Source organism: Copadichromis virginalis, linkage group LG3, assembly GCF_057382275.1.
Source record: "Copadichromis virginalis isolate Kocher_CV1m ecotype Utaka linkage group LG3, C_Virginalis_male_GT1.1, whole genome shotgun sequence".
In the NCBI taxonomy this organism is placed as follows: Eukaryota; Metazoa; Chordata; class Actinopteri; order Cichliformes; family Cichlidae; genus Copadichromis; species Copadichromis virginalis.
In genome coordinates, this window is record NC_140620.1 from 14944797 (window position 1) to 15016885 (window position 72089).

At 42.2% G+C, this 72089-nt stretch overlaps 2 protein-coding genes across 2 annotated transcripts; one reads left to right on the top strand and one right to left on the bottom strand.

The window, feature by feature from the left end:
* Positions 1–13100: 13100 nt before the first annotated feature.
* On the top strand, positions 13101–45766 carry LOC146712990 (butyrophilin-like protein 2; the record flags this gene model as incomplete). Its single annotated transcript, XM_085437258.1, has 6 exons — positions 13101–13449; positions 13688–13870; positions 14149–14496; positions 35828–36178; positions 43187–43525; positions 44488–45766. Coding segments are annotated over 6 exons (1671 nt in total), but the record flags the coding sequence as incomplete, so codon positions are not given.
* LOC146712991 (uncharacterized) lies at positions 15046–23344 on the bottom strand. The gene is made up of 10 exons (XM_085446086.1): positions 23116–23344; positions 21079–21178; positions 20633–20779; positions 20219–20400; positions 19839–19975; positions 19624–19717; positions 19027–19359; positions 18664–18838; positions 18450–18574; positions 15046–18251 (listed from the first exon to the last, which is right to left on the bottom strand). Exons 2-10 carry the CDS (start codon positions 21161–21163, stop codon positions 17925–17927), a joined length of 1605 nt encoding a protein of 534 aa, XP_085302212.1. The 5' UTR covers positions 21164–21178; positions 23116–23344; the 3' UTR covers positions 15046–17924.
* Positions 45767–72089: the final 26323 nt, after the last annotated feature.

A 72089-nucleotide genomic window follows, 5' to 3' on the forward strand; every position in this document is an offset into this window, starting at 1 on the left:
CTAGCGAACGTAGTTTGACCGGAAGTATGGCGTCCCGCTTGCCCTTCACAATAAGAGCATTATAGCGGATTATAATGGGGGACGCTTTTATTTTGTATAACTACCGGAAGTAGTTCCTGTGTACTGACGGTTGCTTAACCTCGCACTAATGCTATTTAGTTGCATAGTGTGAGCAGTTTGAAGTGTATTATATATTTCTGATCTTTATATTTGATTATGTTAACTATGTTGTATTATGTTTATATTTGAGTATTTGACTTGTCTATTCTCTTTATTTAGTGTTATAAGAGATGCTAAGCACTAACTTTAAAATGGATATTACCAACTCACAACTGAACCGCGTCCATGCTTACTGATGTTACTGATTCATTTTAGTAATTGACTAAGATGAAGCATTAGCTTTTCAGCTGCAGTTTGCTGGTAATCCTGCTATGTTAGTTTTGTGTCATACTCATTCCTGAGACCGTGGAATTTTGTAAAAACATGATTATTTTTGCTTAATGTGTTTTTTTTATATATATGTTGTTGTATTTTACTATGTTGATAATCACGCAGTGTTTACTGTGATGTGCAAAGGGCCAGCAGCAGAGTTGGAGTGGTGTTTGCCCCAGCATCTGAATAAACGGAACAGTCCGAGCCACAAATTGAACGCCTGGTTGAATTGAACTACCTGGGGCCAGGTAGGGCATTAACAGGGAGAGGGGGACACAAAGATATACTTTTCTTTCTTACTCTCATATAAAATATTTAGCTTTTATTAAATAGTGATCTGAATCTTACAACCAAAGTTTGTATAATAATACACAAGATTGGCTGTAGACTATGTTAATCATTCAGAACACTGTGTAAAAATAACAAAAAACAAAAAGTGAATGCAAAAGTGCATAAATATTTATTTTACGTGTTTGATGTGTGTGGCAGGGCGTGGTCTGCAGTGCCGCTGCAGGGGAGGTGGACCCACCTCAGGGGCATCTGCAATCACGCCTCTCAGGTGTAAAGTCTGTGCTCTCTCTGCTTTTTGTTTTTTTGTATGTGTCGGGCTGTGAGAGGAAAAGCTACAGCCAGCTGTTTGGGTACAGCAACTATGTGTGAAAAGTGGTCCATAACGTAATGCTTCACAGCGTGTTCATGCAAACATTGTCGGGTCTGCTTATGAACCTCTGCGCACAGCGTCTACAAATCGGGGCTGTACGAAGTCACCTCATCTTTACACAAAACTGTAAGCTGTCATCTGTGAGGTGCGAGCGGTGTTTGGGTTTTATCATAGTTCATGGTGGAGAATGGCTGCTCTGCTGAGTTTTGCTCTCTGTAGCCGTTTGAATGGCAAACTACACTCATTGGCGGCGGCATAGGCACACTTAAAATTTCTTCAGAAATTTTCGCTTTCTAGTTATTATTATTATTATTAAGTGTGCCTATGCGAAGGCACACTTATTACTATTGCTCGGATTTATTATTATTATTATTCTTTTTCCGCCTGAAATTTTGGACCTTAACTCGCCCCACAGTTTTGAGACAAGGTTCACATATGATATATCATTGTGTGCGGCTGGAGCTGGAATGAGTTGCTATGACTTTTGGTGTTTATTACTTCTATAGTTTTTTAAATATGAATATTTTAATGCAAGTTTTTTCCCATTGAAATGAATGGAGAACAAGAAAACTTCATTTGTGGTGTGCTGGCTCACTCTAGTGGTATGTCGGGAGTAATGCGAGGCGGCCGCTGTGTCCCTGTGGACGCTTTTATTTTGTATAACTACCGGAAGTAGTTCCTGTGTACTGACGCTAGCTGGGTAGCTAGCGCCGCGTCGCTTAAAAAGCAGCCGGGCTTGTCTTAAACTTAAGAGGCTGACACTCGCTAAACCACCCGATCGCTCGCCAAGCGACTGTTTCACACTGGACTTATTTTTCGTTTATATGGGCCGATGATGCTGGTCGATGAGGAAAAACTAACTGAGTTGTTTGGTGGTGGCTAACGCGGAGCTAGCTAGCCACCGGTATGTCTCTCTTTCCCCTCATATGTGGGGAAAGAAACATGTGAGGCGGCCGCCGATCGACCGGTTTTCAGGTGAGAATGTAGGTGTGTAAACGTCAAATATCTGCTCGTTTTGTCAAAACATCCCATATTAGCAACAGATTTCTCACGATGTTGCTGCTAGCCGGCTAGCTAGTTTGGCCGGCCGGCTAGCCGGCTAGCTAGCTCGGCTAGCTAGCGCCGCTTCGCTCAAAAGCACCCAGGCTTGGCTTTCAGTGAGGCGTCTCTAACTCCTTTCACCCCCGATCGCTCCGCAAACAGTCTTTGTCTTAGCTGGACTTATTTTTCGTTTATATGGGCCGATGATGCTGGTCGATGTGGAAAAAATAACTGAGTTGTTCATATACCGGTGGCTAGCTAGCTCCGCGTTAGCCACCGGTATATGTCTCTTCCCCTCGTATGCGGGGAAAGAAACACCGATCGACCGGTGGTGGCTAACGCGGAGCTCAATCGTGGATAAGGGAAACCCAATGCAGGAGAAGCAGGCGGCTGGTGAACTGAATTTCAGGTAAGACGTTATTAACTGCACTCTATTTGGGTCAGATATAAACCGAGTTTAGGTGTAGTTTATTTTCGTTGTGCTGACAGTTACAATAACTGTACTGCGTGCTAGCTAGCACGACGGAGTTTCTATACAGCTGTGCGCGCTAAGTTACTGATTTTGAACTTTATGACAGCCTCCCCTATTTTCAGGCGATAATGTAGGGGTGTAAACTTCAAATATCTGCTCGTTTTATCAAGAAGTCCCATATTTTATCAAGAAGTCCCATATCTCTCACGATGTTACTGCTAGCGCCGCATGGCAGCTAGCTGGCTAGGGCGGCTTGGCTGACACCTAGGCCGGGCTGACTGATACCCAGGCCGGCTCACGCTCTCGTTTCACCGCCGCATGGCGGCTAGCTGGCTAGCGCGGCTTGGCTGACACCCAGGCTGGTCTGGCTGACACCCAGGCTGGTCTGGCTGACACCCAGGCCCGCTCACGCTGTCGTGTCACCCCTAGTCTTTCGTGATGACTCTTGGTTGGCTGCTGGACTTATTTTTCATTTATATGGGCTGGTGATTCAGTATGAGTGTCCGGTGAACTGAATGTCAGGTAAGACGTTATGTATATGTAAGGTAGTGACTGGAATAAGTCACAAGGTGTCGCTGTTGAGCTGCATATATGTTGTAAATTTTAGCAATTTTGATCATTTGTCCTCTGCAGGACACCGTAGTTCAGATTTCTCGTTCGCGTGGGCGCCATCTTGGTTCAGTGTTTACTGTGATGTGCAAAGGTAAGCACTGTCAGTGGCGAACTGCATTGGTTTTGTTTAAAAATAAGTGTTCCACTGTGTAAAATAGCGGTTTGTCATTTAAGCCGAGCAAATATTTTGTTTATTGAGAGGTTCATGTATTGTCTGATGAGAGTATGAGACAAAGATATACTTTTCTTTCTTACTCTCATATAAAATATTTAGCTTTTATTAAATAGTTATCTGAATCTTACAACCAAAGTTTGTATAATAATACACAAGATTGGCTGTAGACCATTGTTAATCATTCAGAACACTGTGTAAAAATAACAAAAAACAAAAAGTGAATGAAAAGTGCATAAATATTTATTTTACGTGTTTGATGTGTGTGGCAGGGCGTGGTCTGCAGTGCCGCTGCAGGGGAGGTGGACCCACCTCAGCGGCATCTGCAATCACGCCTCTCAGGTGTAAAGTCTGTGCTCTCTCTGCTTTTGTTTTTTTTTTTTTTTTTTTTTTTGTGTATGTGTCGGGCTATGAGATGAAAAGCTACAGCCGGCTGTGTGGGTACAGCAACTATGTGTGAAAAGTGGTCCATAACGTAATGCTTCAAAGTGTGTTCATGCAAACATTGTCGGGTCTGCTTATGAACCTCTGCGCACAGCGTCTACAAATTGGGGCTGTACGAAGTCACCTCATCTTTACACAGAACTGTAAGCTGTCATCTGTGAGGCGCGAGCGGTGTTTGGTTTTACCATAGTTCATGGTGGAGAATGGCTGCTCCGGTGAGTTTTGCTCTCTGTAGCCGTTTGAATGGCAAACTATACTGATTAGCGGCGGCATAGGCACACTTAAAATTTCTTCAGAAATTTTCGCTTTCTAGTTATTATTATTATTTTTCCGCCTGAAATTTTGGACCTTAACTCGCCCCACAGTTTTGAGACAAGGTTCACATATGATATATCATTGTGTGCGGCTGGAGCTGGAATGAGTTGCTATGACTTTTGGTGTTTATTACTTCTATAGTTTTTTAAATATGAATATTTTAATGCAAGGTTTTTCCCATTGAAATGAATGGAGAACAAGAAAACTTCATTTGTGGTGTGCTGGCTCACTCTAGTGGTATGTCGGGAGTAATGCGAGGCGGCCGCTGTGTCCCTGTGGACGCTTTTATTTTGTATAACTACCGGAAGTAGTTCCTGTGTACTGACGCTAGCTGGGTAGCTAGCGCCGCGTCGCTTAAAAAGCAGCCGGGCTTGTCTTAAACTTAAGAGGCTGACACTCGCTAAACCACCCGATCGCTCGCCAAGCGACTGTTTCACACTGGACTTATTTTTCGTTTATATGGGCCGATGATGAAAAACTAACTGAGTTGTTTGGTGGTGGCTAACGCGGAGCTAGCTAGCCACCGGTATGTGTCTCTTTCCCCTCATATGTGGGGAAAGAAACATGTGAGGCGGCCGCCGATCGACCGGTTTTCAGGTGAGAATGTAGGTGTGTAAACGTCAAATATCTGCTCGTTTTGTCAAAACATCCCATATTAGCAACAGATTTCTCACGATGTTGCTGCTAGCCGGCTAGCTAGTTTGGCCAGCCGGCTAGCTAGCTCGGCTTCGCTCAAAAGCACCCAGGCTTGGCTTTCAGTGAGGCGTCTCTAACTCCTTTCACCCCCGATCGCTCCGCAAACAGTCTTTGTCTTAGCTGGACTTATTTTTCGTTTATATGGGCCGATGATGCTGGTCGATGTGGAAAAAATAACTGAGTTGTTCATATACCGGTGGCTAGCTAGCTCCGCGTTAGCCACCGGTATATGTCTCTTCCCCTCGTATGCGGGGAAAGAAACACCGATCGACCGGTGGTGGCTAACGCGGAGCTCAATCGTGGATAAGGGAAACCCAATGCAGGAGAAGCAGGCGGCTGGTGAAATAAATTTCAGGTAAGACGTTATTAACTGCACTCTATTTGGGTCAGATATAAACCGAGTTTAGGTGTAGTTTATTTTCGTTGTGCTGACAGTTACAATAACTGTACTGCGTGCTAGCTAGCACGACGGAGTTTCTATACAGCTGTGCGCGCTAAGTTACTGATTTTGAACTTTATGACAGCCTCCCCTATTTTCAGGCGAGAATGTAGGGGTGTAAACTTCAAATATCTGCTCGTTTTATCAAGAAGTCCCATATTTTATCAAGAAGTCCCATATCTCTCACGATGTTACTGCTAGCGCCGCATGGCAGCTAGCTGGCTAGGGCGGCTTGGCTGACACCTAGGCCGGGCTGACTGATACCCAGGCCGGCTCACGCTCTCGTTTCACCGCCGCATGGCGGCTAGCTGGCTAGCGCGGCTTGGCTGCCACCCAGGTCGGGCTGGCTGACACCCAGGTCGGGCTGGCTGACACCCAGGTCGGGCTGGCTGACACCCAGGCCCGCTCACGCTGTCGTGTCACCCCTAGTCTTTCGTGATGACTCTTGGTTGGCTGCTGGACTTATTTTTCATTTATATGGGCTGGTGATTCAGTATGAGTGTCCGGTGAACTGAATGTCAGGTAAGACGTTATGTATATGTAAGGTAGTGACTGGAATAAGTCACAAGGTGTCGCTGTTGAGCTGCATATATATTGTAAATTTTAGCAATTTTGACCATTTGTCCTCTGCAGGACACCGTAGTTCAGATTTCTCGTTCGCGTGGGCGCCATCTTGGTTCAGTGTTTACTGTGATGTGCAAAGGTAAGCACTGTCAGTGGCGAACTGCATTGGTTTTGTTTAAAAATAAGTGTTCCACTGTGTAAAATAGCGGTTTGTCATTTAAGCCGAGCAAATATTTTGTTTATTGAGAGGTTCATGTATTGTCTGATGAGAGTATGAGACAAAGATATACTTTTCTTTCTTACTCTCATATAAAATATTTAGCTTTTATTAAATAGTTATCTGAATCTTACATCCAAAGTTTGTATAATAATACACAAGATTGGCTGTAGACCATTGTTAATCATTCAGAACACTGTGTAAAAATAACAAAAAACAAAAAGTGAATGAAAAGTGCATAAATATTTATTTTACGTGTTTGATGTGTGTGGCAGGGCGTGGTCTGCAGTGCCGCTGCAGGGGAGGTGGACCCACCTCAGCGGCATCTGCAATCACGCCTCTCAGGTGTAAAGTCTGTGCTCTCTCTGCTTTTTTTGTGTGTGTATGTGTCGGGCTATGAGATGAAAAGCTACAGCTGGCTGTGTGGGTACAGCAACTATGTGTGAAAAGTGGTCCATAACGTAATGCTTCAAAGTGTGTTCATGCAAACATTGTCGGGTCTGCTTATGAACCTCTGCGCACAGTGTCTACAAATTGGGGCTGTACGAAGTCACCTCATCTTTACACAAAACTGTAAGCTGTCATCTGTGAGGCGCGAGCGGTGTTTGGTTTTACCATAGTTCATGGTGGAGAATGGCTGCTCCGGTGAGTTTTGCTCTCTGTAGCCGTTTGAATGGCAAACTATACTGATTAGCGGCGGCATAGGCACACTTAAAATTTCTTCAGAAATTTTCGCTTTCTAGTTATTATTATTCTTTTTCCGCCTGAAATTTTGGACCGTAACTTGCCCCACAGTTTTGAGACAAGGTTCACATATGATATATCATTGTGTGCGGCTGGAGCTGGAATGAGTTGCTATGACTTTTGGTGGTTATTACTTCTATAGTTTTTTAAATATTAATATTTTAGTGAAAATTTTCCCACGCTTATGTGCCGCACAGTTTTGACACAAGGGTTACATATTTTACATCATTTTGTGCGGCTGGGTCTGGACTACTATGCTATGACTTTTGGTGTTCATAACTTTTATAGTTTTGTAAATATTTACATTTTAGTGCAAATTTGCCTTAAAACTCAAAATCCCACAATGCAAAGCACGCCTCTACCGAGTGAAACAATGGCGGCCACCATTTCGTTTAATATATTGCTCTTATTCGTGTTTCTAGGTCACAAAGTAAACTTTTAAGATATTTTCAGGTGAGAATGTAGGTGTGTAATCATCAAATATCTGCTCGTTTTGTCAAAACATCCCATATTAGCAAGAGATTTCTCACGATGTTGCTGCTAGCCGCGGCTAGCTAGCGAACGTAGTTTGACCGGAAGTATGGCGTCCCGCTTGCCCTTCACAATAAGAGCATTATAGCGGATTATAATGGGGGACGCTTTTAGTTTGTATAACTACCGGAAGTAGTTCCTGTGTACTGACGGTTGCTTAACCTCGCACTAATGCTATTTAGTTGCATAGTGTGAGCAGTTTGAAGTGTATTATATATTTCTGATCTTTATATTTGATTATGTTAACTATGTTGTATTATGTTTATATTTGAGTATTTGACTTGTCTATTCTCTTTATTTAGTGTTATAAGAGATGCTAAGCACTAACTTTAAAATGGATATTACCAACTCACAACTGAACCGCGTCCATGCTTACTGATGTTACTGATTCATTTTAGTAATTGACTAAGATGAAGCATTAGCTTTTCAGCTGCAGTTTGCTGGTAATCCTGCTATGTTAGTTTTGTGTCATACTCATTCCTGAGACCGTGGAATTTGGTAAAAACATGATTATTTTTGCTTAATGTGTTTTTTTTATATATATGTTGTTGTATTTTACTATGTTGATAATCACGCAGTGTTTACTGTGATGTGCAAAGGGCCAGCAGCAGAGTTGGAGTGGTGTTTGCCCCAGCATCTGAATAAACGGAACAGTCCGAGCCACAAATTGAACGCCTGGTTGAATTGAACTACCTGGGGCCAGGTAGGGCATTAACAGGGAGAGGGGGACACAAAGATATACTTTTCTTTCTTACTCTCATATAAAATATTTAGCTTTTATTAAATAGTGATCTGAATCTTACAACCAAAGTTTGTATAATAATACACAAGATTGGCTGTAGACTATGTTAATCATTCAGAACACTGTGTAAAAATAACAAAAAACAAAAAGTGAATGCAAAAGTGCATAAATATTTATTTTACGTGTTTGATGTGTGTGGCAGGGCGTGGTCTGCAGTGCCGCTGCAGGGGAGGTGGACCCACCTCAGGGGCATCTGCAATCACGCCTCTCAGGTGTAAAGTCTGTGCTCTCTCTGCTTTTTGTTTTTTTGTATGTGTCGGGCTGTGAGAGGAAAAGCTACAGCCAGCTGTTTGGGTACAGCAACTATGTGTGAAAAGTGGTCCATAACGTAATGCTTCACAGCGTGTTCATGCAAACATTGTCGGGTCTGCTTATGAACCTCTGCGCACAGCGTCTACAAATCGGGGCTGTACGAAGTCACCTCATCTTTACACAAAACTGTAAGCTGTCATCTGTGAGGTGCGAGCGGTGTTTGGGTTTTATCATAGTTCATGGTGGAGAATGGCTGCTCTGCTGAGTTTTGCTCTCTGTAGCCGTTTGAATGGCAAACTACACTCATTGGCGGCGGCATAGGCACACTTAAAATTTCTTCAGAAATTTTCGCTTTCTAGTTTTATATATTATGCTTTGTATGTTGTTCAGTATATTTGTATGCAAAACAAGAGGAATTTCAGTACACAGCAGGATATTCACATTTGTAACCAGATATTTACACTTTAGGGAGAAAACATAAAACATTTTTACTGCACAACATCAATTTAGAGTAAACTTTTGTTTTAGATAAATATTGAAATATCTTTTGAATTAGTTAAATGTCACAATAAAGAGAGACAGAGCTTTCTGTTTTTTATCACTTTCATCAAATTTAGGAGTACATGTACACTAAGTTTATTGTTAATTAATAAGAAAACTCCAGACGATTCCATTCTGAGCTGAAGAAGCTTCTGATAGGTTAGTAGAGTCCATGTGAGTAAACAGGTGGCACAGCTGTGGATGCATATAAGGCAAAACACAGAGCCTGTTTCTGTGACATGGGAAAATCAAGAGATGTCAACCAAAACACCAGGAAAAGAACTATGGAGCTCCATAAGTGTGGCTCAGTTTGAATACAATTTTGTGCCATTTGCAATTAAGAAATACAGATAGTTTCTCTCTTTACTCTTAAAGTTAACAAATATGTTTTTTATATTTATCAATCTAAAAAAATAAACATTTAGTCTGATTTGATGTTACAATTAAAAAGTGTTTGTGTTTTTATCTGAAGAGTTTGTAAATGTCTGTATATTTGATGATTGTCAGCACAAAGAGGGAGAGAGGAACAGAGAGGGAGATGGAGAATGAGGACAGAACAGAGATGAACAAGAGCAGGTGAGACACACATGTTAGTCAAATGGTTGTTTACCAAAAGTATCACCGTATCATAGGTACTCATGTATCTCATACCTAGTGTTTCTTTTTAGGTTTGTTATTTTTCAAATTCTATATTTATTAAGTTATGCAGGCTTGTTTGCACAACAAGGCTAAATAATTATATAAACCTTTCTCAATCTAAATATTGTACTTTGGTAAAATTAAAAAATAAATGTAGTGCAGGTCTATGATGATTTTTAGTGCTACTATCATCTAGTTCTGATTCTGGTTCTGTCTTGGTTAAGTCCCAAGTAGTCCTGATTTTGAACTGTTGTAGTCCTGTTTTAATTCTGGATCAGTTCTTGGTCTGGTTGAATTGGGGTTTAGTCCTCGTGTCTTGATACAGCCCTGATTTTGTTCTGCCTTGCTGCTTAATTAAAAAACTAGTTTAAGGTGTCCTGCACATGTGATATATATTTTTCCCTATATGAAGTCATTCTTTTTTGAACAAAACTCAAAACAGAGCCAATTAATCTTTCAGTCATTTCTACCCCCCCCCCCCCCCCCAAGGGAAAAAAAAATCCCACATGCATACTATCCTTTTGGGCTAAGCCCCGGGTGTTTCAAATGTCTGGCTCCGCCTCTGACTGACACCCTGCTGCACTTTGATGCTTGTCTGTGTCTCTGTTTGTTTCGGCAGGTGAGGCTTAACTTGGATTTAAACAGTTTGTCTTTGTGATAAAGGCGAATAAAATTCAGCTGGTTTATATGTTTAAAGCCAAACAACTCTTTTCATATTGGTCCAGTGTGCGTGTAAAGGAGACATCAGGCTGCATGAGTCAGTGTGGACTTTAATCCAGCTGTGACAGAGACAAAGAAGTGTAATGTGTGTGTGTTAGGATTTTTTATTTTGAGTCAATACAATCACAACGGGCATAACCGGGGGGGACGAAGCAGAAAAAGAAGAAAGAAAGAGACGTTGGGGAGAAAGTTGAAAAATGGAAGGACAGAAGAAAAGAAGGGGGGGAAAGACACAGCAGAGAAACAACAGCAACAATGGCGTTGTACTCCAAGGAGGGAGAGTCTGTGTCACGTTATGGTCATGTTCTTTCGTCATGTTTGCTGTATGCAGCTGGTAGAAAGGACCCCAAATGCAGACTCGTGGAGGCAAAAATGAACAGAAAAAACTCAGCTTTATTGCTGGTACTCTAAAAAGTAATTCAGAGGCTTAGTAGATATCACTATAAATATAAGTTAGATAAGCATGATAAAAACTATGAATATCATTTTAGTAATTATTGAATTTGATAAGTTGAAATAAATATCTAAAATATTAACGTATGTTTTTGTGTTATATTAAGGTATTTATTTACATTTATCTCAGACAAAAAATTCAGTATGTGGTTCACAGAATACCTTCTTTAAATATACTTAATATTTTTATTTAAAATTGAATTAAAATATTTGAGAAATATGTATCTATACTGACCAGTATCTTGTACTAAAATCATTAATTATTCAAACAATATTATTTATTGTCAGCAGCTACAACTGAAAAGTGTAAGTAAAACACGGTAACATAGAGTAATTGAGTACTGTAATGTTTGCATGCCTCAAACATCAATGATGACACCTTCCGTATTTCTCAGTTCCATTCTTTAATTCTCAGGCTTGCAGTGGCAACACAGTCTGCAGCACTAACTTGTTCATCTACCGTTTTCTGTTGTCTCCTTTTTTTATATCCTCCTTCCGCCTTACATTCGACCTTTCAAAATAAAAGTTTTGTAAACATCACAATCACCTCCTTTTTTTTTCTTTTAACAAACTTAGGTATTCAGCGAGGTGAATTATTAATCTGAACCTATGACAACGACACCTAATAAAATTACTGAACGTTCTTATTACTTGAGTTTCTCCACACCTAAACATCACTTAAACAGCACTGCATTTGCGCAGATCTCTGACTAAACACTATCAACATTCAACACTATAATACTGGTTACAGTGTTAGATTCAGGAACAACAAACATGTTACACGCAGCATAACCTTTAACTGGTCACTCAGATATTCAAGTCTTAGATCTGATGTAATCAGACAGATGCATAGGTACGCGTCTGTTTGATCTGACGGGGTATCTGGGCTTGTCTGTTAAGGCGGGGTCGACATGCCGTCCAGGTGGGGCAGCTTCAAGACCATGTCTGATTTTCTTGAAGAATGAGGCATTCCTGACAATCGAGTGTCCATCCCTTGTAGCTGTAATTTCAGAACCCTTAACCTTAGTCACTTTGTAGGGTTTTGCATTGTATGGTGTGGATAATTTGTTGTGCTTGGGGTGGCGATGCAGCACTGTGTCACCCAGACTTAGTGAGTGTGGTCTGGTGTGACAAGTTGCATCTGCGATCACCTTCATCTTGATCTTTGCACTATCATCCCTTGCTCTCACTTCAGCATCTGAACACTTGCGTGGAGTGGTGTTAACGAAAGGGAGCTTGGTGTATAGCTGGCGTTGAAACAGTATTTCAGCTGGTGAGCTCGCTGTTGTGCTATGAGGTGTAGATCTGTACTCACGAAGAAAGATGTTTAGTTGCTGTTTCCATGGTGTGCCTTGCGTCTCGGCATCTCTCAGTGCTTTGCCTAGGGTTCTCATAAATCTCTCAGCAATGGCATTCGCCTGAGGCCAACAAGGTGTGATTTTGCGATGATGAAATCCTAGGTAGTCTGCAAACTGTGAGAAAGCCTCACTGTTAAAAGGAGGACCATTGTCAGTTTTTACTGTCCTTGGGATTCCAAACATGGAGAACACTTTGTCAATGACTGGGATAACAGAAGATGCTGATGTTGAGCGTACACTTTCAACGACTGGATAGCAAGAATACTCGTCTGTGATGACGAGAAGATATTCCCCTGTAGGGAGTGGTCCATAAAAGTCTGCACTGACACTGTGCCAGGGCGTTTCGGGTAATGGTGACATCTGCAGAGGGTCAGTGTGTGTGACAGGTGTGCTAGCTTGGCATGGCAGACAGTTTTGAACTGCAGATTCTGCTTTCTGATCGATCTCTGGGAACCATACTTTGGTACGTAGCAGCGCTTTGGTCTTGACGATACCCTGGTGCCCTTCGTGTGCCAGTTGTATTGCTCTTTCTTGTAGGACAGTTGGAATGACTATCCTCGTGCCTCTGAGGATGAAGTCAGATGAGTCGGCTATTGTTAGTTCACTTTGAACATGTTTGAATGATTTCAAAATGTCAGCATGCTGGGATTTATCTGTTAGATGCCACGTGTTGTTCCTGATGTGACCGATGACTTTCTGCAGAACCTGGTCTTTCAGAGTCTCTGTTTTTATCTCGCGAAGTGTCATGGCTTTTGGGGTGGAGTGATAGGAGAAGAAATTTACATACTCTTCTGCAACCTTACATGTACGAGCACTTTCATTCTCCTGTGTTGGCTTATGACTGACATAGAAAAAAGTGCATGGGTGAATGAAGCAAATGATTGAGTAGTTACATGATAAATAAATGTAGTTTAGTCTCTCCTATGCTCTCTGATTGGCTGCCTTAGAAATGAACAGTTGTACTTTGACCTTTAACCTCTCTGCTCTGTGTTGTTTCCTCTTTCAGACCAGAAAAACATCACAGCTGAGTCTGGACAGAACGTCACTCTGACATGTCGAGCTCCACAAGGCAAACCCATCAGAGCTGTGAAGTGGAGCAGAGCTGACCTGGGAGATAAATATGTGCTTTTGTACCGAGATGAGCAGTTTGATCAAACAAGCCAGCATCCATCTTTTCAGAACCGGGTGGATCTGCAGGACAGACAGATGAAGGATGGAGACGTGTCTTTGATTCTGAACAATGTGACGATTAATGATGCTGGAACATACGAGTGTGGTATCGTCCAGATAGGAACAAAGTATTTGAAGCGCATCAGCATCATCTACCTTCATGTTGTTCCTCCAGGTGAGTGAGTAGAGTTGAGTGTGTGTGTGATCAGAGGTGAAGCTGCTTCCTGGTTGTTGATGTTTTTTTCTAAAGATGTTGTTGATGAGACTTTGTAGAAAGCAGCTGGTCTGAGTGATGTGATCAGAGTGCAGTAGATAATGTCTGACAGCAGTTTGAAGAGTAAATGGATTCTGTTCTGTTCTTCACTCATCACCTACCTGACAGCTGACACCTCACACCTGTTTCTCACCTGCAGGTCACACAGGAGGAGACACAGAGGATGGAGGGAAGGAGGATGGATATGTTGGACTAATAGTTGGTCTGACAGTTTCTGCAGTACTTCTTCTTCTTGTTGCAGCTGCTGTTGGTATCCTGATCTACAGAGGCTGTAATCTGAATCCTGCTGATCCACATGTAGCAGAGCATCTTCAGCATGAATGTGAGTCAGATGAACAAACACAAAGAAAGACAAATAAATGATGGTGAACATCCAGCAGACGCTGTAGAAAGCTGGACAACAGAACATGTTCAACTATGAAAACTCGACTTTAAAACATTTAAATAGCTGCTGGATGTTCAGAAGTTCATTAATTAAATCCAACATGACTAAAAACTCAAATGTCAAAGCAAATAAACAAAATATTTAAAGTCAATCATTCTGATCATAATTGTACTTTGACCTTTAACCTCTCTGCTCTGTGTTGTTTCCTCTTTCAGACAAAACCATCACAGCTGAGTCTGGAGAGGACGTCACTCTGACATGTCGAGCTCCAAACAAGAAGATCATAGTTATAGTTTGGAGCAGAGAAGACCTGAAAGATGAATATGTGCTTTTTTACCAAAAAGCACAGTTTGTTCCAGAGTACCAGCATCCATCTTTTAAGAACCGGGTGGATCTGCAGGACAGGCAGATGAAGGATGGAGACGTGTCTTTGATTCTGAAGGATGTGATCACTGCTGATAGTGGAACATACGAGTGTCGTCTTGTTAGTGGAACAAAGCGCAGGAGGAGAGACATCAGCACGGAACCAATCAGCATCATCTACCTTTGTGTTATTCCTCCAGGTGAGTGAGTAGAGTTGAGTGTGTGTGTGATCAGAGGTGAAGCTGCTTCCTAGTTGTTGATGTTTGTTGTATGTGTGACCAAGTGGTCGGCGGGGTTATGAACATGACAGCGCTGTAGCTGTCATATAATCGGCTCTTGCTGATCAGTCCGTCGCAGTATGCCAGCATTTACTGCTGTTTTGAGCTAAATGCAAGGGAGGAAATAATCCAACAAAACACCGGCTTAGCTTTATACGGGCTAGCGCCACCCTGCAATCAATGTGCAGGTTGGTTTCCAATTAACCAAGTTGTGTGGCGAAAAGAACGAGCGCAGGAGAGAGAGTGAGAGAGAAGAAAAAAAAGGGAGGCGAGTACACAGCAAAATCTCCAGTGTTAATTCAACTCCTATAGTGTTAAAGTTAACACTTTTCCAGTGTTTATATAATTCTCACTGGTTTAGAGTTAAAGTAACACTTTGCAAAGTGTTATTATTTTAACTCCATTGTAGTGTTAAAAATATAACACCCATAGTGTTAAAATTTCACTCTGTATGGTGTGAAGTGTCTTCACTCAGAGTGTAACTACCTAACATTTATAGTGTTGTTTTAGGACACTGATAAGTGTTCACTTTTACACTGGCTTGGGTTAACTCTTTTCACTGAGGGTGTTACTACACAACAACTATGGTGTTATTTATGACACTTTTAAGTGTTTATTTTCACACTGGATTGTGTTGACTGTTTTCACTTAGAGTGTTATTCTGTAACTTTTACAGTGTTATTTTGGCACTTTAAAGTGACATATATGAGCTTTTAAATACTAGTCTGTATTAATTGTCTGAATACAAAAATGCATTAAAGTGCAATTACTGTATGACTACTGTGTTACATTCAGTGAAAGTCCTTGTTAAGTCCCTTTACAGGATAAAAGGAGAAAACATAAAATTGGTCACATAAGAATTTTAATAAATATTAAATTCCAAGCACCATACAGCATACGTTCACAACAAAAATAATGGCACAATGTACAGACCATCATCATCACCATAAGCACTTTGCAAATCAAAGGGCTTGTATATTTCAATACAGTCTGCTTTAACAACATCTTTTTCATCAGTTTCAAACACTTTATAAGCATGGCAATGTTCACTGAAATTTTCAACCACAAGCTTCTGAACTATGAAGTAGGTGTGAGTATTGACCAAAACTATTGTTTTTATTCTGCAAAACACCGGCATCTCATGTTCAGAACCACAACAAATGACCAATCCTGTTCTGTACTCAGTCCCATTAATGTTAACCCAATTAGCAGAGAAAGCCTCTTCTGCAACAGCAGGCAAGCCTAGGGAGATCATTTCACTATTTTCCTCACTATCAACATCAAATGATTTCAAGGGCCCATACTCAACATGGCTTAAAGGACATGTCTCCCACTTGTATGCTATGGATGTTTGATGTTTTTTGGCAAGTGACACTGTGATGTTCTTAAAGTTCTTAAGGGTGTCTTTGAACACCCTATGTTTAGCCTCACCTCTCATGCTCCATACATGCAATAATGGCCCAATTTTTCTGATGCAAGTTGGGTAGTGCAACATAAAGTGGTGTTTGGGAATCATGTTCCTACCTGGATACAACAATTTGAACAAGTCATGATGTTCCATTGTTAAATGTTTTAGAAGCACAGTCATGCCATGTGTAACAGATGGAGAGAATATGATGTTAATTATTTGCAACAATAGCAATAGCATAGTCCAGTTCTGATTTCCTTCTGGCACAATATCACCAAAAATTAAAGGAATGTTTCTTATCAGACAAAGAGTCTGAATGGAGTTAAGACCTATACTATTACCACTACTGTCTAAGTTCACCCTTGTTGGACGATTTTTGCTCTCCAAGTAGCCATAGTCAAAAGCATAGATCCGTGACAAAAGAGCAGGTTTCGGCAGAAAATTGTCTGACAGATATTCCAACAGTAACTTTATCTCATATTGTGCTACCCCTTCGAGAATATCATGCATAATGTCCAAGGAAAAGTTCTGGCAAACATGAAAGAATTGAAGAGTGTTCAGTGTAGAATTCTTTCTTAAGCCAAACACATGTAGCTTTTGAGGATCAGATTGCAACTCACTGCAGTGCATTTCAAAAAGTTCTTTCCCTCGTAAGATGATCTTTGGATCATCCTCAGTATACACACTCTGTGCATCCTGTTTTGCAATTAAACACAAACGACAAAAGTAACGTCCACTGAAAGACTCAACAAAACCCAAAATTGAGTGCATCCCCAAGTTGTCCCCAGTTATCTGACATATAGTGCCATGGACCTTTTCAGATGAGAAGGGTAAATCAATGCCATGGCTCTCCAAAAACTTTATGTCATCAATCAGAGGCTGTAAAATAGGATCAAAGCCGTATTTTTTCACATCTTCTGCATGAAACAATGCAACCAAATGAATGTTCATCAATGCAGAATTTAACTTTGGAGGCAGATTTCTGAGGACAAAATAGATTGCACCAACTTTGTGAACACCACGTTTGGAACCAAGTGGATTAGCAGTCTCAAAGTCATCATAATAAAGCTGAATTTGCAAAGAAGTCTGTGGTTTTGAAAACAATGGATGAGACTTATAGTAACTCCCATCACAAAAGTCTTCATATCTGTCTTCTTTTGATACACATGGTTTAGCAAGCAGCTCGCAAATATAAGAATTGCGACATATAAATTTGATTGTTTCCAAAATTGGAATGTACACAAAAGTGTCTTTTACTGGTACCTGGTCATAAGTGCCTGATTTTTTATTTAACCTTGTATCATAGCGTATTCCTAAAGTCTTTTCCACTGGATCCACAATTCCCCATTTTTCACGGAAATATGACTTTCTTTTAGCTTCAGTGTCGAACTTCTCAACTGGATTGTCAAAAGTCTCAAGACATTTTTCCACTGGAGATCTAACAGGATTTTCTGTTGGCACAACGTTCAGTACTTTATGTTTAAACTCACAGTGCAGTCCATCAGCAAAATCTTCCAAATCACAAACAAGTGATGACACAAAACTATTTGCCAAACCACTACCATTGAGTTTACCAATAATTTTAGTGCAAATTGCTTCAGAATTTTTTTTAATTCTTTGACCTGACCCATTGTTTTCAGAACACCCAACCTCTAGGCTCTGAGTAACACTTGTTCCTGCAACTGCTATGTCTGTATCTTGTAATCTGTCAAAATCAGCTTGAAATGACTCTGAGGGTTCTGCATCACCACTTTGACAACAATCTTCATCATGAACACTATTTAAATGTTTTTTTAAACCAGAATATGTAGTGAACTGACGGCTGCAACCATCTTGTGAACAAGCCAACTTAAATTTGGTGCTTGGATAAAAACTGTGACCTAGTCGCAAATGACTTATCAAAGCCTGACTGGTGCTATGCAGAGTTTGACAGATAAAACATTTAAACATGGTTCTCATTCAACATTTTGGCACGCAACTCACGAACACGTGGTGACTCATCTGTTGAGGTGGCATCAATGTTGAATATGGTGGTCTGCACAAAACTGTAGAGATGAACCAGTGACTCGTCGTAAGATAAGTTGAACACGTAGTGGGATTTGAAAAGTTCATCAAAAGCACTGAGTGAGCTGGTGGCTTGGCAGGGGATGAGCTGTTTGTCCACTGCGATGTAGAAGGTGTCAATGCTGTTCTGGGTTCGACCAACAGCGAGGATGTATGGTTGTTTACCATCTCTTGCTTGCAAGTGTTCATCATTGCTGCAGCATGACTAAAAACAAATGAGATATTGACATATAGGCCTAGCTTATACTTGCTGAGTATGAACCATTCATTCAGTTTGACATTATGTGCCTTGCTAACTTATTACAAAATACTAAGACACATACTTCATGGAGAGGAAAACTAAAAAGTGCAAAAACTGAAAAAGTGTTTTGTAGGATTTTAAAAAGTGAGACAACATATTTACCTTGTGAAAGTGCACCATTTTGTGTGCTGCATCAGTTGGACTTATTTTGGTTCTCCTCTTTCGTCCAGCTGTGGGTGGCAAAAGTTGAAGGAGTAGCAGCAGAGAGGCCATGTCACTGTCCCAGTCTGTGTATGGTTGAATTTATAAAACAATTTCAAAATGACAGGTAAAAATAAATATTATTAAAATCAAACAAGCATGGTGCGATGCCTACCATTTACATCACTCTCTGTTGGTTTCTCAGCAGCTTTTATCAAACGACACAGGTCAGTTGACTGAGTCAGCTGTTTGGCTTCTTTAATAACCTTTGGCTTGAATGACATGTCCCACTTCTCAAGCAACTTGGTGGCTGTTTCAGCACCAAACAGCAGCAGGAAGTCTTGATTGACCTGTTCATCATACACACAGGACATAAAGACAGTGCTCAACATTGTTTACATTGCAATGTGATTTTGACCAATATGGGATATAGCCTGACTGGGATGACCAATGATCACATCTTTTACTGTTGCCATCCACATCAGCAAAACAAAAAAAAAAGGATTAACAGTTGAAAATATCAAGTGATTTGACTTACTAGTCCTTTGACATCCAAAAAGCGTGGAAATGTTTTGAGGACATCTGCAGTTCTTTGTGGATCATGCACCAGATCCTGGCGATGTTGGAACGTCATTTTCATCTTCTGAAATACACTTGCTTCATCAGGAGAGTGAACAAGAAATGAGATGGCCTCCTTGCAGGCATCTCCATCAAGTTGCTGAGGCAATGTGGTTGCTAATCTTCTGCGCTTAGGCCCTTGTTCTTGATGCACTGGGACTTCCTTCACTGGCCGTTTGGTTGTAGACCTGGACATGGTTTTGAGGCGCCACGCTATATATCCAGTGCCTTTCACTCCGTCGTAGAAATGCTCCTGTCACATTTAAACATAGATGAAAAATAAACATCAAATGCGATCTTACAGACTTTGCAGATTCAGCAAAAAGAAACCCAAGGACTATTATCATGTAACAGGTGCAATACATGTTAAACAACATCCACAATTTCAATACAGTTTTATGACAATAGTTATTACGAAAGAGGAATTAAGATTTTTCTTTTAAATCATTTAGCTGATGTAATTATTCCATGATGAAAACTAAATAATGTGCTGTTTTACAATCACTGCATGACTTACATAGCCGTTTGGAGAAAATGGATCCTTCAATGAGGGAAAGAGTGTAATTATTCCAAGGGCATATTTCTCCTTTTGCTTACGGGAGGGAATTCTGCTATAGAGGAAATACAATTGACAATGTTAAATCAGAAGTATGTGTCTTTACTGCAGTATACATTACAAGAATATTCCATATGGCCCATCTTTACTTTTTTATTAGGTACTATTACTCTTACCCATGTCTCTCAGTCATATCACTTGCCAATATGTTAACAAGCTGCCGCCGGGTGCGGTGGCTCAGTGAATTTTCGGCATTGTATTCTTCAAGAATTTCCTCTCCACCAGGTTTCCTAGTCAAGGCATTTTTAACCATCTGCTCATATAAAAGGGAAAATAATAACAATAAAAACTTGTTTGTCAGTAAAGGTGAAAGTTTAGAGGAATGTCAACAAACCTGTGAAAGACATATCTAGCAAGAAGCACTAACTTCTACTAACATTTTTTCATACAGGGCAAGTTGGGAACCACCATGTTTTGAATTTCAATTTGTATAACAATCTACAGTATAAATGGTGTCAACTCAAAAATACAAAAGACATTTTCTGTTCTCAATTACCTCTTTTGCAGCCTCTGACACAGAAACATTTGGTGCAGAACTGTCTTTGCTGGATCTACTGCGGCCTGCAGGAATGCCCTTTTCCCTGAGGTCACTGTCACTTGATGAAAGTGATATAGTGTCCGTGAGGGAAGATAATGTATCCGAGGAGGATGGTGTGGAATGAGCTAAAGGACAAAAATCTTTGGGAGAGATGATTTGGTTAACTTTCTTTAGGCTACTCCACAATGCCATTAATAACACAATTTCAATGTTCATGTTCAGACAACATTCTATACAAATATGACCCAGCCCTGTCCACTGTCATGTATATTGCATGAAGACAGGTCAATGTCATCTGCATCAAGAGCAAAAGAACTTGGCTCTACATTGAGTGGGCTATACTCTGAAAATTTAAGTTATGATAACATTTACCTTCATCTGAAATCTTTTCACGTATTGTCAGGCATAGGTCTGGTTGGGCCTCCAGTAACTCCAGAAAAATGTCTTCTTCGACAGCTGTGTCAGTTTCATCGAAAATATCAAGGTCAGCAGCATCCGGAAGTCCAAACTTGGTTTTGGCTTTACAAAAAGATAAGCATAATGTCACCTAAAACGCCTGAAAAACTTTTTTAAAAACTAATTTTGACTTTTTTATTTAGCTAATATTTATTAACAGCTGTTTTACCTGTCTTTAAAATGGTTAAATTAGACAAGTCTGCAGCAACAATATAGGCCTAGGCCTACTGCTCTGTACTGTTTTTAATGTCACACATTAAAATAAAATGTGTTAACATTTAATTCGTTTTTTAAATAGATGAGATGCAAACATGATGAACTGATACATGTGCAACAAATTTTGTTCTGCCAGGTTATCTTACCTTCACTGATGAATTCTAGATAAGTGAATCCTGCGTGCAATTTAATGTACTTCTTTACATTGAGGTATTTCACTTTCAGCAACATGTCTTACAACAGCACCTGGTGGAGAGAAGGGGGCACAGAATATTTTTTACCATATATTTAAACCATAGCTTAAGTGGCAACAAATCCGGACAACTTTAAGAAAATATTAGGCTATACATTGTGTGATGATCTGTGAAGGGGTGACAGACCACTTCAACCTCAGGAACATAATTTGGCTTCCCCCTGCGCACTAAAATAGCTGAACTTGGGTACACAGAAATAGCATCCAATGAATTATCCACCCATCCACATGTTTATAAGACGACAACGGCGATCTTCTCGTCTGCACGCAGGCTAGATACTTAGTTCTGCTATGTTGCGAGTAAATCGCTGTAGCCTACTTGGGGAAAAGCATCTCTGTTTAAACCATGTCAGGATGATAATCCACATAAAATTTCCTGTTGAACGCACACCTGCCTTCATCACGCTTTCACTTATGACAACAAATATCCCTTATACTGTAAATTAATGAGTGCAAGTCTTACATTTATATCGGGAGTTTCTGACACATGCACAGCCGTCTGGCTAGTTGCTACTTTGTGGTGGTTGTTTTGTGACACGACATGTTAGGATTATCAGTGGAGGCGACGTCAACGACCCTCAGTCGTTATACCGCTTTGTCTTAAACACTGGATGGTAGCCTATTTCACTAAAACTGTAGAAAAGGGGAAAATGTTCCCTTAGATTAGGCCTACTACAACATAGGGCTGCTCGATTATGGCAAAAATGATAATCACGATTATTTTCACTGAAATTGAGATCTCGATTATTTGACGATATTTATTTAACAATAACAATGTATTGAATAATGACTTTAAAGATTGTCAAAAAATAATATAAAATAGTGTGCAAATACTGATAACAGTGCAAATGTTTGCAATATAAAAAATAAATGAAAAATGTAAACATCTATGTTTAGTGAACGTTGCAGTGTTGCTCTGTGGTGCAGCTACAACACTGTAGCAAAGTTTACACACTATGTCTACTTGATCCACGTCTGACTCCGCGAACCCATAATGTTTCCACACCACTGAAGTTTTTTTTACCTCTCTTTTCAACCAACGGCAGTCACTCTCCTCTCCAAATAACTTCTGCTTAGCTTTCCGAGCTTCCCTCGGGTCCTCTTAATTGTTGTAACACGTGTTCGAAATGCAGAGAGGTGCGCTCGATTTGCCACACGGAGCAGCGCGAGAGTAAAGCACGAGGGAGGGGCTAATAATCGGCTCAGTCATTTTTAATGATCGTTGAAAGCCCAGATCGTAATCGTGATTAAAATTCGATTAATTGAGCAGCCCTACTACAACATGTATGATATATCCTAACCGTTAGCAAGCAACCCATGCACAAACGCAGCGCGCCTTGCTTGGTCACTAACATCTAACAGAATTCCATAACCCCCTGCCACTTCAAAGATTTGTAGGCTAGGCTACTGCTAAACTCGCTGGTAGCACGTGTAATTAGCCTATCTTGACGCTTTCCAAAACTTGACTTGAACGTCTCCATGTGATTGTTTAGTTCACTTTTAAATAGGATATTTCTGAGGCGAATGTTCGCTTCCCTTAAAAGCAGTGGGCTAAACGCATTTGTCTTAGCTGCCAGCTAGGCTACCACAAATTCAAATTTTAACATTACATTTAACATATCCAGAGGATAGCTAACTCCTCCCTCGTTTCATTTAATAAGCATTGAACACTGGAAAGCATTTCTCTTATGACATTAGAACTAACTAGAATTGAGAATTATATTAAGCACGCATTTATTTTCGCTGCAATATTAACTTGTTATAGAGGATAGTTTAGCTACCTAAGCTAACGAATCCCATCTCTTACCGCAGATGAATACACTCCACATTAGGAAAATATTGCATGCTTCTGATAAATAATGTTATAGGCTAGTTAGTTACAATATTTAATAATGATAAAATAACATAGGTCTTGTTGTATAGTTCTTACCTGAACAACCTCCTCGATCTTGACAGCAAACTTCTGGCGGACTCCTCATGCCCATGAGCGCGAAAAACCCGGATGTGGAAATCAACTCCAAATGAGTGTTATAGTATTGACTCTTTGAAATAACTCCGGCTACAGAGCTTTTTCAGCACCGTTAGTGTTACTGTAACTCTCAAACCAACACTTTTCAACTCGAAATTTTTAACACCAGTAATTTTAACTCACATCAACACTTCGGATTTTGCTGTGTAGCCCATCTGGCTACATATGGGTGAGCTGATTTTCTAACACTGGAAAATAACTCAAAATGTTAGAAATATTCCAGTGTTAGAAAATCAGCACTGCTCAGTGTTAGTCTTTGTTAATCTTCAAAACTGACTAGGTTACTTTTAAGCATATAACACTGTCAAAAGTGTTAATTTAACACTCAACAGTGTTGTATTTAACACTCAGAGGTGTGGACCCATATAGACACTCTCTATTGTTAATTTAACACAATTATAGACTTCTAAGCATAAATGACAATCCAACACTATAAACCTTACAGAAATGCCTTTTGATTAAACTGTTACCAAGGAATTTGAATTTGCACTTTGCGTCTTTACACTACTGCTACTATGTTTTTACCCTACACGCAGTGAACACCGGCCACTAATGTTATTGTCACTAGGGGTGGGTTTTTATAATCGATTCATCGATTAAAATCGATTCTGGCTTGGATGACGTAAAATCGATTCATTAAAATCCTGAATCGATTTTTTAATATAAATTTATTTTGCCCGAAATGCCAGAATCTCTGGTGAAATCTCACAAAATTTCAAGAACCACCAAACAGTTAAGACAGTAAATGAGAGCAGGTACAGGGATTCTGCACATAGACTTAAACACACAGCGCGACTTGCGGATCAGAATCAGTGAGATGTCGCCTTTCTCACAGTCGGGGCTGAAAGCCGACAGCTCGCTGATTCTGATCTGTCGGCGGGTCCGCGCTTTGTGTGCACGCCCTTTATGCGCTGATTCTAAAGCTGTTAGTTTAATGTCTCTCCAAACAATATTGACCGAACCAGCAGCAAAAGAAGATCCAAACGCTTCACATAAACATCGTCATGAATTCACTCTTTTACTGTTTTGCATCCATTGCAATGCACAGCTCTCTCTCCCCCCCCCCCTCTCTGTCTCTCTCGAACAGTTTCCCTTTCTTCATTATTCGCTTGCTTGTTACGCACAAGTCTACTGTTGTTTACAGCGCTGTCGGCCGCTGTTTTTTTCCCTTTTACATTCTTCCGAAAAGAAAACCTCATTTCTGCTGTTCAATACTGAACAAATTTAAACTTTTTAAAATTATTCAAAATGCAAAATGCTTAGCTGTGTCTCTAATAAAACCGCTGTAACGTCAGAGGTAATGTTCATTAATTAATGGTTTTCTTTCGTTTTTGATGTACTGCAGAATATTTTTATAAAATCCCAGGCCAGGAAAATCACCTACATGTTTTTCTGTGTTTTATCTTCAGCTACTTTGACACAAAGGCATCTGCTGTGATGCTCACACCTTTGATAAAGTCTTGCATGTCTCAGCTTCCTTTTTATTGATACAAAAATATGTAAATGTACTTATCTGAATTATAATATTTCTGACTGTCAAAATTTCCCAGATTTAAATCGAATCGAATCGAATTAAATCGAATCGTGGATCGAATCGATTCGGGACCTTGTGAATCGGAATTGAATCGATTCTAGAAATCAGTGACGATACCCAGCCCTAATTGTCACTTTTTACGGAAACAACCTCAAAATAAGGTCAGTACTTCCACGCTTTAAATGCTGCACGCTCATACTCTCTCCTGCACTCGATATATTATCCATTGTTGATCTGCACACAGTTGTTGCCACAAACGTCGCACTCGCTTACGTCACTGTCATGAGACACTCTCACAAAAAAAATCACGGTTTTAGTAACGCGGTAACGCAGCGTGTTTACGGGACAGTAACAGTAATCTAATTACCCTTTTTGCTATATTAATCCCTTACTTTACTCATTACTTGAAAAAAAGTAAATGGATTACAGTAACACGTTACTTGTAACGCGTTGCTGCCCATCTCTGGTCATAACTGTTATTAAATATGTTTCTGCCATAAATGGTAAATGGCCTGTATTTGTATAACGCTTTTTAGTAGTCCCCCCTAGGGACCCCAAAGCGCTTTACACACCCAGTCATCCACCCATTCACACACTGGTGGAGGCAAACTACACAGCAAATCCAGCATGTCCAAATTAACACTGTCGGATTTGATTTCAACACTATTAAAGTGTCTATATGGGTCCACACCAGAGTGTTAATTTAACTCTTTTTGGAGAGTTGGTATGTTAACTCTGATTTAGTGTTAAACACCAAATCTGTCTGGCGTTGATAATTTAACACTTGGTGTTAAGAGTTTATATATTAACTCTCAAAGAGTATTTTAGTTTAACTACGTAAGAGTTATCTTCTAATTCATTCTAAAAAGCGGGAATTTTACTGTTCTGAACTTCTAGAAATTTCTCTTGGAAATAAACATTTACTAAAAAGACGCAATGGTTTTTGAAAAACATTTATTCTGAACTGTGCACCACAATTTCAAAACATTTTCCGAAAGATGTAACAGTGTACATGTTCTCACTTTCATTAGAATTTTGTTTATCAAAAGGTCTGACATAGGTGAGCTGGTAAATGCAAATAACAGCATCTCATCACTTATTTCTTCAATACAATATGCATGTCCTTCATTCATCACTTTGTGGAACTTCAACGCACTTCTGCTCTCCCCCATATTCCATCTTCACAAGCATATCCTGTGCGGAGATTGAATAAAAATTAGTTCACACTAATTAATGGCACAAATAATCCAGTAAACAATTGCAGCACAGTAAAAAAAAAGAAAAAGAAATCCTCTTTGAGCCATTACTTGTGTAAAGTATTTTCCCAAAAAACAAAGACACAGGCAACAGGTAATACTGAACTAAATGTAAAACCTCAACCTTTTTCATTTTTACCTAAACCGTGTGCACAAAACTCTGGAGGGATCTAAATGCTAACGTAGAATCCAGTCAGGACGCCTGCTACTGCTGTTTGCTCGTTTTTTTTATGGGCGATCGTTTTCAGGCTTCCAGTAGCACCATTATACCAACATTTCACATTCTAGACATTGTTTTAGGTGTATTTGACCAAAGGTTTGACTGAAAATTCACATGCAAGCTTTTTTTCAAGGCTGTGGTATTTGCCCGCAAACAGTAGCCTACCTTTCAGCTAGCTAAAACAGAATATTATGCTATCACCGAGCAACATGGCTAATGCCTTTCACACAGCTTTGTCTCAACTCCAAAGAGCCACAGAAGTAAAAGCTCATATTAATAATTGAAACAACCTTTGAAAAAATGACTTACCAAGCATGGCAAACAACTCAAATATGTAGAGCAAAATGTTCTGAAACGGCTTCACTTCAGCTTCGATTGGAGCCGTGCTGGGGGCGGAGTCTGTGAATTTACTCTATTGGTGTCATAGCCCCTGTAGGAGTTCAGAGTTAAGAGGTCAAGAGTTAATGTTTCCATTGTAACACCTCCAGATTTGAAATAGAAACACTCATTTTTAACACTCGATTTTAACTACTATCATTTTACACCTCAGAGTTACATTAAAAGAATGTGACTCTGCTTAGAGTAAAATTAACTCTACTTTTGCAAGAAGACTATTAACACCAAAACATTTAAGACTTTTGAATTTGCTGTGTACAGTTGTGGCCACAGCTGCCCTGGGGCAGACTGACAGAAGCGAGGCTGCCATATCGGCCAACACCAGTAAGCGGTAGGTGAAGTGTCTTGCCCAAGGACACAATGACCGAGATTGTCCGAGCCGGGGCTCGAACTGGCAACCTTCTGACTACAAGGCAAACTCCAAACTCTTGAGCCACGATTGCCATGATAAAATCCACTACTCTCTGGAGATGTCATGGTCCTGGGTCATTTTGACCCAGTGTTCTCAGTTTTCCTGTGGTTTTGTATTTTGTTCCTTATGTCCATTGGATTGTTTGGTTTGGTATTTGGATTCCCCCTGTGTCCATGCTTTTATTGTGGTGTTTGTTCCGTACTGTACCGTGGTACCGTGTTCCCGTCCTTTGTGTTCTGTGTTCTCCTCATCCCCTCGTATTCATCCTTGTCCTCTGCCTCTCTCTCTCTGCCTCTCTCTCTGTGCTCATCTCTGTGTACTGTGTTGTGTTTAAGGTCCACATCTTGGTGTCAGTATTTTCAGTTTCGTGTCCTCCCTGCTCGGTCATGAGTAATAGTCTTCAGCTGTGTTCCCCGTGTGTTCCCACTTCCCTCATTACCTTCTGTGTATTTATGTCAGAGTGTCCCTTTGTTCTGTGTTGCGTCGTCCCTCTAGGTTGTGTGCATTTCCCGTGTCTTCCCAGCGCCTCAAAACAGTCATCAAAACAGTATAGTTTTGTATGACTTCTTGTGTTCCTCTTAATAAAAACCTGCCTTTGAGTTCATCCCCATGTGTCTAGAGGCGTGCATTTGGGTCCTGTCTTGCCTTCATACAGCCGCCGCATGACAGGAGAGCTTTGCGGTTGTAAGCGGTGCTGTTGCCTTACAAGGTGGTGATGTATCCAGTGAGGATGCTCTCAATGGCACAGCGATAGAAGGTCCTGAGGATGCGGGGGCTCATGCCGAATCTTTTCAGTCTCCTGAGAAAGAAGAGACGCTGTTGCGCCTTCTTCACGGTTTTGTTTATGTGTACTGACCACGTAAGATCCTCAGCCAGATGTACACCAAGGAAGCGGAAGCTGCTCACTCTCTCCACAGCAGCGCCGTTGATGGTGATGGGGGTGTGTACTTCTCTGCACCTCCGGAAGTCCACTATCAACTCCTTTGCCTTTGCGACGTTGAGTGTGAGATGGTTGTCTTGACACCAGTGGGTCAGGGCGCTGACCTCCTCCCTGTTGGCCGTCTCATCACCTTTGGTGATAAGACCCACCACTGTAGTGTCATCCGCAAACTTCACAATGATGTTGGAGTTGTTAGTGGCCGTGCAGTCGTAGGTGTAGAGTGAGTACAGAAAGAGGGCTCAGTACACACCCCTGTGGAGCACCAGTGTTCAGTGTGAAGGGGGATGAGGGGATGCTGCCCAGTTTGACCACTTGGCCTCTGTCAGACAGGAAGTTAAGGATCCAGCTACAGAGGGAGCTGCTCAGTCCTAGATCCTGCAGTTTCCTGTCCAGCTTCAAGGGAACGATGGTATTGAATGCTGAGCTGTAATCTACAAACAGCATTCTCACATACGTGTCTCTCTTCTCCAGGTGTGACAGGGCAGTATGTAGTGTCAGGGCTATGGCATCATCAGTGGACCTGTTGTGGCGGTATGCAAATTGTAGACGGTCCAGTGAGTCCGGTAGTGCAGAGCAAACGAAGTCCCTGATCAGCTTCTCAAAGCATTTGCTTATGATGGGGATCAGGGCTACAGGTTGTCAGTCGTTCAATGAGGAGATAGTGGAGGATTTGGGTACAGGGAAGATGGTGGCCATTTTGAAGCAGGCTGGGACTACAGACAGAGAGAGGGAAAGGTTGAAGATGTGTGTAAACACTCCAGCCAGCTGAGCCGCGCATGACTTGAGAATGCGGCCGGGAATCTCGTCCGGACAAGTAGCTGTCATGAAATGGCTGTGGGCAGGCCGGAAATGGTGGAACCAAAGTGCAGACTCACAGCAGGCAAAAGTGTACTTCAAAACTCAGCTTTTATTGCTGGATGGCAAAACGTAACAAAAATCCAAATAAACTTACATAAGCAGGCAGACAGAACACAGAGCATAAATGAGGGTAGATCGCGACACGGACAAACTGAAACACAGGGCTTAAATACACAAAGGGAGCAATCAGGGAATGGGTAACAGGAGGGAAACACAGCTGGGGCAAATCAGGCCTAACGAGGCAAAGGAAGCACAACCAGATGCATTTACATGAGACAAGGACTTTCAAAGTAAAACAGGAAACATAACAGACTGAACTTACAGACACAAACCAAAACAAGAGCACCAAGAGGGCCAAAAAACAAAACACGAGTCCAAAACAACACCCAAACAGTTCAGGGGGCCGACCGTGCGGACGGCAACTGCGGCGATGGGCAGACAGTTCAGGGGGCCAACCGTGCAGACGGCAATGGCAACAGCGGGGCAGGTCCGGAGGCCGGCCGCGACAACGACGATGTCTAGGCAACGGCCTGGCAGGTGGCCGGACAGGGCGGGGACGTCCAGGCCGGACAGGGCGAGGACGCTCCACCCTGTCCCTGTACTCACGTTTGGCTGCTTTGATCGTCTTCCGGAGTTCGTAATGTGCATGTTTGTAGTCCGATGTGTTCGCGGAGGCAAAAGCGGTGCTCCGTGCCGCCAGTGCCGTGCGAACATCTCTGTTAATCCAGGGTTTTTGATTTGGGAAGGATTTAACTGTTCTGGATGGGACGAAATCTTCCACGCATTTTCTGATAAATCCGCAGACTGAGTCTGTGTACTCATCAATGTTGTCAGCAGCCACGTGAAACATTTCCCAGTCCACGTGATCAAAACTGTCCCGCAGCGTAGACTCCGATTGGTCCGACCAGCGGTGCACCGCCCTCAGGGTTGGAGCATCCTGTTTCAGCTTCTGCCTGTAGGCGGGCAGGAGAAGGATGGAGCAGTGATCTGATTGGCCGAATGGGGCGCGGGGGAGGGCTTTGTATGCATCCCGGAAAGGCACGATCTGATATCCTCGTGTTGGTGTTGTTCCCAGATCATCACACTAAATGTTGTTCCAGGATCAACATTGCAAGTGACCAATCAGAATGTTGTGACGTCATACTTTTGCGACTTCGGGAAAAACCGGCGTAAAACAAAAAACTGTACTTAAGCTGCGAGAAACCGCCTCTGTCCGCCGATCAACGGACCCTGACCCTAACCCTAACCGTAACCCTTTAATAAACAGTAAGCAGAATTGATATTGTCCTTGAAACATTGGAATTTCATAAATGCACGAATGGCTTGGCGCGCAAAAGATTAACGTCACAACAATGTGATTGGTCACTTGCAATGTTGAACCTGGAACAACATTTTCATGATGATCTGGGGACAACACCAACATGAGGATATCAGATCATCCTCCTAGAAAGAGGTGTAGCAGTGGTCAAGTAGCCGGTCTCCACGAGGGTTGAAATGGATGTGTTGGTGGAGTTTTGGTGAAACTTTCTTCAGGTTTCCTTTGTTAAAGTCCCCGGTCGTGATAAACGTCGCCTCTGGGTGTGCGGTTTCCTCACTGCTGATCACGCTGTACAGTTCCCTGAGTGCGCGGTCAGTGTCAGCTTGTGGGGGAATGTAAACAGCCGTAATAATCACTGCTGTAAATTCCCTTGGTAGCCAGAATGGCCGGCACTTAATCATCAGGTACTCCAGGTCCGGTGAGCAGAAGGATTTGACCGGGTGCACATTCGCATAATCACAACAGCTGTTGTTGATCATGAAACACACACCACCACCTCTGTTTTTCCCAGTAAGATCCTGTGACCTGTCCGCGCGGTGCACAGAGAACAGACTGGAATGAGATCTGTGCCCGAAGCTCGCACAGCTTGTTCTCCAGAGACTGCACATTAAATAAACTGGGTAGTGGTAGTCTATTAGTGCGCCGTCTCAGTCGAATCAGAACGCCAGATCTTCTCCCTCTGCGTCGTGTTACTCGTGTGTTACTCGTGAAAAAATAAAGGAAAAGTAAAATTAAACACAAAAAACAGTTGTTGCTTGGGGGAGCTCGCGACAAGGCTGCCATACTCGGCGCCATCTTCCGATCATTCAGTATAATAAGAGTCCTAAACTTTTCAAAGACAGGTACAAATATTATGGTGTCACTATTTAAAGGCTGGCTGTTCATCAGTTTTTTTCATTTATTTAACTTTGGTTTGCAGCCATTGGAGGGCTCCAGTCCAGCCCACCAGCCTCTCTCTCTAACTCAAAAGTGTGGAGTTACAGAGCTGTTCTTTCACTCAGGGACTTTCAGCTTCATCTGAACCTCAAACTTCATCTCATGTTTTCTCGTCTGAAGCGCAGATTCTGATTTTAATACAGAAACACAGAAATGTCTGCTGGAACTGCGTCACTCTGCTCCAATTTCCTGTTTTTCAGCGTCGTTGTGTTTGTCTCAGCAGGTGAGATTTACTGTTAGAAACTGAACAATACATGTTAATATTAATGTGTTTGAAAGTGACATAAGGTTAGAGTCTATGTGGATTTAACATCTGTAATCGAGCTGCTCAAATGTAATGTGCGGATGGGCTTAAACTGTGCTCATGAATAGTTTGTACTTGTAAATCAAATGCAGAGTTTTGTAACCTTGTCAACCAAAATATCTGAAAAAAATTATGTTTGTGCATCTACAAATGAGAATTTTTGTGTTTTAAAAAATATTTACACAAGTTACAAACTTTGTTTTGTTAAGGTCTGGTTACAGATACAAAGCAAAAGACTATGTGTAAAACTCTGCGCTCAAGTTTCCTGTTTGTGTGTCAGTTTCAAATTACGAGTATGAATTTCAGCCAATTTTTCTTCCTTTCAGCTGATTGGTCAATGTCCTTTCAATCACAAATGTAACAATCAAATCAGAGAAGAGAGAGCCCACACAATCCACATATGTGTGGATTTTACAATTAAAAAAAAAAAAAAAGCAGATAAAAAAACTACTACTGGGATTTTATTTTTATTGTTCTTTGTGTGATTTCAGATCAGTCAGTGTTACTACAGTATGTCAATGAAAAAAAACAACTGCACATTCAGACATGTGAGGTTGGAGCTGAAAAGAACGATACATGTAAGACAAGAAAAAAAATGAATGTAAATGTAAAAAAAAAAAGTGTCGTCAAAAATGGCCAATTATATTTTAGACCTCAGAGGGTTAACCCAATAAATCATGAAAAATTACATTTTCACATTTGTTCATGACAGTGCAGATTTCTGATATTTTGTTCAATAAAATATCTCTCATATTATTTATGATAAACATTCAAGAACTGAACCTGTTAAACTTCTTTTTATTAAACTCTTATCATAACAAATGTGTTTCTTATTGTCATACAGTCCAGCCTACCAAACGTCACTATACTGTGATTTCTTTAACAGACTCATTGGAAGTTTGAACTGTACACAAACAGCTGTAGCTCCATAAAGGCAGCATGCAGAGACTCACAGTGTCTTATAATGAGAGGGCTGCTTTCTCTCACACATTATGTTCACTTATTATCAGCACATGTTGTTGTTTTGTGTAACCTGCAGGAACTCACTTGCATGCTTTAGTTCACTAGCTGGGACAACATCCTTAGTTAAGATGAATGATGATGGATTAAGAACCGTGAACTGATGCTGCAGTTTGGAGAAGGCCTCAGAGGGGACTGGCAGCGGCTCCCGGGCCGGGCAGTTCCCCATGAAGTAGTGAGAAGTGAAGTAGAAGAAAAAAATAAAGCAGGAGTGCATGGAAATCGGAACAGAGGTTATTAGTGAAGGAGTCATATTTACACACTGATGGCCAGAAGGGGCGTGCATGAGGTTAGGTCCCGCTCCTGAAATGTGATGAATTTACTTAGCTTGAATCTGTTATTTAGCACACCTCCAGTGAAGGATTATTTTTGTTGTCTAAAGGGTAGAGGGTGACTTTTCCTCCACACATGAACAGTAAAATGATTCAGTCAGGGGTTACACTGAGATTCATCAGATGGGGAACCCTGAGATTTGTGTAGTGGATCAGCAAAGGGAAAAAAAAATCACAATCCACAATAATTTCTACTATGAGCTTCAGTAGGTTTTCTTAGTGTACAAGCTGTGATCAGCTGACCTGTTTTTCTTTATGGATTTACACAACTGAATTCAACCAGATGTGTTCTGCATAAAACCACTAAACTGTATTTTCATAGTTAGAATATCTTAGGATGTTTTCCAGGGAAACCCAACATGTGACTGAAATGAGGAGATTACATGTAATGTTCACATTTCCAGTTTATCAAACACCACAGAGCAGTCCTTCCCTTTAAATTTAACCTCTCTTCTTTCTGATCTTTCTCCATCGCTGAGTGAAGTTAGCTCTCTTTCTTTTCCCTCTCAGTGAAATACAGCAGCTGGGCCTTTAGCTGCAACACACTGTGAGGCAAACTGCATACAAAACAAACAAAAACTAGAATTTATTCCAGCCATATTTTGACATCACGAGAGTCCAGTAACAATGAAAATAGCATCACACTGAACTAGGGATGGGTACCGGTGTTCTGACATAAACGGTAGTAACCAGACCGAAAAGCAGCGCACATTTCGGTGCTTTATTTCGGTGCTTTTTTTTCCTGAGCTGTGATACACTTCTAGCCAATCATTTTACATTTCCCAGGATAGTAGGCGGGGCCAGGTACGTACGTTCAGTTAGAGCAGAGCTACAGATTAAAAATGTCCAAGGCGAAGCGGTCAAAAGTCTGGCTGTACTTCACAGCAAAAGATGCAAACTCAGCAGCCTGCAACAAGTGCTTTAAGCTGATACTGTGATACTGTCAAAGGAGGTAACACCTCGAATCCGATGAAACACCTGGCGACGCATAGCGGTTTTTTTAAAAGCCGAGAAATGCGCCGTATTTGATAGCTTGCTGTGAGACCTCACACTGTGCACGTTGGGTGGGTTGCCAGTTATCGGACCCGGAGCAACATCCCCCAAAAACCCGAAGAATAGAGTCCTGGCCCCTAGCCCTGCCAGTGTAGCAGAAATGATGAGGATGATGAAGCCGTTCTTCTCTGCGTGAGTCGCTTAATGTTGTTCGAGTGTAATTTACGTTGAGTAGGCTAACCACATTATTACATTAATGCATGTAAGGTGAACTAGCAAACATCATCATAGCTACATGCGGCTGTCCTCTTGTTTGATGGCAGATACTCCCTTCACCCTGGCCAAAAAGGCTAAAATGACCAAAGAAAAAGTGGGAAACAGCTGAACATGAGAGGTTTTTGGACAAAGTTTGTGTTTTTTTTCCATTGTTTAAGCACTGCTTCCAGCCAAGAGTGATACCATATATGCCCCATAGCTGCAGAAAAGGCTAACATTATCTTTTTACAAAAAAAAAAAAAACAGCTGAACATGAGAGGTTTATGGACAAAGTTTGTGTTCTCCATTCTTTAAGCACCGGTTCGAGCACCGTTTAAGCACCGGCACCGTTTCAAAAGTACCGATTTGGCACCGGTATCGGATAAAACCTAAACGATACCCATCCCTACACTGAATCAATCACATGGCTGGAATAGAGGTATTCTCATCGAGTCACTGTTAGAATCACTGAAACGAAACCCAGGAAGTGGCTACAGGAAGAAGGTGATAGACTGTCTGAAGCAGTTAGAACAAGACAAGACTATCGACCGGACCTCAAACCACAGGCTATACACCAAGTCTGTATGGTTTACCGAAGATACCTTTAAGGCCAATTGTCTGTGTGATCAACTCTGTCACCTATAACATCTCCAAGTTTCTGGCTTCGATCCTCAAGCCACTGGTGGGCAGCTCTGAACACCACATCCTGAAACCACATGCATTTAGGCTGTTAAGTGCCAGGATTTATACATCGGGGAAACGAAACAACCTCTGGCAAAGCAGATGGCACAACGCAGAAGAGCTACCTCATCAGGCCAGGACTCTGCAGTCTATTTACACCTACAGGCCAGTGGACACTCTTTCAATGATGAGGATGTACACATCCTGGACAGGGAGGAACGCTGGTTTGAGCGCGGAGTCAAGGAGGCCGTTTACGTGAAAAGGGAAAGACCATCTCTGAATCGAGGAGGAGGAATAAGGATACATCTTTCGCCATCTTACAATGCTGTGATTGCAGCCATTCACCAACTCTCTGTGGATGGGACTCATGGCCATTGATCAGTGGGTTTTGGTCAGTGGTTGTTGATCAATGGTCATGAGAATTTGCATAATTATGATTAAGGAACTGACCTCCCAGCCCATTGTTCCTTCAGTGGGCTGGTTTCAGTCATCATGCAAATGTACTGTTTATAAGATTGGGGAAACCTGCAGTCAGCTGAGACTAAAGAAGTCACTTGGATGAGTGATGAAACATTTCTCCCACAGAAAATGTTACATCCAGATGAACAGAATTGACTTTTGGAGATTTACTTACCTGGATGATTGAGCATGCATCAAGATGAATTTGGTGGTGAAAAATGTTTGTTATGTTAATTGAAGAGCTGTTAAAACTGACCGGTCAATATTGACCGGGAACACTAAACACTAACGGTGGTGGGGGTGAATTATGTGGGCAACAGAAAAAAAATGTTATAGATTATATTTATGTGAAATATGTGTATACTGATTTTGAAACATTTTATCTACATGCAACACCTGCATATGTGTTTTTTAAGAAAATTTCTATAAATATGCCCTTAAGAAACTTACTGTGTCTTATATTGAGAGGGCTGCTTTCTCTCACACATTATGTTCACATGTTGTTGTTGCTGTGGAAGCTAACATCTTGTAGTTTCTGACACTTTGCATGTTTAACATGAGGCTAAAATTCTCCCTCATTGAGTCACACTAAAATCTCAAATGTAAAACGAAATAAACAAAATATTTAAAGTCAATCATTCTGAACATAATTGTACTTTGACCTTTAACCTCTCTGCTCTGCGTTGTTTGCTCTTTCAGCCCAGAAAATCATCACAGCTGTGCCTGGACAGGACGTCACTCTGACATGTCGAGCTCCAAACAACGACAACAACAACAACATCAGATCTGCACACTGGAGCAGAGCTGGCCTGGGAGATAAATATGTGCTTTTGTACCAGGGTGGACAGTTTGTTCCAGATGACCAGCATCCATCTTTTAAGAACCGGGTGGATCTGCAGGACAGACAGATGAAGGACGGAGACGCGTCTTTGATTCTAAGAAATGTGTCGATTGCTGATATTGGAACATACGAGTGTCGTGTTTACGTGACAGAAAGACACTCATGGGAGATCATCAGCAACACCACCCTTACTGTTGTTGTTTGTCCAGGTGAGTGAGTAGAGTTGAGTGTGTGTGTGATCAGAGGTGAAGCTACTTCCTGGTTGTTGATGTTTGTTTGTTGTATGGATGAGCTGGTGGATGTCAGAAGTAGACAGATGTTTCTCCAGCTGTTGTCTTTGTGGCTGGTAGTCTAGAGTTGTAGAGCAGCATTGTTTGGTTAGAGCAGAAACAAAGACATTTATGAATCCGTCTCTTCTTCTCTTGCTCTCTAACTCGTCTGTAAACATGTGTGGGGAAACTCAATGTTAAAGCCTACAGCTGGAGGGGGAGGGGAGGGGTGAAGCTGGTGGTTGTGAGTCTGTGAAAGTGAATCCTGCTGGTGCCCTGAGATCTGTGTTATGTCTCAGCACAGGGAAAAGAATCACAACTCACAATAATTTCTAATATGAGCTTCAGTGCATTTTCTTAGATTACTGTGTGAGCATCTGACCTGCTGCTCTTTGTTGAATTGGTCAACTGAATTTAAGTTGTTAGTTGTAGCCAGATGTGTAACTGCACAACTGTCAGAGGCAGATGAAACAATGGTCTCATTTGATGTTACATCTCTCTTCACTTGCATCCCAGTTACTGCATTCAAGGTAGTTCGTAAGAAATTACAGGATGACCCCAACCCTAGCAACAGGACCACTCTCAGCACCAACCAAATGTGTTTGCTTTTGGAACTGTGTCTTCATTCCACCTATTTTACAGTACTACAAGCAGAAACATTGGTGTTGTTACATCTGCGCTCACAGGCCTTGCTGGTTCGGAGACTTATCACCGTTAACAAAGAACGACAAAGAGAGATCAATTGGTTTTTCACTTGCAAGGGAAGACCGCTGGACCAGGGTCCTGGAGGCTCCTCACCCGAGGAGCAAATGGTAAATGGCCTGTATTTGTAAAGCGCTTTACTTAGTCCTTAATGACTCGAAATTGGTTTACACTACATTAATTAACCCATTCACACAATGGTGATGGCAGCTACATTGTAGCCACAGCTGCCCTGGGGCGCACTGACAGAGGCGAGGCTGTCGGACACTGGCGCCACCAGGCCCTCTGACCACCACCAGTAGGCAACGGGTGAAGTGTCTTGCCCAAGGAAACAACGACCGAGACTGTCCAAGCCGGGGCTTAAACCGGCAACCTTCTGATTATAGATGAACTGCCAACTCGTGAGCCACGATCACCCATTGCAAACTCCAACTTCAGCCCTTGCTTGCAGTCCTTTTATTGAAATGACACAACCTCCCATTGAAAAACCCCTATGGTGTCATAAAAGTTAAAAACAGTGTATGTGTGTGTGCATGCATGTGCGAGCACGTGTGTGTGTATGTGTGTGTTTGTGTGTATGTGTGTGTATGGCTTCCTGGTGATCACAAAAGGGTCACCTCCCCTCACCCCTGTATATGGCTTCTTCTTTAACAGTCCACCATATAGAGATTGACAGACCACGTGACTTTCGTGCATTGCATTGTGGGTACAAGTGGCAACAAAATCAAAACACTGCATGAAGCACTAGCATTTCCAGCACTGCTAATCATTAATTCTGCGTTTTGAATCCCTACTTGCATTTTATTTGCCCCAAAAACAGTTATGTACAAAACGACGGAGAACTCGGCACGTCCGTACAAAGACAGAGTTAATGAAAAGGCAAAATAAAGTACGAGGAAAAAATCAAAGGACTTAAAGGGTTAGACCCATACGAACATACAGAGTAGGTCTGTGAAGGTTCTCAGTCATCCAGGTCATCGTAGTCTAAGGAGCTTGCAAAGAAAAGCGTCTGGACTTCTTTAACTTGCTTGACGACATTTCACCTCTCATCCGAGAAGCTTCTTCAGTTCTAAGGTCAAATGGTGGAGATTCCCACATTTAAGCCCTGTGGGAGTGTCCCCCTGAGAGGGACAAAAGTACCCCCTAATGAAACTCTACCTAATCACATGAGCCAAGGTGTGAAAACGGGTGTGGGTCACAATCAGCCAGGGTTTCGGGTGAACTCATTGTGAAACCTAGCCCCACCCTATCATGTGATTTCCTGAGGTCACATGGCCTAGGGTGTGAAAGGCAGCAACAAGTTTAATATTCAGAAACCTAAAGTATGTATCAGCAGCAGAATGGAGCTAAAAATAAATGTTTGTTTCAGTTCTATGAAGCTTTGAGTATTTTGGATTAGTAGTACTGCTGTGTTTGTTGCATCATATTGCTGTAATTGTTTTTATGCTTTATATATTCTGAGGTAAGTTGATCTATAGCGTTACATCATATTCTATAAGGATGTTATGTGTTTGTATACTTTCTGCCCAGTTTGACCCATTTAGCAGAAGTCCGCCTGATTAAGGCTCTGATATCTATTCTGTATGACTTAAAGCAGTTATGACATGGTGTGATTTTCTCACCCAATAAAGGAATATTTAATATATCAGTCTACTCTTCATTTTATCAGAAACAGTTATCACAGCTCGTACATTTTGTTTTATACATATCTAATCTTTGAGCCAAATGTAATGTTATGCTAACATACTGAAAGAACAATATTTATCTCTTATATATAATACATCTATATATACACTGTCAAAGATACTTGTCTTTCAGTGAAGATTCAATGTGATAGGAACTATAAATGACTGCAACTTGAATCTTTGACACAGAGTTCAAGCTCACTGCTGTAATATATCATAATAATCTGACAATAACTATAATGTTATATTTACATTACCAGAGTAAGATGATTTTATTCTCATGAACAACATTAGCTAATTGTTATTTACTAACTAATCTTGACATGACTGTTCAGTATAGAAAAGAAGCCCAACTACCATGTTTTACAGTCCCGTGGTCTCAGCCTCAGATACTCAACTAATCAAAGTGATGTCATAACAAAAATTAATGACCAAAAAACATTTTTTTCATTTCTGTCAAACAGTGTTGTATGAAACGTATCATGAGTGCTAGGCAACCTGAGCAGCGCGACGAAGGCTAGACCGTCCCATTTCAAAACCCAACCCAGACAAAATTTTTTAAATTTGTTGAAATGTATTTGATGTTTATTGCATTTTATGCTTTTAGTAGTGATTTTAAAAGATTAGCCAAGACAAACCAGGTGTGCAGCAAACACAGTTGTCTGCTGGAGGTATGTTAACTTAATATATTTGACATTTAAAAAAGCACTAAAAGAGAGACAGCCTGTACCTCGAACCTCTGATGTAGAGGTTTAAAACAACTGTTTGTGTAGCAGACAATTAAAACTTCTCAGGCTCTTCACCTACTCACACAAACATTGTTCACAGCCGCTCGTCAGTGGAAATAAAGAGCACCTGCTGCTACTTCCTCTTTTATACCCTCCATTGGGTCCCCTGGGTCCTAAAGCCTTCCCCATTACATTTCTTTGTAATTGTTTATGTTTAAGTTGTTTATTGCTGGTTTTTAGTTTGTTTTTTGTCTGTTAGGGAGCTGACACAGTCTCAATGGAGATGGGTTTTTTGGGGGGGTAGCAGAAGGAGAGAAGCTGCAGAGAGGCGTGTAAGACTGCAACTCTGCTTCCTGGTCCCAACTCTGGATAGTCATATTTTGGGGGGTTTAATAAATTTGTCCATATTTCTAGAAATGAGAGCTGCTCCATCCAAAGTGGGATGGATGCCATCTCTCCTAACAAGACCAGGTTTCCTCCAGAAGGTTCGCCAATTATCTATGAAGCCCACATCGTTTCTGGGACACCACTCAGACAGCCAGCAATTTAAGGAGAACATGCGGTTAAACATGTCAGTCCTGGTCTGATTGGGGAGGGGACCAGAGAAAACTACAGAGTCCGACATTGTTTTGGCAAAGTTGCACACCGATTCAATATTGATTTTAGTGACCTCTGATTGGCGTAACCATTGGATTGCCAACGTGAATTATGGTTTTACTGAATTTACGTTTACCCTTAGCCAGCAGTTTTAAATTTCCCTCAATGTCGGCTGCTCTGGCCCCTGGAAGACAATTGACTATGATTGCCATTGTCTCTAGCTTCACATGTCTCAGAACAGAATCACCAATTACCAGAGTTTGACCCCCGGCGGGTGTGTTGCCGAGTGGGGAAAAACAGTTAGACACATGAACAGATTGGTGGTGTACCTGGGGCTTCTGTTTAGGACTATGCTTCCTCCTCACCGTCACCCAGCCGCCCTCTTTCCCCAGCTGCTTGGGGTCTGCCGGGGAAAAGCTAGCGGGGCCTATGCTATCTTCGGCTGCACCAGCTACAGGGGCCTGGCTAGCTACAGGTGAATGAAGGGTCCGAAGCCGAGTCTCCAATTTAGTAATCCTGGCCTCCAGAGCTACAAATATGCTACATTTGTTACGGATACCATTACTACTAAAGGAGGCCGAGGAGTAGCTAAACATCTGACACAATGAGCAGGAAAGTGCAGTAGGGACAGGTGAAGTAGCCATGGTGCTAACGAGTCGGCTATGAGCTAAGCTAAGCTAGCGAAACAGTACAGAGACAGTGGGTGAATACTTTGGCTATAAATTAGTTAGTGAGTACACAGAAAGTGTGCTTCGGATGAAGCACGTGAAGATTATACTATGAAAAAATAAAAGTAAAAAAATAAAATAAATAAATAAATAAAATTAAAAAAAGAAAAGTAATAGTATCTGCTAAGCAGATAAGCTACTCAGAAACACCACTGTGTTTGAGCAGAAACAGGAAGTGATACTCTACCACAGAGCGAGTGAACACCAAGTGCCACCAAGAGTCAGGAAGGAAGCAAGTCGATATAGATGTACAGATACCACTGTCAAAGGAAAAGTATAGTTTGGACAGAAAGTAAGAACTTCTGGTTATTATCAGTAGAATACGAACAGGCCACTGCTTTTTAAATGGTAGTCTTTATGGGTTGTGTGGTGGTGCAATGCTATGGAGACGGTTGAGCATGTGCTTCTTAGTTGTAGGAAGTATGCAAGGTTCTCTATAATAAAAACGATTATTAAAACGATTTTATTTACTAAACACCTCTGGCTGTTCTCCTTTCATTCTGTTCTGGACCCATTTGTTACCAGTCCCCACACACACCCCTAGATCTTCATCGTAGGGACATAACAACCACTATTATGTCTCTGTTCAGCACTTTCAACGACACTTGATGTCCTTTAAATGTGCTATATAAGTAAAGATGACTTGACTTTACTTGAAAACAATTCACGGATCACATTAACTTGGTGGGCCGACACATCAAATTCAGCTGGGAGGATATGAGAATAGTGGCAGGTTAGCCTTCTAAGACTGTGAGTAATGGAGGACATCTAAAAGCTCATGTGTACCATAAATCTACTGTAAGCGCTCAGTAAATGTTGTTATCCAAGCTCGACATTTGTCAAAACTGGGAAGGCACCTAAAGAAAGCTCCAGGGGAGAAGGACAACTGCTGACTAAAACCTGTAGCGAAAACCTGTAGTGATCCCAAACGTGTCAAGAGTATCAGAACAGTTGACACGCATTTTTTTTCCAAACAACGGGTCTCTGTGGCTTTTAAACCCCAAATCACGCTACATAAAAAATTTGTCTTCCCCAAGGATCGGGTCCTCTGAACCAAACAGAGTAACGTAGTGTACGTATGCTCTTAAGTGCCAGGATGATTGCCCGGATTTATACATCGGGGAAACCAAACAACCTCTGGCAAAGCAGATGCCACAACACACAAGAGCTACCTCATCAGGCCAGGACTCTGCAGTCTATTTACACCTACAGGCCAGTGGACACTCTTTCAATGATGAGGATGTACACATCCTGGACAGGGAGGAACGCTGGTTTGAGCAGGAAGTCAAGGAGGCCATTTACATGAAAAGGGAAAGACCATCTCTGAATCGAGGAGAGGGACTAAGGATACATCTTTCCCCATCTTACAATACTGTGATTGTAGCCATCCCCCAACTCTCTGTGAATGATACGCATGGTCATTTATCAGTGGGTTTTTGTCTTGGCAATGTCCTTAATTAATGATCAAGGAATTGACCTCACAGCCTATTATTCATTCAGTGGGCTAGATTCAGTTATTGTGCAAATGTTCTCTTTATAAGGTTGGGGAAACCTGCAGTCACTTGGTTGAGTGATGAAATGTTTCTCCTACTGAAAAATTTACATCCAGATGAACAGAATCAATCTTTTGGGACCTTACATGCATTGTTTATATTTGCAGTTTATCAGATTCCACTAAGGAGTCATTATCTTTAAATCTAAGCTCTCTTTTTCCTCTCCTCTCCTTTCTTTCTTATCTTTCTCTATTGCTGAGAGAAGTTAGCTCTCTTTCTTTTTACTCCCTATGAAATACAGCAGCTGGGCATTTAGCTAGCAACACAATTGTGAGACAAACTGATGATGTTTGTTGAGCTGATAGAAACTTTTCATTTTGAATTACCTGCTACTTAAAATAACCTCACTGCCTTCATGATTCCTTATTTTCTGTAGTGCTAGCAAGATGCTGAACATACAGAAAGTGGTGCATGGTTTCCGGCCCACATTAATCTCACAGTATGAACTATAGACAAAGACAAAGTAACCAGTCTGTCTGAAAATGTAAAGAAGTAGAAAGTACACATATTTGTTAAAAAATGTAGTGACTCAAAGTAAAATGTACTCAAAAATTTATTACCTCCTTGTTTTGACAGGTAACATGAAAGTTCAATAACAATGAAAATAGCATCTGAACCAATCACATGGCTGGAATAGAGTTAGAGTCACATCAGGTTGGACTGAAGCTGAGTGTAGGAGGAGCAGCCGAAAGCTGCACATGTGCAGATGCTGCTGCAGTCACACACACCAGTGTGACAGGAGTGTGAGAGATATTAAAGAGAAAGAGACAACAGAACATGTTCAATCACTTGAAAACATTTAAATAGATGCTGGATGTTCAGAGGTTCATTAAATCCAACATGACTAAATACTCAAATGTCAAAGGAAATAAACAAAAATATTTAAAGTCAGTCATTCTGATCATAATTGTACTTTGACCTTTAACCTCTCTGCTCTGTGTTGTTTCTCTTTCAGACAGGAAAATCATCCCAGCTGAGTCTGTACAGAAGAGCGTCACTCTGACATGTCGAGCTCCAAACAACAACATCACATCTGTACACTGGAGCAGAGCTGACCTGGGAGATAAATATGTTCTTGTGTACCACGATGGTCAGTTTGATCCAGAGTACCAGCATCCATCTTTTAAGAACCGGGTGGATCTGCAGGACAGACAGATGAAGGATGGAGACGTGTCTTTGATTCTGAAGGATGTGACGAATAATGACACTGGAACATACGAGTGTCGTGTCTTAATGGAAGAAACAGACTCGTGGAAGTCCATCAGCATCACCTACCTTCGTGTTGGTACTTCATGTGAGTGAGTAGAGCTGAGTGTGTGTGTGATCAGAGGTGAAGCTGCATCCTGGTTGTTGATGTTTGTTTGTTGTATGACCAGTGTTTGGAAGGTTACTTTTAAAATGTATTTCACTACAGATTACAGAATACATGCCCCAAAATGTATTTTGTAATGTATTCCGTAACGTTACTCAGAGTAGCGTCTTCTGAATACTTTAGATTACTTAATATATCATTATGCTTTTTACAATTACATGAATGTACTATTGCTGTGTGATTTATGACGTTCACTGAAGGTTACTCGCCATACCAATACCAACTAGATATAAATCTTAATATAACATGTGTAACTGCTGGAGGGGGAGGGGTGAAGCTGGTGGTTGTGAGTCTGTGAAAGTGAATCCTGCCGGTGCCATAGCTGCTGAAAATGTACTTAGTGCAGACACAAAACGTCCATCAGCTTCAAAGTGTGTCAGAAAAATGTCCACATGAGAGAGAGAGGTCCCATTTTTGTTGTTGAACACAAATCATTTCTGTAACGTTTTTGACGTTATACGGCGTGAAGGGGTGAGAGTGTGGATCCAAATTCAGTATACAGAGACTGTAGAATAATAATAAAATCAAGCTTTTCATTTGGGCTGCACAACAATACAAACAAAGCACCAACATGACATCTGACCCTGAATAACCTCTCACAGGCATGTTAAATTGTGTTTTCTAGTTTTATGATTGTTTTTCTATTTTTCGTGGCAGCCATTTTCAAAAACAAGATGTTGGCTGCTATTTTGGTCAGACCACATGTTTCCTGTTCTTGAATGAAAAAGCACACAAAAATCCACCTATATGAACATTTTCTTACTTTATAAATAATAGAACGTATTTTTAATAACCTGATCTATTTAACTAAAAGAGGAAATGGATTCTGTTCTGTTGTTCACTCATCACTTACCTGACAGCTGATACCTGTTTCTCACCTGCAGGTCCATCAGGAGGACATCCTGCCTGGATAGTTCTGTTAGTTGTTTTGGTTATTATTCTTGTGCTTCTTATTGCTTGTTGTATATACATAAAAAACAACTAAAAAACAAAGAAGCTATTATCATTCCTGCTGCTGTTTGAATGAGTCATTGTTATCGATAAAGAAGACAGACGATCAAAGAGAGAAAGAAAGTGATGATGTTGAGCTTCATCTTCAATCTCCACAACTAAACTGTGAGTTAGATGATGTGAGGACATAGATGAACTCTCCTGAACATCCAGCAGACTGCTATAGAGGTCAAACGTCTCTGAGTATCATCATGTTCACCATTAAAGCTTCTGCTGTGACTGTGTTTAAAATCGTTGTTCTTGTTACTGTGGCCTTTTGGAGTGAGGCCCCCACCTATATTAATGAAGTGCTCCACTCCTGATTTTGATTTTGTACCAAAGTAAGAGGGTTTGTGCCTTAAAAACCGAACTTTACCTCCAAAATGTTGGAAGACGTTGCTACTCAACTTTGGCGTCTTCACCCTGTGGCCTTCTTTAACCCTTAGATTACCCCATGGGTTGTTTTTCTTCAAATCTTTAAAATGCAAAGTTGTAATATATTCATATTCCAGGTATTCCTCATAAAATATGTTTGTAACATGAGGCAATTTCTATTTTTATTTATTTTTTCATTAATTTAAAAAAAATACAGGTTTTGTATCACTGCCCCACTCTTCCACAACTGGGGTCAAAAATGACACCAAGCAATTCCTGTGGAATCTTCTATGAAACTTTCATTCTTAGCAACTCTGACTGACCCACTTACACTTCTGATGGATCAAGAATAAATTTTTACACAGTAACATACATGATTTATAGTCAGGGCTGCACATAAGTGGACTGCAGGTGCACATTCACTGTCAAATAAAAGTATTCCCAGAAATTCAGAGAATATGTGCTTCTTTTGCGGTGGAGGAACACCAAAGTAATTGCTTACACAGCTTGCTTCTTCAACATCTTTAAGAGTTCTGAACAAATGTCTGTCCTCCTCCAGAACGTCTAATGTACGCAAACGAGCGTTCCAACTTCTTATCTGGTACGCGTCTTTTATTTTTATTGTGCACCTGCGGACCATTTATGTGCAGCCCTGTTTATAGTTTCCTGTGCATTTCAGACATTGTCCTTTCTGATATATATTTTTTTATATCTAAAGTAACATGGCTGCTATGAGGCCAGCTAGGATCCCTGTGGACCTTGCCCTACAAATGATCCAGGACGGATGGGATGAAGAGCCCATCCATCCTGGATCATTTGTAGGGCAATACAAATGATAGAATATAATTCTAATAAAACAGAAGAGGTGCTGACATGCACAAACATGGAGGCACAAAGAGTAGCCACAGCCAGGGGAAAAGAGTGGAAAAATATAATCAAACATAAGCTCCTGGCCTTCATTTGATTGACCATTCTTGCAGGAACTGAGAAGAACTGGGATGTACCAGTCGGTGTGTTTTTGGGGAGTCCTCTGCATAACGCATTGTTAAAGGCCACTATGTCAATTCAAAGATTTAAAGATATTGACCGTTTCTTGCACTTTGATGACAAGAGGACCAGAGCCTACCGACTGAAAACAAACCACATGGCAGCTTTCTGCTACATATGGGGCCTATTCCTGGTCAACTACAGGCAGAAATTCATCCTCAGTGATTGTGTTACAGCGGATGAACAACTTGTGCCTTTCAGAAGGAAAACCCACCTTCTGCAGTATAGGCCGAGCAAGCATACAAAAGTGATACAAGTGATACAAAAACTCCAATTTCTTAAAATTAATGAAAAAATAAATAAAAATGAAACGGGCCTCATGTCACAAACATGTTTTATGAGGAATACCTCAAATATGAAAATATTACAACTCTTCGTTTTAAAGATTTTGAAGAATAACAACCGAGTTTATAGCAAAATGCATTGTTTCTATTTGCGGTCATTTTTGACCCCACTCGTGGAAGAGTGTAGGTACTGGTAGGTTGTGCATCCAAGGGTTAAACACTGGGTTTGTTTTTGGGTTTTTTTGCTTGGTTCATGTGTCCACTGTGCCTTTATAAACACTTTAAAAAAGATTTTTTTATATATATAAATATTTTTAATAAAAAAATATATTTTTAAAGACAATTATATTATCATTATGTAAGTGTTAATAAAGAGTTACATATATACCTGTTGAATGCTCTCTTTTACAGACAAAACTGTTTCTGAAATGCCTTTAAGCAACTTAATAGACGTCTTGATTGTTTTTGTTTTCAGCTGAAAGCTGGTTAGGAATCATTTCAGTAAAAATCTATTCTGTCTTTCAAGTTTTGTTATCTTTGACATTTTTTAGAAATGATTTTTTGCTTGAAAGAGTCATTATTAGTCTTACATAAACAAAATAGTCTGTGAGCTACAAAGACTGAAAATGAGTGAAAAATCAGCCAGTGTCCAAAGAGAAGCTTCAGAAAGCTGCTCCTGTTTCTTAAGATTTCATATGTGAAAAAAGTCTTTGTTTCCATTCTAAGGAGACAAAGAAGTTAGGGGTGGTTCAAGTCTTTTGCACAGTACTCTGTGGTCAAACTGCAAAACAAAAACTTCCAAATCATCACAGCTGTCTATCAGTCACCACAACAGCTAGAAAAAGAAAATCCCCTAAATTTACCTAAAGACCTTAATTAAGGTTCCACCCATCCGCAGATAAACATCATAGAACATTCCAGCAGCATTTCCCTTCCTCAGAACTGATACTTACACTAAGTGTTCCAGGAAACTCCTGCCTTTGTAGATTGGATTATTTTTAGTTTTTTAATTCTTTATTCATATTTTGCTTTCTGTTATTTCTTAGTGTTTATGGGTCTTTATTTTCTTATTCCTGATGCACATTCCTGGTATTTTATGCCTTTAGTTGCTCCTAAGTTCTTTAAGTTTCTATGTGTTTTTGGGGTTCATGACTTAATTTTGATTTTTTTTTCTCCATCTCCTTTATATCGTGTCAGATAAAGTCTGTCAGCAGGAGTTCAGCACTTTCTCTCTGATTATTAACAGTCAGAACAGGAGGACTGTTTTTGTAAATGTGGCTGAAAGTAGCGAGAAGGAAATTCCAAACCACAAACTCACAGACATTGAGGATTGTTCACACATGGCTCTGAGGTCTGTGTGGAACACATTTTAAGGCTTTTATGAACACACACATGTTTATTCAGGTTTGCTTAATGAAGTTTAGACAATAATGATCACACTGATGATCTGACAGTTTCCTTCTGGTCCCTCCTCTGAGGTCAGAGCCTGAAGATGTTTAAATCAGACACTCTGAAGGTCTTTGAGTGTGGAGAGAGTAAAACATGTGACATCAATGTCTCAAAGTCACAATAATAATAAGAATGTTTCATCTTTATCAAAGTCACATCACATGTTACAAAGTGCTGTCCCACTGCTGTGTGCACCATACGAACATGTGACACCATCTCAGTGTTTAAGTGTTAGAGTGAACTCCTCATCCTCTCCTTCAGTCTGAACCAGGAAGTGATGTCAGCACAGATCAGAGTTTTTCCTCTTTAACTGAATGCTGTAGGTGAAACATTTAGAGGACACCAGTCAGCTGCTCTGTGATTCCAGTTTTTACAGATTCAAGAAGATCTGAGGCCGACTCAATAATCTGCTGTGAGAACACACTCACATGTGACAGAAACCCTCAGAGACACAAAGTAACATTTTAGTGTTTTGTAATAAAGTAACACACTGACACTGATCACAGCTCCACTTTCTCTGAAAGTAGCTTTGAGCAGCAATCAGCAGGATTCTGGTGAACAGCTGTTCAGGTTTAGGACGGAGCTCAGACGATCCTGGTCACACTGAGCAGCGACTTTGCTCATCTGGACTCTTTGTGTTGTTGTTTGTGTGTTGTTGTTTGATAGCATCACTGTGTCATATATTATGTACTTTATCTGCTTTATACTTTTCTACATAGATCATAACTAGTTCATGTAGTTGTGCTCTTGCACTGGTTGTTGTGTGTGTGTACTTGTGAAGCAGCACTGGATCAATGCATATAACTGATGTGCACATGTCCAACAGAAGAAGGTCGTCATCGTCTGTCCTGTTTCCTTATTCTGTCATTATTGCTCCCAGATATGTGTTATTATTTCAAACATGTGAAGCTGAACTCTGACACATAACATCAAACAGCTCAGCAACCAGTCACACATTCAAATGTAACGCAGCTCTTTGAGTGTTTGAACCTGCTGTTGTGTTGCTTTTGTGTGCTGGTGTCACAGATGGCTGCTGCTGCCGTGACAACAAACACACAACCACTGTCATGTTGTCTGATTTAAAGGACATGAAGAGAGCGGAACAACACAGTTTATTTTTTCAATACGACGTCACAATGATGCCATAAAGTGTCACAAAATCACACACTGCATGAAAACATCTTAAAATCTGAAGTTTTACAGGTTATAAAAGCCAAAGATTTCCAGTTCTGCTCCAATCATGTGGGTAAAGATAATAAATACAAAGGACAAAGGTCAGGGTCACGTGAGGACAAAGCTTTAGTTTGCATCTCCAAACATTAAAACAATATATTAGTCATTGGAGGACATGAACACTCTTTGTTTGAGCTTTTTAAAAGATTATTTTTTCAGTGCAACATTATGTGACTTCACACTGACACAAAGATGAATATAGTCAAAGGAGCTTGCAAAGAAAAGCGTCTGGACTTCTTTAAGTTACTTGAAGACGTTTCACCTCTCATCCGAGAAGCTTCTTCAGTTCTAAGGTCAAATGGTGGAGAGTCCCAGATATAAACCTAGTGGGAGTGAACACAGAGGGACAAAAGGACCCCCTGATGATCCTCTAATCGCCTGAGACAAGGTGTGAAACTGGGCGTGGGTCCCAATCAGCCAGAGTTTCGGGTGAGTTCATTGTGAAACCTGGCCCCACCTTATCATGCGAATTCCTGAGATCAGATGGCCCAGGATGTGAGTGGGCGTTAAGGCGTCTGGGAAGGGATCTCAAAACTGGATTATAGATGGCAGAGAGTTGGTGTCGTAAATCCCCGCCTCTGTTCAAAGATGGTCGCTCACAGTGGACGTAGATGGCTTCTTTCACTCCTCTTTCAAACCATCTGTCCTCTCTGTCCAAAATGTGAACATGGGCATCCTCGAAAGAGTGTCCTTTATCCTTAAGATGCAGATGGACTGCTGAGTCTTGTCCTGTGGAGGTGGCTCTTCTGTGTTGTGCCATGCGCTTGTGAAGTGGCTGTTTGGTCTCTCCAATGTAGAGGTCTGGGCATTCCTCGCTGCACAGTACAGCATACACCACATTGTTAAGTCTGTGTTTTGGCGTTTTATCTTTCGGGTGAACCAGTTTTTGTCTGAGCGTGTTGCTGGGTCTGAAATGCACCGGGATGTCATGCTTGGAGAAAATTCTCCTGAGTTTTTCTGATACACCGGCTACATAGGGGATGACAATGTTGTTGCATCTGTCCTTCTTATCCTCCCTCGTTGGTGTCTGGTCTTCTTTTCTGTGCCTCTTTGCTGACTTTAAGAACACCCATTTAGGATATCTGGGACTCTCCACCATTTGACCTTAGAACTGAAGAAGCTTCTCGGATGAGAGGTGAAACGTCTTCAAGTAACTTAAAGAAGTCCAGACACTTTTCTTTGCAAGCTCCTTTGACTACGATGACCTGGATGACTGAGAACCTTCACAGACATAAAGATGAATATATTGCACTAGATTTACATATTAACACTGCTGACATCAGCACATGATCTATAAAACCTGATGATGTCATGAGGCTGACGTCAGCATGATGCCATAAAGACATCATGAAACATCAGTAGTAGAGCCCTCTTGTTATCTCCTGTAGTCTGAGTGTAGCCATTATAACAGTGAGACAGCACTGCCACCATGAGGTCAAACTGGAGCATTGCAGGTAATAATTCTCTGCCTGAACACTGTTGGAACATCAGATTCGGTTTTATCAGAGTTAAAGGCAGTAATTAGGCTCCAACCTTGTGCAGAGGCTACACCTGATGTTAATAAAAGTCTTTCTATGCAGCCTTGAATAAATATCTGTGTAATATCAGCGCTTTATGCTCGAGTAGAAAAGCAATTAAAGCGGTCCATTTACCATATTTAATGATTTGGGGATGAGACAAACTCCAGGCTTCATACCTGAACCAGCTAAATGACACTATTTGACTTTTTTATTATCACAATAGATACCAAACATACGTTTGTACCAAAACTGAACTCAGTTAGCTGTTAGCTTGCTTTTCGTGTAATACGTACTATTGGTCATTTTTATGAGTCCCATGATTTCTAATCAGTCGGGAAAAGGACAAAGATGGCAGTCAGTGGACATAGTGGATTAATGAGCTAAAGACACGATTTATAGGTTTCATGGTCTGACTGTGTGGATGCTGAGGGTATAGCTGTCTGATATTCTGATTTTTCTGATTGTCTGTCACAGTCGACATTTTGTTGGAGATGATGTATTTGAATGTGAAATTACTTTAAAATTTTGACAAATTTGACAAAATATAGTTTAACATGAATTTTTGAATCCATGTTCACAGACTGTGTCTCGTCAGATTACAAATTTAAATTAATAGTTGAGAGCAGTGAGTTCAGTTAAGTCCACGTATAGAGTATTTAAGTCAGATGGACTGAGAAATCTCAGTGTGGACCATGATATTGATTTTTTTTTAACAGAAGCTCTGTAATTATAATCAATGTTTTCTTCTAATCTTTGTGTTTATTTTATTTTGAACATTAGCATGCATTCTACAAATGTATTTCCCAATTGAAATAAAATCAAGTGGATTGGTGTTTATTTTCAGTTTCAGGCCACAAACTGGTTAATAACCAAAGTGAACACAGTGATGTCTTACACTATAAAGTTTGTGAGGTGAACCGCCCTTAAAATCTCAGAGGAGCTTCTGGCTCAGTCTTAAAGCAGTGATTGGTTTATTTGTGGTTTGTCCTGGTCCCTGCTCATGTTCTGTATTAAAGGATCATTTTTCCTTGTTGTTGGTCTTTGTTTGTCTCATACGTGGTAAATTTGTGTGTGTGTCAGATCTCAGAAATAAAAGAAAAATTTGCAACATGTTTCATTTCATTTTCATTTCTGTGTGCATGTAAGACCAGCCACCAGTGATTCTACAGTGTTTATGGTTTTACTATTAGACAAACTAAACAATTGGAGAGTTACACACAGACTGTTTATCTCCTCAAAATAAACCGTGTTAGATGGGGAGGATGTGGGTTGCATGAAGTTTGAAGGGCAGGCAAGAAGATGACTGAACTAGAGTAACTACAAAAGTATTGAGAGTGACAGCATGGGAAAGTGGTAGTGATGTAAAGAACAGAAAGAAACCAAACACCTGTGAAAAGAGGCAGATGACTTACTACAGATCTGCCTTCTTGAACTTTGGACTAAATGAGAAAAAAATAACTCACCTTTAGCTGCTTCAAGTAAAGAGTGGAAGGGAGTGTTGTCCTTGTAGATGCAGTGCCTGGTATATTCAAATAGAAAAGTTTTAAGCCTAATCTTGAAAGTAGAGATCGTGTCTGTGTCCTGAATCCAAACTGGAAGCTGGTTCCACAGAAGAGGGACGATCTCCCACGATATATGTAGTTTTTCTTATTCACTCGCTCTGTGTTTATACACCTCTCTGCATTTAATCATTAGTTAGTATGTATCTCTTGCTCTCTTCCACAGTGTGTGTTGTCCTGCCTCCTTCCCATCAACCTCAACCAGTCACAGTAGATGGCTGTCCCTCCCTGAGCCTGGTTCTGCCGGAGGTTTCTACCTTTCCAAATGGAGTTTTTGCTTCTGACTTTGACTAAATGCTTCCTCATATGGGGTCATTAATAAATTGTTGGGTTTCTTTGCATTATTGTTGGATTTTTACCCAACAACATAAAGTGTCTTGAGGCGACTGCTTTTGTGATTTAGTGCTAGACACATAAAATTTAATTGCTAACACCAGAATGAATTAAACTGTATAAATTCAAATGATATATTCATTCTGATATACTGCTTTTGTGTTTCTTTGGCACCTCGTGAACTACTCTGTAACATTTCAAGGTGTCCTAGCGTTCACCCCCACATCCACACCACCTACATCCTGGGAGCCTGGGAAGAGGTCGTACCTTGTTTTATTGTTTTACGGTAGGATTAACGTAGCTATGTCAGTTTTAGTCTAAGTGCTTTTTTACATATAGATGAACTGTTGGATTTTCCAGACCAGCAGGTTAAGGAAAGTCGTTTATGGGGCCACACTCTGACCCCCCCCCCCACACACACACACACACACACACACACACACACCTCCACATTCCAATGCAAGGAACAAACGTTCACTGAAGCATATAAATAAAGACCGGGGCAGTTTTTCAGGCGCGAGTCTCTCAGTCCGGAGACTTCCCTTGCTAGCAAGAAGTTCTGTGTGTTTCTCTTCTCTGAGTCTTTACTGAAGAAGTGTTTTAGAGTATATTTCTTAACACTAAGTAATCAAGATCACCATAGATATTTGCAGATTAGGGATTTTTTCAATAAAGAAATAAAACATAGTGTAAATCTAAACAAAAATTCAATAATTAAAACCATAACTGAAACCTACAACACAAAAAATTCAGAATAATCGCTACAATTTACAGGCATATAATGAAGGTAAGAGGGATTACAACAGCGTATGTAAAACTGAAGTGGCAGTCAGAGAGAGTTAGGAGTGAATTTATCTGATGAGGAATGGTCACAAATCTGGAAAACACATCAGTCAACGACGTCATCATGTGGCTGGAGACTACATTGTTGGAAAAATGTAATTAGACTTTTTTAACACCCAAAATTAGGAACAAACACACTTCATTAACACAGCCATGTTGGAGAAGCTGTGGAGATGTAAATGTGAATCATTCACATATGTTCTGGTTCTGTCCTAAGACTGCAAAATTTGGGGAAGATGTTCACTTAGTTATAGGTAAAATTCTGTGTTATGTATCCAAGTCTTGTACACTATTATATCTTGGTATCATTATGTGAAACGTGTTGAAAGAAGATAAATACATATTGAAAATTATGCTAGCAGACTGTAAAAAAGCAAATACAAGAAAATGGTACAAATAGACCCACCATCACACTACGAATGGATGAAAATTATAGAAAATTATAGACAAAACACAAATGGGCCAGGGGCGGGAGCGGCAGGTGAGAGAGAGAGAGGAGAGAGCAAAAAACAACAAAACACATGTTGTCTAATACAGGATCAGCTGGTGAGGCACAGGGACCATGACAGTATTAAAATGTATAAATAGTGATAAAGGGTGCTTTATCTGAGTTCTTTGTTGAGTTTTATGCTTAATAGAACTGTTTTACTGTACAAAGTAAAATAAAACACAATGTGGTTTCAATGACAAACAATAAAATTGTTATTCATTTTGTTCTGCCTTTTAGAAGTTAAACTGGTTATTATGCTTGTAAACTGCCCTAGAGCTCCCTCTAGTGGCTGCTTTGTGATATGGGTTTGATTACTTTAAGAAACAAACAGACAATAAAATTGTTATTCATTTGTTTATATTACAGTTATGACCATAACATAAAACGTTTTTTCTTATTTTTCAGTGTTAAATACATTTTTAAACTATGATGCACTTAAATTTAAACATCCAATTTAAACCCTTTTCATGGGCTTTGTTTGACACACAATTGCTTCTTTAATGGGTACAGCATTTTTACGTGCATGTGCACGTAAAATGCAAAATAGTGATATCATCTATAAACATACTGTATGTATGAGGTTTTAAACCTCTCGGCTACCATTCCTTTCTTTTTGCTGTTCTCCACCTGATCATAAAGGACCTTCTTCTTCATTGTTTTACACTTACATCATCTACTTCCACCGAATCACAGTCAGCAGCATGGAGCACGTGTTGGGTGGATGAACCTCTGCCCTGTCTGATTACAGTTTGTACACACACTGCCTCCTGTGGACTCTTATCTTTCTTTAACCTTTAAAGTCTGACAGTTTCTAAAAGAGAGTAAATCTGCTGCTTCAGTTTAAACACTTCACTCATATATTAGTAGCAGGAAGATTAATCATCTAAAGTTCAGTGTGTGACGATTTTGTCTTCTTCTGTTTTATAAACACTACACACGAACGTTAAATGTGCTGATTTCTAACAAAATGTGTTTTTAAATTTTTGAATGTAAATCTTATCCTGATTTCCTGCATTTAGCTCTTTGCTCTCTGTGACCATCAGAGTGAAGTCAAAATCAGCCTCAGACCGTCTCCTGGTTTATAACTAAAACTGAAGTGAAGCCTAAGAGACACCATCAGTTTATTTACAACATTTATTTAAACAGGAAGAGATCTGTCAGCGTGACGAGATTAGGCTTAAAACTTTCCTTTTTGCTAAAGCATACAGTTAGGGCTGGACCAGGTGACCCTTAATCCTCCCTTAGGCTACGTTCACAGTGCAGGTCTTAATGCTCAATTCCAATTTTTTGATCAAATCCGATTTTCTGGTCTGCTTGTTCACACTATAAATAAAATGTGACAGCAAACGCGCTCTAGTTTGAATGCTCAAAGCGGCCCCGCATGCGCAAAAGAAGACGTAACACACAACGCGCTCTGTTTAGACCCAGAGCAAACAATATTGTTTGACTGATGGCCCTTAATATAAAGACTTCGGACTTCACGTTTCCCAATTTTTGCTTTAAGTTATTCTGTTATTTACATAATAATGTAAATAACCTAATAATGATCCTTATTGCTGTTTTAGAGGAGCGGTGCTTCAAAGGATAGTTGCAAATTTCTGTCAGAATCTGCAGATTATACAGTACAAATAAAATGTTAATGTTTCTCCAATGTTGTCTTCCCAACAGTTTCACTGGATGGCCAGGAAGCGTTCGCAATGTCTTCTTCGGCGCTGATAATTGGCGTCTGTTTTGTGTCAGTGACGTAAAAGACTGATTTAATGCGACATGACCGTTCAAACAGCAGTTGCTTTCTAAAACATCAGATATGTATCGGATTCAGTACCACATACGAAAGTGACCCACATCAGATTTGAAAATATCGGATTTGTGCCGTTCACACTGTCATACCATGATCGGATATGGGTCGCATAGGGTCAAAACAATCAGATTTGATGCGCTTTCGCCTGCAGTGTGAACATAGCCATAGTTATGCTTCAATTCATTCATTCATTCAGTTATGCTTCAATTCATTTATTCATTCAATGGGGGCAACAGTGGCTCAGGTTGGGAAGTGCATCTGTAACCGGAAGGTCGCCAGTTCGATCCCCAGGCTCTTTGTTCTGGTCGTTGTGTCCTTGGGCAAGACACTTTACCCTACCGCCTACTGGTTCTGGCCAGAGGGGCCGATGGCACAATATGGCAGCCTCACTTCTGTCAGTCTGCCCCTGGGCAGCTGTGGCTACAACTGTAGCTTGCCTCCACCAGTGTGTGAATGTGAATGAATAGTGGCATTGTAAAGCGCTTTGGGTGCCTTGAAAAGCGCTATGTAAATCCAATCCATTATTAACAGACGTAGGCTGCCGGGGATTCCCATGATGCATTGAGTTTTTCCTTTCCAGTCACCTTTCTCACTCACTATGTGTTAATAGACCTCTCTGCACTGAATCATATCTGTTATTAATCTTTGTCTCTCTTCCACAGCATGTCTTTATCCTCTTTTCCTTCTCTCATTCCAACCAGTCGCAGCAGATGGCCGCCCCTCCCTGAGCTGAGGTTTCTTCCTGTTAAAAGGGAGTTTTTCCTTCCCACTGTCGCCAAAGTGCTTGTTCACAGGGGGTCATTAGATTGTTGGGTTTTTCTCTGTCTCTATGAAGCGCCTTGAGGCGACTTGTTGTGATTTGGCGCTATGTAAACAAAATTGAATTGAAATGAATTGAGGGAGCAGGAACACAAGGAGGAACAGGAGGTTGTTCAGAAAAGAGTCATGATGTGGTTTCTTTCTTTCTTTCTTTCTTTGTGGTTTCTTTTGCATAGCTTAGCATGATGGCTGTAATCAGGGTGAGCAGCTAGCTTGTCTCTGTCCACAGTCAAAGAGAAAGAGCAGCTGCATTATGATGGTTGTTTGTCCATAACTGACGTCTTCAGTTCTCACTGCTGAGACCATCCACCTCAAATTCTTAAGAGAAGACTTTTTCCTCATATCTCTTAGTGTCTTAATTTAACAGTCTAAATCCAAAACTATTCTAAAAATGATTTCTAACAGTTGAACAGTTTCTGAAAGTTATAATAATGTAAAGAAAAGAAAGCAACCAAACTCCTGGGAAAGCAGCAGATGAGCGATTACAGATCTTCCTTGTTGTACTTTAGACTAAATAAAAATCGCTTACGTTTGCTGCTTTAGGTAATGAGTGGAAGGGAGTGCAGTCCTATACCAGTCCTGTGCCTGGTATATTCAATTAGGAAAAAAAGATCAGACGCAAACATGTTTATAATTGTCCACTGACAATGAAGATGTTTCATCGCATGCATTTTCCACATATTTCTACTAATATTGTAGTTTGATTCCAAAAATCAAAGAAAAGGCTGTAAAAGTTTTTTTTAATTGTTCACATTAATATATATTTTCTAAAATGCATTCATATACATTTTCATATGAAGGATATATTTGTGGGTCACATTTGGAGGACCCTTTGTTTCCTTGCGATGATAAAATTGGTCTCCAAATAAAATGCTTTTCAGTTTAATTAATATTGGGCCAAATGACAACAACATATTGTCTCAAAGCACTTTCTTATTGTAAGGTAAATACTCTACAATAACAAAAAGAAAACAAAGAAAACTCATCAATCATATGACTCCCTATGACCCTGTGGGGACTTTGGAGACAGTTGCGACGGAGAAACTCCATTTCAACAGGAAGAAAACTCCAACAGAACATGCTCAGGATGACTGAATAGAGAGAGGACAGTATTAGCTGGTACTCTCTCACACATGAGCACCTCCAGAGACCTAATCCAGGGCAGGTATGGGGTTATTGGAGAGACAAAGTGGCTGATGTAATCTGCAAAAGCCAGATCTGTTGCATTGGAGAGACCCTGGAGGGAGTCCTTTTCATGTAAATGGCCTCCTTGACTCCGCGCTCAAACCAGCGTTCGTCCCTGTCCAGGATGTGTACATCCTCATCATTGAGTGTCCACTGGCCTGTAGGTGTAAATAGACTGCAGAGTCCTGGCCTGACGAGGTAGCTCTTCTGTGTTGTGCCATCCGCTTGCAAAAATCCTGGCAATCCTCCTGGCACTTAACAGCGTACACCATGTTACTCTGTTTGTGTCGGGGGACCCAATCCTTAGGGTGGACCAGTTTTTGGCGCAGCGTATTTTGGGGTTTAAAAGCCACAGAGACCCGGTGTTTAGAAAAAATGTGTCTCAACTGCTCCGATACTCCTGACACATATGGCATCACTACAGGTTTTCGTTTGGGCAACGGTTGTCCTTCTCTCCTGGATCGGCTGGGGCTTTCTCTAGGTGCATTCCCAGGTTTGACAAAAGTCCAGCTGGGATAACCACATTTACTCAGGGCCTTCTTTTTTTTTTTTTTGCCTGTCCCATTTGGTTCTTTAGCCATCAGAATTGTTGTCTGAAGACCAACAAGGATACCCAATGGATTTATTTTGCCAAATGGATCATCGTGGCATTGCCGTATTGATCCATTTGATCGCCCTTTGTTTTTATTATTTATTTTATTTTATTTTCAGTTGTTACAGATGGGACAGACATGAGTGAGGGATAGGAAAGGGAGAAAGAAAGAGGAAGGAAAAGAAAAACAGAAAGGGAGAGGGACAGTGAGAAAGGGGAAAAAAATAAATAAATAAAATAAAATCTCCTGGATCACCTGTTGAGAGAGAAAGAATAGAAAACAAGCAAAAAAACCCAAAGCAACATACTAAACACAACACCATCGCATTAATCTAGCTAAGTGTAAACAGCAGTAAATACTAAATATTCAATGTTGTTGTGCAGCACGCAAGACAGGCAGCGCACAATGTGCTTTGAAGTAGCAGCCAAGAAAGGTGTAATTTAAGTCTACGAGCAGTGAACATCCGTGTGCATACCTGTGTGGATCAGCGCGCTTGTATTCAAATGGTTTCCACATGTAATGGTCTGTGTTATAGACAGTGTTGTTGTTAATGTATGTTTGGGGCGTTGCACCCCGGAACCTTCAGAGGTTTTTCAGGGTTCTCGCTGCCAGAATGTTATGTGTGGGACAGTTTCCTGTATGTGTGCGACTAGCTGTGGTTGTTTCTAAAAGTGGGCAGTAAACGTCCTAAAACTGGCACTTGAGTTTCCGAGCATTTTTATCCTGAGGTTATAACACCTTTTTGGAGACGAGGATAAAAGCCGAACGCGGACAGTTTTGAGTTTTTGCTACGGATTTTGCAGTCGGACTACCGCTTCACAACTATGGCGACGATCGGATCGCTCACGGAGTTCGCCGAGGGAGACGGCGACTGGATTGAATATGTCGAGAGGCTGGAACACTTTTTCTTGGCAAACGACATTTCGGACGAAGGAAAAAAAAGGTCAGTTCTTCTCAGTGCGTGTGGAGCGAGGACCTACAAGTTGATACGTAACCTGACGACGCCTCGGAAACCCGGGGACTTCAGTTTCAAAGAACTGGTGACGTTGGTGCAAAATCATCACTGCCCAAAACCCTCCGTGATTGTTCAGCGGTTCAAACTCCACACTCATTCACGCAAGCCGGGAGTTTCGGTGGCGGCGTATGTGACGGAGCTGAGACAGCTATCAGAGCACTGTGAGTTTGGAAGCGTGCTGGATGACATGCTCCGCGACAGGTTGGTGTGTGGTATAAATGATGATGGCATGCAGCGTCGGTTGTTGGGGGAGCCCACACTGGACTTTAAGAAAGCTTTGGAAATTGCTCAGGCAATAGAAACGGCAGCTAATAACACTAAAGACATTCGGAAAGCTAACAACAATATGCACTCAACCGAGGTGCATCATGTATCTCGGAGTGTGAGGGGCAAACCGAGGGAGCTTTTGGAGTGTTACCAGTGTGGGGGAGCACACTTTGCCAAGGACTGTGTTTTCAAAGACAGTACCTGCCATAACTGCAAGAAAAAGGGGCACTTAGCCAAGAAATGCAGGGGCACTAAGGAGAAATCAAAGAAGGAATGGAAGACAAAACACAAACTAAACACGCATCACCTGCAGGGCATGGCGCCTGAGGAGGATGAGTGTGTTTTCAACATGTTTAATCTGGTTGGCTTTAATAAGTGCTGTGCGGAGCCCATCTATGCCACTATCCAGGTAAATGGGAAGGAGCTACAAATGGAGGTGGACACAGGGGCTTCAGCTTCGGTGATCAGCCAAGCCACCTACCACAGCTTGTGGCACTCGGGCGGGGCACCAGCTCTCCAAGCGACTGAGATAAGCCTGAGACAGTACACGGGTGAATGCATTCCCCTGCTTGGTGCTATAGAGGTGCATGCAGCATATCAGGGTCAAGAAGCGGCAGCAACACTACTGGTGATGAAAGGGGAGGGGCCTAGTCTGCTGGGTCGTGACCTTCTGCAGAAAATCCGCCTGAACTGGTGGGAAATCAGGTATGTAAAGGTAATAGTAGAGTTACTGGGAAAGTATGCAGATGTGTTCAAGAATGAATTGGGCACTCTCCGGGGCACCACTGTGAAGCTGTGTGTGGATCCTTTTGCCCAGCCACGCTTTTTCAAACCATGCACTGTACCATACGCCATGAAGGCCAAGGTGGAAGCAGAGTTGGAGAGACTACAACAGATAGGGGTCATTGAGCCAATAGAGTTCTCGGACTGGGCAGCCCCGATTGTACCAGTGTTGAAAGAGGACAGAGGGGTGCGTATATGCGGTGATTACAAACTGACAGTGAACCAAGCCTCTCAGCTCGACGCCTACCCTCTGCCTCGAGCGGATGACCTGTTTGCCACACTGGCGGGTGGTCGGACATTCACAAAGTTGGATATGAGTCATGCTTACCAGCAGTTGCTGCTGGATGAGGAATCAAAAAATTATGTGACAATAAACACACACAAGGGGCTGTTCAAGTACAACCGCCTGGTGTTTGGCGTTGCATCCAGTCCAGCTATCTTTCAGCGCACCATGGACAATCTTCTGCAAAACATTCCTGGTGTTGCTGTTTACTTGGATGACATTTTAGTTACAGGTAAAACAGAAGAGGAGCATCTGCGTAACCTTGAGCAGGTGTTGAAGAAGCTCTCAGAAGCTGGGTTGCGTTTGAAGCGCAGTAAGTGTGTTTTCGAAGCCCCTAGCGTGACATACCTGGGTCATCGCATCTCTGCACAGGGCCTGTCCCCACTGGAAGAGAAAGTGAGGGCAGTAAAAGAAGCCCCGAGTCCAAAGAATGTAGCTGAACTAAGATCATTCTTGGGCTTAGTGAACTATTATGGGAAGTTTTTGCCTGACCTCTCCAGCATGCTTGCTCCCCTGTATGGGCTACTGCACAAAGACAGTCAGTGGAGGTGGTCCCAAGCACAGGAGAAGGCCTTCAGACGGGTAAAATAACTGTTACAATCGGCATCGCTCCTGGTGCATTTTGATCCGGAGAAGGAGGTGGTCCTGTCCTGTGATGCCTCCCCGTATGGCATAGGAGCTGTTCTTTCCCATCGCATGGAAGAGGGGGAAGAGAAACCGGTCGGATATGCGTCACGCACGCTCACAGCAGCAGAAAAGGGCTATTCACAGCTTGAGAAGGAAGGCTTAGCAATAGTTTTTGCTGTGAAACGATTTCATCAGTACCTGTATGGCCGCCCATTTACTGTTGTTACAGACCATAAGCCCCTCCTGAGTCTCTTTAGTGAAACAAAAGGCATCCCACCGATGGCTTCAGCCCGGGTTCAGCGCTGGGCATTAACACTGTCGGCATACCAGTATCGCATTGTTTATAAGGCGGGACCTGAAAATGCGAATGCAGATGCTTTCAGCCGCCTCCCCCTCCCGGAGGTCCCCGACCAGTCGAACTTGCCCCCAGAAATTGTGTTTTTGCTGGACAGGTTGGCGAACTCTCCGGTCTGTGCTAAAAACATCAAAGCATGGACTGAACGGGATCCAGAGTTATCTCAGGTTAAACAGTGGCTGTTGCAGGGCTGGCCAGCAACAGTGGAGCAGGATCAGCTCAAACCGTATGCCAAGCGTCAGCAGGAGCTCAGTGTTCAAGATGGCTGCATCCTGTGGGGTTCCCGAGTCATTGTTCCGCCTCCAGGTCGGTCACAGATCATTGAAGTGTTGCATGAGGCTCATCCAGGGATTTCTCGAATGAAAAGTCTGGCAAGGTCATTCGTGTGGTGGAATGGACAGTGCCTTGGAAGACAAGGTAAAAGCCTGTTCTCAATGTCAGTCAAACCAAAAAATGCCGCCACCTGCCCCACTCCACCCATGGGAGTGGCCTGGCCATCCATGGTCCAGGCTTCATCTAGATTTTGCCGGCCCCTTTTTGGGCCACATGTTCCTGGTGTTGGTGGATGCGCATTGAAAATGGCTGGATGCCCACATAATGCCGACCATCACAGCCCCAGTCGTCACAGACACACTCCGGAGAATCTTTGCAACACATGGATTACCTGAGGCAGTGGTCACGGACAATGGGCCCACATTCACAAGTGGGCTCTTCCAAGAATTTATAGAGAGAAATGGGATCCGACATATCCGCACAGCACCCTACCACCCTGCCTCTAATGGCTTAGCGGAGCGCGCCGTGGAGACACGGAAAGACGGTCTAAAAAAAATGCCAGGTCTTTCCATAGAAAAGAGGCTCTGCCGTTTCCTGTTTCAGTATCGCATCACGCCTCATACAACCACAAGCTTGTCCCCAGCGGAGTTGCTGATGGGGAGGAAGCCCAGATCTCATCTTGACCTTCTTCGCCCAGATGTGGGAGCCAGAGTCACCCAGTCACAAGGTGGGCAGAAGGTGAGACATGATCTACATGCCAGAGGCTGTGTTTTTAAGCAGGGAGACTGTGTGTATATCAAAAACTTCACGGGTGGCTCACGGTGGCTGCCTGGTGTCATTCACCACAGTTCAGGGCCAGTATCTTTTGTGGTGGAGTTGTTGGATGGCAGACAAGTTCGCAGGCACAAGGATCATGTGAGAGCCCGCACGGATGGAGCTGAGAAGAGGGCTCAGAGTGGTTTGCACGCACATGGTGGAGACAGGGCTGTGGACATTGTGGGGCCTCAGAGTGGTTCACCTGAAGGGGAAGTCGTGTCAGCAGCCCCTGAGATCGGGATTGGTTCTTCAGTATCACCAGAAGGGCTGGTGGAGCAATCTAAGTCACCTGAGCCGAACCCGGCCACAGGAGCTCAGCAGGCTCCTAGCCTGGAGAACCCAGCAGAAGGACTGAGAAGGTCAAGCCCCCCTGATAGACTGAATTGTTAAAATAATGTGGTGTTGAATTCTCCCTCTCTTTTCGTACTTATGCATAATTGCTATGTTGTGGGTTTTTGCTTAAGGGGGGGGGTGGGGGAGTGTTATAGACAGTGTTGTTGTTAATGTATGTTTGGGGCGTTGCACCCCGGAACCTTCAGAGGTTTTTCAGGGTTCTCCCTGCCGGAATGTTATGTGTGGGACAGTTTCCTGTATGTGTGCGACTAGCTGTGGTTGTTTCTAAAAGTGGTCAGTAAACGTCCTAAAACTGGCACTTGAGTTTCCGAGCATTTTTATCCTGAGGTTATAACAGTCTGCAAGAGGATGTAGCGAACCATAGCCCCGTCCGCCAGGGCATGAAGCAGGCATGGAGGAGATCCAGGCCCCAGACATCCAGAGGCCCCAGAGCACGAGAGCCCAAGGAGGACCACCGGAGGGGCATCTGTGCCACCCTCATGGGAAGGGCTGAGGATCCCCAGACGAGGCGTTACCCAGTAGCCACCGAGCAGAAGCTAGAGGTGGCTGCACCGGCGTGCCCGCCGGCTCTGCCAGCAGCCAGCTGTGCCAGAGTGAACTGAGCCGCAGGCCCAGAGGCCGGAGGCCCGAGGGCCCCCCGCACCCCGGAGGAGGCCTGACCGAGCAACAGGTGCCAGGCCCCGCCAGGTAGCCACCGGGAGTGAGCCGGTACATACCTGAGCGCCCAGCCCCGAACACCAAGAACCACCAATGCACCGACCAGTCACCGGCAGGGAGTGTGGTGAGGGGAGATAGACCTTGGAGGGCCTGGGAGTTCCCAGAGAGGTGGAGTCTAACCTGACATATAGACACAGACAAACAGGCACACATAGACACAAACATGCGTTCCCACCCTCATGCACACATATATAAACACTCAGCACTCACCCAACGTAAGGACTGACATAAATGGACATGTACACACAATCACACTCCCCAAACATACTCTACACTCCGGGTCCAGGTACCCTCGCCCCCAGAGGGGGAAACAGAACCCAGACCCAAGAGATGTTACACTTCCCCCCGGGGTGGAGGCAAGCAGACCGTCCCAGGCTCCGCAGCAGCAGGGAGGCCAATCGGACAGCCAACATCTCCTGTTGGCCCTGAGCCAACTCAGGGCCTTCTTGATGTGCTGTTCTTCTGCCTCCCTGGCCGCTGTGTCAGTGGGGATGGTTTTCGCTCTGTATTGTAGCGTCCTGATCCTGATGACATCCAGTTTGTGCTCCAGTGGATGATGAGAGTCAAACCTTAGATACTGATCCGTATGCGTAGGTTTACGGTACACGTCAGCTTTTAGATGTTCCCCATTACTGATGGAAATGATGGTGGTCTTCGATCAGTGGGTTTTGGTTAGTGGTTGTTGATCAATGGTCATGAGAGCTTTGCATAATTATGATCAAGGAACTGACCTCCCAGCCCATTGTTGATTCAGTGGGCTGGTTTCAGTCATTATGCAAATGTACTGTTTATAAGATTTGGGGAAACCTGCAGTCAGCTGAGACTGAAGAAGTCACTTGGATGAGTGACGAAACGTTTCTCCCACAAAACGCTACGTCCAGATGAACAGATTCAACTTTTGGAGATTTACTTTGCTGGATGATTGAGAATGCATCAAGACAAAATATTGTTTGCTCTGGGTCTAAACAGAGTGTGTTGTGTGTGACGTCTTCTTTTGCGCATGCGGGCCGCTTTGAGGGTTCACACTAGAGCACGTTTGCTGTCGCATTTTATTTATAGTGTGAACAAGCAGACAAAAAAATCAGATTTGATCAAAAAATCAGAATTAAGCATTAAGACCTGCAGTGTGAACGTAGCCTAATTATTTTCTCCTCTCTCTCTGTGAGCGCTGAGTCCAGTGTCAGCTTCAGAAATATTCCCCTCTGAAACCCCTTGGTGTGAGGAACTTGTTTTAAATAAAACTGCTCTTCTCTCTGGGCTGAACCTTGACAGTTTTAGACAGCTTAATTTAACCGCAGCTATTTTATCTCTCACATGAAACTTTGAAATCACTTCTCAACCAAACAGATCATGCAAAAACAAGAACAGAGAGAGGAAAAAAAATGGTTTCAGACAAACACACACACACACACACATGCGCACGCAGCAAAAATCATTACAGGACCAGTTGGAGTAGAAAGCTGAGAGACACATACTTACTAATCACACAGAACTGCTGAGGACCCAGTTCACTCACAGATTTCAAAAGCCTTAGTGATTATTATCCAGCATTAGTATCTGAACCTGGAATCATTTCTATGGAAACTGAATTTTATGTAAACGTTAAATTTAATCTGATGCAATCAGGTTTAAACTCACGTTCTGTTATTCACTGAAAATACAGACATTTAGAACAAACTAAGACCATCTGTGCTAGAGGAAATGTCTGCTGTGACTGCATCACTCTGCTTAGCTTTGTTGTTATTCAGCCTCTGCATGTTTACCTCTGCAGGTGAGTTTTACCTGTCAGGAGATAAATGCCATTTCAATGATAGATAAAGACAAAGAAATTGAGTAGGATTATTTCATATTCATTCCGTTTGTCTGTGTGTGTGCAGGCAACATGAGCCTGCACACATTAATTTTGTGATAAGTGATATTATTGAAAATTCTCTGTGTGTAAGTACAGTTTAGTGCTGTCTCATCATCACTCTGATTGACTGCTGTAGAAGTGAATGTAAAAGGTTAACATATGTGTTAAGTTGAAATGTGTGGCTGGTAAATCTGGATTACACTAATAGTTAAAAAATTAAGAGATAAAAAGACTTATGGGGATGTTAGTTCAGTTTATGTCTTCATACAAGGAAATAAAGGGAACACCCCAGTTATATTTTGGTCTTTGTTATATCGTTCAGTGTTAAATCAGTATTTTCTAATTACACTTTACATCTTCCATGGCATTACTTAAAAAATACCACTAGGTGGCGCATAGCGGCCAGGAGGAGCGTAAACCCCCCTGGGAGGCAAATCTGCAGAATAAATCCTGCAGTTGAAACGTAAACAAGTTCATGATCTGTGCCTCTTTATTTCAATACACAGCTGCAGGATCTAGGATCGCACCCCTCCCAGGCACCTGTCACACCAGGGGGGCAACAATCGTGGGGGCTCGTCCGGGATTAGTGCCTCCTCTTGACGGCAGCTAATCATAAAGTAATAAACTAAGACCAACGTGCTACGTCTGCTCCATCTGTGGTACCAGAATGGCGGCTGTGCAGGAGCTGCGACGAGGAATACAGAGAAAGCTTCATGAGCTTATTAACACTGCTAAGGCAGAGGTGTTGTACAAGCTTGTAGACACCATCAAGGATGAGGTGAAAGATGACCTACCAGGAGATGATGCAACAGAGGTGGAACTCTATGACTTCATTGTGGACTTTTTGAAAAGTGACCGGCTGGCAAGTCAGGAGGACCAAGGCATGTCTCGCCTGCTAGTATTCAACGACTTCATCACTGACCTGCAACGACCTCCGGTGGCTGCAGATGAGGACTGTGAGCTGGGTGCAGAAACAGACTCTGTGGTAACACCTTCAGTAGTTAGTGTGAACGCAGATAGAACCTGCATGGTAACCAGTCAAGTAACTGATGTTATAAAACTGGCAGATGTTGCAGCGCTCCTGCCTCGTAGAGAATTCAAGCTCCACAGTGGACAGATTTCTGACTCAGATTCAGATGTTAGTTATAGCTCTCTGTGTAGACAGATTGATGAAGGGCTAGCTGAGAATTTTACAGAAGCAGAGATAATCCGAACTGTCCTAAAGATTATTAAACCAGGTACATTTAAGGATATGCTAATGACCAAACCTGGATTAACGGTGGCTGAGCTCAAACGGTTCCTCAGAGCACACCTGAGAGACAAGAGCAGTGCAGAGCTATTTCAGGAGCTTAGCAATGCTAAACAACAGGACAGAGAAAGTCCACATCAGTACATGTACCGGCTAATGGGGCTAAAACAGCGTGTGATGTTTGCTTCTCAGCAGAGTAGCTCAGAGTTCCAATATACCAGTCAACTGATTCAAGGAGTATTTCTTCACTCATTGTATCAGGGAATGAGTGAGAAATACGCTCATGTCCGAAGAGACCTAAGGCCTCTCATTTCTAACATGAGTTGTGCTGATGACTTTATTCTAGAGATAATGACCAAGTCAGTTAGTGAAGAAGTTGAGAGACAGACTCGCCTAGGTCAGACACAGAAAGCAAAAGCAGTCACTGTTAGTGCCATGCAGCAGGGTGAAAGACAACCCGCAGCTCAGCCTCCAGCCGAGGTCCAAGCCACCGTCCTGCAAACCCAAGCTGAAGTTCAGGCACAACGAGCAGCCCTGCATGAACTAACAGCACAGGTGTCTGTTTTGGCCAAGGCTATTGAGAAGGCTCTCACTTCAGAGGGAAGTCCCTCTGGGTCCACACAGGTCAGCTCACTTAATACTGCCCAACCATCCAAGTCCTCTGTGAAAGGAAAATGCAGGCCCTGTATAACCCAAGGGATTGCCAGTTGTAACCACTGTTTCCGGTGTGGCCAGGAGGGACACCGGGCGGTGGGCTGTCTGTCCAAGAACAAATCGGGAAACATCAGAGGGTCACTGGGGAGGGACCACCAGTGATCAGACAAGAGCCAGGGTCCCAAACCATTGTAACAAACCATGAGAGCAGGACTCCAACTGATAATCAGCCACTCCTAAGGAAGAGAGCGGGGAAAGGAAACCGTGTAGCTCGACTGATAGGCAAAAGGTGTATGCTTACCTGTCACCTTAATGGGGTACCAACTGAGGTGCTACTGGACAGTGGTGCTCAGGTCACGATAATGGCAAAGTCGTGGCTAGAGAAGCACCTACCAGACACAAAAGTCAGGTCGCTTGAAGAGTTTTTGCCAAATGATCCACTCAGAATAACAGCAGCTAATGGGACGGATGTCCCCTTTGAGGGTTGGGCTGAGGTACTTGTGGAAATCAGAAGTGAAAAACATGGCCAGATAGCCATACATGTACCCATGCTAGTGAGTCAGAGCTGTGTGAACGGTTTGTTACTAGGTTTCAATGTGATAGAGGAGCTCATCCTTGAAAGTCTGGAAAGATCAGGGAGTGTCATGTTAAGTGATTTGCTAGCAGAGGCATTAAAACTCCATCGAGATACTGCTGAAACAATTGTTTCTGTTGTCAGCGAAACCCCAACGGGCCAACAAACTAGGAATGAGATGATCAGATTAGGAAAGAGAGGTCTCACAGTTCCTAGTGGCCAAATATGTCAAGTGAAATGCCATATCAGGGGTTGGCCTGAGGAGGGGACAATGTTATTTGAACCAGCATTAAAAAGAGATGTCCCAGATGGACTGGATTTATTTCCTGCTTTAGTTAATGTGTCTCCTGGTGCATCTAAGACTGTAAAAATCCCAGTCTGCAATTCAACCAAACATGATATCTTCTTGCCACCAAGGATGGCCTTGGGCTACCTAGAAGGAATCATAGACAGCAGGCCGATTGATTTTGGTCCCCCTTATCAGCAGTCAGGGCAGTCAAGTACTGATACACATATACGTACCACGCAGGGTAGCCAAGCCAGTCACAACAGTATCCCAGAGACTTATACATCAAAAAAATGGCATCCTCCTGTTAACTTGGAGCATCTTGATCAGCAGCAGCAGGAAGTTGTGCGTCAGATGCTCTTTGAGGAATCTGATGTGTTTGCTAAAGGGGAGGGAGACATAGGTTGCATACCCAACTTGCAGCTGAAGATTAATGTAACCGACAACAATCCAGTCCAAAAGTGCTATAACTCTATCCCTAAGCCTTTGTACCAGGAGGTTAAAGACTATGTAAAGAATCTCCTAGACAGAGGTTGGATCCGCAAATCTGTGTCCTCTTACTCCTCTCCAGTTGTCTGTGCCCGTAAGAAGGACCAGAGTTTGCGGCTATGTGTGGACTTTAGGGGACTGAACAAAAAAACAGTCGCAGATCGTCATCCCTTGCCGCGCATACAGGACTTACTTGACAACCTGGGTGGTAACACATGGTTCTCGATATTAGATCAAGGAAGCGCATATCACCAAGGGTTTGTAAGTGAGGAATCCAGACACCTTACAGCTTTCAGCACACCGTGGGGGCTTTATGAATGGATTCGAATCCCATTTGGTTTGACAAATGCACCTGCAGCATTCCAAAGGTGTATGGAGGGAGTGCTGGACGGAATTAGAGATGAGTGCTGTGCTCCATATCTTGATGATGTGTTGTGTTATTCTACATCCTTTGAGGCACATGTCAACCACCTCAGACAAGTTCTGGGCCGCATGAGAGAACACGGAATCAAACTGAGACCTGCGAAGTGTGAGTTGTTCAAAAGAGAGGTTCGTTATCTTGGACGTTTAGTATCAGCAGATGGAGTTAAGATTGATCCAAAGGACTTGGAGGCCGTCATGGCTCTGAAAGATAAAGTGCCTCACACTGTTGGAGATGTTAAGTCCTTGCTGGGATTCCTGGGGTACTATCGCTCCTTCATTCAAGACTTTTCCCGGTTGGCCAAGCCGCTGTTTGAACTTCTCCAGAAACCTAGCAATCCTGACAAAGGTAAAAACAACAATCAACATGAGACAAATGGAAACAAAAGCAGAGCTAAGAAGGAAGAAAAAGGACAGCTGCCATCAAAAACACCCATCAGATGGGCAGCAGAGCACCAGGCTGTTTTGGCTAAACTTGTGGATGTGCTGACGACTCCACCCACCCTAGCATACCCAAACTTCAACCTTCCATTCATTCTACACACAGACGCATCAGGTGACGGATTAGGTGCAGTGCTGTACCAGAGTCAGGAAAACAAGTTACGTGTCATCGGATATGGCTCAAGAACACTGACATCGGCTGAGAGAAACTATCACCTTCACTCTGGTAAGCTCGAGTTCTTAGCACTCAAGTGGGCCATCTGTGATAAGTTTCGAGACTACTTGTATTATGCCCCGACATTCACAGTCTACACTGATAACAACCCCTTAACATACGTTCTGAGCACTGCCAGACTAAACGCCGTTGGACATAGGTGGGTTGGTGAGCTAGCTGACTTCCACTTTGACATCAAATACAGACCAGGGAAGCTGAATATAGATGCAGACACCCTGTCAAGGTACCCAGTAAAACTCCAAGACAGAATGGCAGATCACACAGAGACTATGTCATCAGAGGTTGTGTCCACAGCATGGCAAAGAAGCAAAGCAAGGCAGGGAGATGAGGTGCCCGGGGCAGCAGCCTTACAGGTGAATAGGGGAAATGCAGACACTGTGCCACCTGAGAGTATTTCCAATATTACATCTGCAGATATTCAGGCAGCACAGCAGGATGATACAGCCATAAAGGAGGTGCTTTCGCTAAAGCTCAGAAACTGGACTCCTAATGAAAGGGATAAGAGAAAAATGAGCAAACAAACGAAAAGACTGCTTTACGAATGGAAGAAGCTAGTGGTGGAGGAAGCAATACTGTATCGACTGAATCGTCAGCATCAACAACTTGTGCTTCCTGAAAAGCTAAAGCCCCTGGTGCTGAAAGCACTTCACAATGACATGGGTCATGTTGGCGCCGATAAAGTAACACACCTTGCCCGGGAACGGTTTTACTGGCCCAACATGCAGGATGACATAGAGGACTATGTAAACAAAAGGTGTGTCTGTATTAAACAGAAACGTCCTAATCTTCCCCAAAGAGCTCCGATGGAACATATAACCACCAGCAGTCCTCTCGAGTTGCTTTGTATTGACTACCTACACCTAGAGCAAAGTCAGGGCTATGAGTACATTCTTGTTCTTGTCGACCACTTTACACGCTTTGCCCAGGCGTATCCAACAAGGAATAAATCTGGGAAAACCGCAGCTGACAAAATATTCCATGACTTTATCCCTCGCTTTGGATACCCAGAGAAACTCCACCACGATCAGGGGAGGGAGTTTGAGAATACCTTGTTCAGCAGGTTAGAACGGCTGGCTGGTATTGGTCATTCACGAACAACGCCATATCACCCGCAAAGCAATCCAGTAGAGAGACTTAACCGGACCCTCCTTCAAATGTTGCGTACTCTGGAGGAGGAGAAAAAGATTCAGTGGAAAGACCATCTGGCTCATGTTATACATGCCTATAATTGTACAAGGCATGAGGCCACTGGGTTCTCCCCATTTTTTCTTCTATATGGCCGATCTCCACGTTTGCCTGTGGACTTGTTGTTTCCGCCCAAAAGAAATCCTGAAACATCGGATCGACAGTCATATGCACAGAAATGGGAAAAGAAGATGCGTTTTGCATATGAAATGGCAGCAAAAAACAGTGAGAAATCCTCTGCTAAGGGCAAGAGACAATATGACCGTGCAGTGAGAGGTGTTGTTCTCTGTCCAGGCGACCGAGTGCTCGTGAGAAACCTGTCAGAACGTGGTGGACCCGGCAAGCTGCGGGCTTACTGGGAGCAGGTAGTGCACCGTGTGGTGGAAAGAGTCGACAATGGACCGGTTTACCGAGTACAGCCTGAAAAGGGTCCCAAAACAGTGCGAGTACTCCACAGGAACCTACTGCTTCCAGTAAATGAACTGCCCCTGGAGGAAACTCCTCTTTCACAACCTGAAGAGAGACCGTACAAGGTAACAAAACAGAAAACGGCAGTTGTTGACACACATGACCAAAACACAGACAGTTCTGATGAAGAATACTCTTACCAAAAGATTCCATGTTACAGGCTGCGATTTAGAGAGAAAGAACAACCACCGACAGTACACCATCCTCAGGTTGAGCAAAGACTAAGAGCCACAGCTCATGAATTCCACCCTTCCGTCGTGGAGGAAACTAACATCCCAGAACTAGGCGATAATGTACCACAGAGACACTACAGAGCTTTGGAGGACGCTGCCCTGGAAGACGAACATCACACTGAGCCAGACCTGTGTACCAAGCCACCAGTTAACCCAACAGTTGATGGGAATAAACCACCGGAAGAAATAGAGATTTCGAGGAGAACGCAGCGGACTGCCAGGCCGAGAGAGATGTTCACCTATAACACCCTGGGACAACCATCATACCAGCAATGGAATGCAGGGGTGAACTCTCTCCTGCCCACATACCCTCTCCAGGGTATTCCCAGTACTCTTCCACTCCCATACTTCACATACCCACATCCATACCTGGACACCTGTTACCTTCA

Excerpts from the sequence above, each read along its gene's own strand:
- LOC146712991 (XM_085446086.1), bottom strand. The coding sequence starts at position 21,163 with ATGTTGCTGAAAGTGAAATACCTCAATGTAAAGAAGTACATTAAATTG. Across the intron at positions 19,976-20,218 it reads TGTCAGAGGCTGCAAAAGAG|ATGGTTAAAAATGCCTTGAC; the intron begins GTAATTGAGAAC and ends TTATATGAGCAG. Across the intron at positions 18,252-18,449 it reads AAATGGTGCACTTTCACAAG|TCATGCTGCAGCAATGATGA; the intron begins GTAAATATGTTG and ends ATTTGTTTTTAG.